This window comes from Rhipicephalus microplus, chromosome 1 (genome assembly GCF_043290135.1).
Source record: "Rhipicephalus microplus isolate Deutch F79 chromosome 1, USDA_Rmic, whole genome shotgun sequence".
Taxonomy (NCBI): Eukaryota; Metazoa; Arthropoda; class Arachnida; order Ixodida; family Ixodidae; genus Rhipicephalus; species Rhipicephalus microplus.
In genome coordinates, this window is record NC_134700.1 from 277,538,795 (window position 1) to 277,596,541 (window position 57,747).

At 44.8% G+C, this 57,747-nt stretch overlaps 1 protein-coding gene across 1 annotated transcript; it reads right to left on the bottom strand.

Moving 5' to 3' along the window:
• Positions 1-10,357: 10,357 nt before the first annotated feature.
• Positions 10,358-37,432, bottom strand: LOC119188247 (lysosomal dipeptide transporter MFSD1). Its single transcript, XM_037436192.2, has 13 exons — positions 37,163-37,432; positions 36,094-36,302; positions 34,753-34,820; positions 34,022-34,130; positions 32,247-32,343; positions 29,307-29,405; positions 26,729-26,840; positions 25,359-25,415; positions 22,453-22,609; positions 20,732-20,829; positions 18,663-18,775; positions 12,074-12,121; positions 10,358-10,520 (listed from the first exon to the last, which is right to left on the bottom strand). Exons 1-13 carry the CDS (start codon positions 37,323-37,325, stop codon positions 10,483-10,485), a joined length of 1,368 nt encoding a protein of 455 aa, XP_037292089.1. The 5' UTR covers positions 37,326-37,432; the 3' UTR covers positions 10,358-10,482.
• Between the last annotated feature and the right edge of the window lie 20,315 nt (positions 37,433-57,747).

Below are 57,747 nucleotides of genomic sequence, written 5' to 3' on the forward strand. Positions count from 1 at the left end.
CTTTATTAAGGCACTTGGTATAAGATGACAAGAAAAATTGGGGAGGACTATGAGATTGTGAGTTACAGGGCTGCCTTAGCCAACCTCAGTCTGTATCGCTTTCTCAAAAAAGTGTTTCAATATATTGCTTTGTCGCGGTAACACGATTTGTCGCCGTGACGTGATCGTGCATTCTACGCGTGCTCGGTTCAACGATATGACCCAGTGAGCGCATATTTTTTTTATGCCCCACCTCGACCGGTAAAAACTGCCGGACTTCGAATAAAATTTCTTTATTCATTCATTCTTGTTATTTCCGCTGCCTCGGTATAAATTTATCGGTTCGTGCGAAAATAAAAAAACATGAGTTGAAAGCAGCGCCAGCTGTGTCCTTGTTGCTTTTCTCCTACGTCCCCGTCTGTCGCGCTTCCACACACTTCGTCAATGCGAACCAACCAATGCGTTGCATATGCATGGGTAAACGCGACGCCCAGCCAGAATCTGCACAGAACGGTAGCGTCACCTCGGCGAAGCCTTGACGAAATTCGAAGGCTAACCGGAGATCAAGGGAGTGTGATCGTTCATGCATTAAATGAGGCTCATTGCAACATGATGTGGCGCGCGAGCACGCGGAGCTTCCGAGCATCCTCAAAAGAGGTCTCGCCAGGTCGCGGTCCTGGGCTGAACGGGCTGCTTGATCGTGTTATGTAAACTTCTTATGCTATTTATGTTTGAATTTTGTGTGTACAACTGCAGGTAGCTTGAAACCAATGTATTGAATATATATATTGTTTGTCAGTGCTGATGTCTAAGCTTTGCACTGTCACGGACTGCGGAGGGACAAAGGGCCTTTGTCAGGCTGTTCGCCTTTAGCCCTTTGCCCCTGCAGTAAGCTCTGTATCCGGCTTACTGTAAATAAAAGTACTACTACTACTGCTACTACGACCCGTTCATTGCCGATGATGCCACGGACTGCGTAGCCCCTGAAATGTAATACAGGTCGCTGCGTGGGCTCGGAGCGTTATTCCATACTGCTGTTGATCCATTTTTATAGGCTTTCGCCTTCACAATCGGAGAGTTCCAAGCATCGCGCGTAGCTGTTCTGGTTTAGGTGCCTAATTAAACGCGCGGCTCGCAACCCAAGAGGCTCAGAGAATTCATTACCAAAGCTCACCTGTAAGGCGATAGAATAATCCAGTGCATGCTGAGAAGATTAATTGTGGCGGAAATTTCAAGCGCGTGCTCGGAATACATTTGAACCATTCCCCAATTATATAGTGCAGGAACTTTTTGAAGAAAAGCGCGCTCTTTTCGGGTCGCTAATCTAGCGCAGATTCCTTACAAAAGTTCTTTGAATATCCTATTTGGCAGGTATGGCGAAACGGAAAATGGCACCGCTATCAATATAGCATATCGCGTTTCCTTTAGACATGTCATGAACGACTTCTCGAGCTCAAAGCCCTCCTGCCCCCTGCGGTGTAAACGTGAGTACTTTCAGCTATTGACGAGCTCGGGAGTGCGGCACCAAGTCTGCCCCAAACTACGGGAGGGGGCGCAGCGATGAACATTCTCCTCACCCCCTTTTTCCTCCTTGAAGGGGAATCCTGCGCACGCTTATGCTTTCGCTAATCGTTCAGCCGCTCCATGCACACCACACAGCCGGAGTTCCCACTGGCAACTTTTTCATCCATGCGTCACTTCCTGTACACGTTCCGTCACCGACCTCGCTAACCAAGAACAGTTCGTGGGCGCTGTGGCGGCAAAACCAATTACAAATAGTCAACATATTTGCATAGCGCAAGACTACGAGTAGTTACGACGTAACTACAGAAGAAGAGACAAGGACTGAAGGAGCAGTGACTTCAACTCAAATTTTATTAGCGAAGACGCTGGAAATATATACTCGTGACAGAACATCACCACGCAACCTATTGCATAAAAGCAAGATAATCTTCTCATTATAAAATTACAACGCCACAGCTCAGCACAAGTTCACAATCTATTGTGTCCAAAACAGAAACTCGATTTCTTTTTTAGTCAGAGCAAGCGAAGGCATGCTGATACATCGATCACCCAGCATTTCCATTTCGTTGGCCTCCATAATCTCTCGTGTTAGCTGGCGACGGTGTTTGGCTACAACAGTGCACTTTTCCGATTCCGGTCTGCAACCACAATCCCTACAACGAATGCCCAAATGACTTTGCACAGCTGAGAATACATTGCCCGTTTGCTCAACATATATCTTGCCTCATGACAACGGGAGCAAATAAACCACGGCTATCACACATGCTATTCGAAACATGATGACAGAAGGCAATTCGTAGCATGTGTGATAGCCGTGGTTTATTTGCTCCCGTTGTCATGTGGCAAGATATATGTTGAGCAAACGGGCAATGTATTCTCAGCTGTGCAAAGTCATTTGGGCATTCGTTGTAGGGATTGTGGTTGCAGACCGGAATCGGAAAAGTGCACTGTTGTAGCCAAACACCGTCGCCAGCTAACACGAGAGATTATGGAGGCCAACGAAATGGAAATGCTGGGTGATCGATGTATCAGCATGCCTTCGCTTGCTCTGACTAAAAAAGAAATCGAGTTTCTGTTTTGGACACAATAGATTGTGAACTTGTGCTGAGCTGTGGCGTTGTAATTTTATAATGAGAAGATTATCTTGCTTTGATGCAATAGGTTGCGTGGTGATGTTCTGTCACGAGTATATATTTCCAGCGTCTTCGCTAATAAAATTTGAGTTGAAGTCACTGCTCCTTCAGTCCTTGTCTCTTCTTCTGTAGTTACGTCGTAACTACTCGTAGTCTTACGCTGTGCAAATATGTTGATTCCCAATCACCAACTAGCCCAAGCATCTGTCTTATCAAATTACAAATAGTGACGTTCTCGAAGATTTAGTAAGTGTTTAGCGCTGGATACGTTCTGCACGTTTGTATTGTCAATCTGACATTTGATACAAAAGTGTTGCTAGCTGGTATATAAAACGAAAAGCCTGACTTTGTTTTGTCAGTCATTGTATTGCAGATAAATGCAAGCATGTGGTATTAATCCGCGTTAAGGTACATGAGTAGACTTTCGCTATCTATTGAAGTTGAAGGGCCACAATATGTACTCGACCTTGTCGGCTTGATGTGCTCTGTCGAACATGCTTAAGTGCGCCGCCACTGTCAGGATGTGTCGCCTTGTTGCTACTGTGGCCAGGCTCTCACTCGACATCAGCTCTTCAGCGGCTGAATTCGGAGTGGATACCAAGCGACAGTGAATTATTATTCGGGCAGACCACAATGTCGCCCCGGTGAAAGCACATTCGGCTCGCTGCGTGCCAAGCGTGTGGAGAGCGACGGTTCTTTTTTCTTCAGCTTATTGAACAGCGCTTTCCTAAGCCCCTTGTCGCAACGCCAGAGGCGGTGGGGCTTCTCTTTATGAACAGGATGTTCCTGCTGCGCCAGTTCGCTGCTACTTGCAACGTCTTCATTTGTCTCGCCCCACTGAGTCCCTGACGCTGCCGGACTAGATGCTACTTCAGCGAAAGAAGCGGTGGCGGGCATGCGGTTATATATGCGTGCCAAATCCATCGGGTACCAGAGTATCTGAGCTGGATTCGCGACCAGGAACACCGGCTTTATTCTCTAGGCACTCTTTACTGGCCCGATGCAGCGTTCTGGACCTCCCCACACCACAGCACAGGGCAGGACGGCTGTTCTGTGATGTCACACGCACTGGTGATGTTCTGTCGATGGGCGCACAAGGTTCATTAGAACGCCACTCTGCAGATGTGACAGTAGCTACTGTTCTCTTCAACTAGTTGAAGAGAACGATGCTTGCGGCTGGGTTTTCGACAGTTTACGGTCGGCCGATGCAGCGCGTTGTCCGGGCGGCCCTGAAAACTTCTGGGACGTTTCAGCGATCCACTGCAGGTCTTCATACGAGTTCGCAGCCGACGGCCTTTCTGGCACTGGCCTCATGAACCGCGGCGGACTGATCGACGTCGCCTTTCGCGAGGAACTACGAGCGGGACTGCTTGTCCGGCTTCTACGCGAAAGCACCGCAGGTCGTGTCTGGCGCCCTGGGCGGAGCACGTCAAGTTCGAACAGTTCGAGTTCGCCAGGTGGTGACAAGGCGTAACTGTCTTCTTGGCATGGGTCCCATGCGGCCATCTTATCTTCTAGAGGCACCTGCCGCTGCTGGTATTTGCAAAGGTGTATGAGCGTCCAGGGGCTTTCGCTGTTTCCAGCGCGTTCCAACTGCGCGGTGGTAGCCTCGATCAGGTCACTAAAGTCCAGCAGCCGTTCCGATCGTTCATCGTTGATTAGGTGTAGCTCCGAGCCTTCGCTGACGCTCGTGATCGCTGCGCGTTCGAAAGCGTCGTCGGAGAGACTGATACAAGGTGACGCGTTTCTTTCAGGATGATCGTCCTTACTGCATCGAGTGTCGCTGTTCAACGAGGCCGTCATCAGCGCCGCCGACAGGACGCTCGGCTTCCCGAATGTGACCCATTTCGAGTAGCGCTCTGCAATGGCCTCCGCTTCACTTTCGGAGGACTCCTCTGCGTCCCGTTTTTTGACGCCGTGGCTCGCTCTATCGGTAGAGCTTCGGCATACCGCGGGTCTACGCAAGCCGCTGGAACTCCGCCGCTCAAACGTGGTTGCCTGCCTCGCAGCTGCAGCTGGTGTGCGCGCCGTGGCGAAATTCCCGCTGTGAGCGTTAGATGGTGGCGGAGCGGGCTTCGTCTCTGAATGGTACGGGGGCACGGCAGAGCAGCCGCCGTCCTCGTCGCAGTCTTCCGAGCGAACGAGTGTGGTCAGTTTTGTCTTACCGGTGCTGGTGCGAGCACCTGGTGTAGTATAGCTGCGCCATCTTGACGGGATTACAGCGCTCCTCCACGAATCTTCCGTCGTCCGGCTCCTTCCGCTGCTGGAACTGGAGCTCCAGGGGGCGAGAAGCGCGATCTGCAGGCAAGTGTTCGCGTGTGGCAGAAACAGCCTGGACAAGCGCCCAGTTGCAGACAGCAGCGGAATGTCGGGTGGGCGGTTCGGGACGTCAGCGTTGGATAAGGTCTCTGCGGACCCACGACGCCAGCAATGCGACAGGCCGCCGCCGCACGGGCACCGGTAGAGTGGTTACTGGGCGGCCCTCGCTGTGAAACGGGTCCTGGCCGTCGGATTCTTGCACAAGGCGAAAACGTTCGGAGCCGCACTTGGTGACGACCTGCCCCGATATTGGCAATCTTCTTCTGCACCGCGTGACCGCGCGGCCATGGCCGCGCGGGGATTTTCAACTTCATCCACTTCACGACGAGATTAGTCCCTAAAAAAGGGGGGATAATCGCCTCGCAAATTCCGGCGGGGTGGAGCAACTTGCAAGCTCACCTTTCTAGCATGCGATATTGTACGTAAAGTACAAAGTAGCGGACACACTGCTTCTATATTCTGTGTTCCAGCTAAACGCAGTATGAGCATTCCCAAATTCGATTCTTTCAAGTTTCAAAGTTAGATGAAGATAAAGTCGAGATAAAGCATCGAGTAATGAAGTATGAGTAAAGTATGGTGTCATATCTGAATCATATACTTTAAATATTTACGCTTTTGTTTAACTTTCGTTTATTTCACTCATTTAGGACCAAATCTAGCGTGTAATTTAATAATTATAAAAATATTTGTTTCTTGGCCAATCTCACAGCGTAGGCTTGTGTCACGGATAGAAGGTTATACTCTGCGCGACACCCGTTCATAAGAGAAATAGGTCGCGCCTGAAAATGGACGGGCCCGAAACGATCCTCCTTTGTGGGTGTGCGCCAGAGTATCAAGGATCATCAGCATCATCATCATGTACCGGCGAGGCACGCCCGTGAGCTGTTGTCCACTGATGTGAGCGCTCGTGAGCTGTTGTCCCCACCGTCCACACGTGCAGAAACCTGCCCACCGGCGACCTGTGAGTGCACCGTGGTGCGTCGTCGAAGACGCGCCAAGCGTTCTGCAGCCGCAGGATTTCATGCGTTCGCTTGCCGCAATTTCCAGAATAAGAGAACAGTGGAGTAGTGTAGATCTCTGAAGTTGTGGCATATACCCACGCTGGCGAATGAGACTCCTTAAAAGTTAAATATTGTTCATTTAAGATGAAAGAAGCAAAGAGTGAAACAAGTTAAAAACAGAATAATATAACATAAAAGAAGCAATAAGGCATAGAATTCGAATTTAAAAAAAACGAAGAACAGCTGTTCACGGCGTAGGCCGTCGTCTACGTTGCCTTGCTGGCTATTGCTGCTTTGAGTGACGCAAGGGTTTTATTGGAAATCCCCTCTGCAGTTATAAGACAAGCATTCTTTTGTTGCGACAAACACCCGCCCAGTGACACAAGCTGTGTACTTGAGCGCTCGTAGTTCTATTGTGGCCGAACGTCGACTTTACAGCCTCGTCGACCGATATAACCCTACTGACGTCACTACATCGCAATTCAGCCGTGACGCTGTCCATTGGCGTGCGCAGGATTCCCCTTCAGGGGAGAGGGCAAAGGTTAATCGCAGTTCCTCCCGTCTTTGGTGACTAGAAAAAGCGACACCCCCACCCACCCCCCCTCGATCTTTCCGTGTGCACACACCTATCATGCCTTTCGGTCATGACCAGCCCTGGCTGTAGTCACAGCAGGGATGGCCGGCGTAGCGGTTACGATTAATGGCTTCAGTCATCGCTAGACGGGCTTCGCCATTTCTAGAGCTCTCTCGTGATCCCAGCGACCACGCACTTTCGAACGCGTGAACAGATAGACCGCCACAACCACCGAGGTATTGTAGCCTGCTTTGAAGCGAGTTGGATCATATATCCAGCTGCTGTCATCGCGTTTCCGAGGAAGAAACAGGCCACGCGGGTCGATGGTCGCCGTGTAACGGAGACTAGCTGTCCCGTGGGAGTGTGCATACTCTTCCGAGACATACGTCGACCCTCTGCCGCCCGGTTCAGCGGTATCGGATGTCACGTAAAACCAGCGCAAACATTGCCCCGCCCCGCCGACAGGTTGAGTTGAGCCGCGATCGATGCAGGTACAAGAGAACAGTTTCGCGGGTAAACCTTGACGGTGAATATAAGGAAACTGTTAGCATCGGCCAGGTTATGTCAAGGAGGATACATAAAACTTGCCGTGGTCGGATATAGAGCTTACACATGCGTGGAACAATACTCGCGTGCCGTGGCGTAGTGAGAAATTCTTTTCGGGTGGGGGGGGGGGGGGGGGAAGGGGGTTCAACAATTTTTTAAATGCAAGTTCACGCGTGTGTTTACATGTGCGCAATATATAGCTACGCAAAATTTTAATATCACCGGGCGGGGAGGAAGAGAGTACGCAAATGGTAGCGAATACATAAAAGCGCAGGTTGTGAACGTATCACAATCACGAGAGCCAAAGCCTCATCTCGAAAAATGAGGTTATGGCAATCAACGTGAGGTATTGGGCTATAGTTGGTTTTGCGTGATTTAAATGCTGCACTACAGCTTACTGGGACAAAATAAGTTAGTGAGACACACGTTACGAAGTGAACACGACAAGCGCCATTGCGCAGCATTTACATAATGCTTGGATAAATCTGTTGCGGAAGTATAAACTTAATCAAAAATACTGATCGATTGACATGTGGGATTTAGCGTCCTAAAACCATCATATGATTATGAGAGACGTCGTAGTGGAGGGCTCCAGACATTTCGACCACCTGGGGTTCTTTAACGTGCACCCAAATCTGAACACACGGGCTCACAGCATTTTCGCCCCCGTCGAAAATGCAACCGCCACAGCTGGTATTCGATCCCGCGACCTGCGGGTCAGCAGCCGAGTACCTTAGATGCTAGACCACCGTTGCGGGGCATCAAAAAATACTCCGACTTCTCTCGGGCGCAATCGGAAAAAAATCAGATTTCAAACACCTTGCACAAGTAGCTCAATAATCGACCTTCTTCTCTTGGGTGCGATAATCTGACAAGACCGAACACGCTTAGGGCAGTTTATTCGCTCAAAAGATAAGTTCTAGCTGATGAAATGCGCATAAACCTGTAGGTAGTCCAAAACTACTCCACATCATAATCGTGAGGTTGCGTATTCTGTGGATCGCATACACACCATAGCTTGTTTTAATGATTGGCTGTTGTGGTTGTAGTCCTCCAGATTTGGTTCAGAATTTATATGTGCAGTCATGAGATGAATTAAGTCATTGTTCTAAATCTTATCACTTAATTGCTACAGGTTTCACATTTTTTGTAATGCAGCTGTCTTTGTTTGCTGCATCTATACCAGTGTACTTGAAACAGATTTTCATTACAAGGAACATGTCAAAGCGGCAGCTTTCTGTCGCAGAGACTTAAAATACCCCTCCCTGCAAGAGAATCGTGTCACCAAGCTTGACATATGAGCCAGGCTATGAGCTACGCAATTTTTTCTTCTGCATACTTCATTTCACTGCTCAATGCATGTATATATCCCAAATTTATACAGCATAAACAAGACATTTCACATTTGATGCTATTTGAACATTTTTTTGCGAGAGAACATACTTCAAATAGTGTGCAAATATTCAATATTTCTCAAATAACAGCCATCGGAAAGCCTAATGCAAGTGCAGACCAGGGACACAGCCAAAATTTTATTTTAACGCATTAGCGGATCCAGAGGGGGAACAATCGAGGCGATCGCCCCCTTCCTCCTTCCCCAAAGCCCCAAGCTTGTCGTCCACCCGCTATTAACCGATTAGGGCAAAGGAGTAGGACCACTGCGAGATTTGCTGTGATGGGTTCTTGCGATAGTAACTACAAGGTTCTACATCAAAGCAACCAGGAGCTTGGAGAAAGGTGTGGGGTTAAAATACTCCCTCCACCCCTCTGGTTATTGCAGTGGGGAATACTATTTGCTGCGATTTTGCTGAAGTAGGACTTCTAGTCATAACCGAGTTCTTTAGTGCACACATGCCAAATATCACAGTAGGAGCTTGTTGACTCAACCATCGTCAATTCAGAAAATTGAATAATTTCGACATGGTCTGTCATCCCAGCCGGCATATGAATGGTTTAAAAACATCGGACCTGCATTCATTTGGCCACATTTGATCGCCCCAAACTGATCAACTCGGACGTTCGTTGGAGCGCAAAGCGCTGTGTGTGACGCAAAAGAGCCGAAATGGCGTTCGCAGACACCCAGCTGCGCTGTTATCATTACTACCTTTGTCATAACAGTCTTTCCACATGCGGAAGTTTGAAGATTAACATATTACAGCTGTGGTCAGCATGTTGGCATAAATTTTGTCCGAGACATTGTGATGGGCAGAGTATCAGTTGCTGCACATTTCACTTGCGAAAGAACTATCTTCACATTCGCGTGGTGGTGTTGGTAGTGACGGCACCTTATAAGGGAGGTGTTTATACAGCAGTTTCAGGCTAACTAAACACAGGAGTCTGGCGGCATGGTCGCTCTGAACGAAGTTGCAGGCTTACGATAATTGCGGCTTTGATGTTGCTCTTTATAAAATAACTATAAGAGTTATAAATAACTATAAGAAATAACTGTAAGTATATACATCAAGATGATGAAAACTTGCTGGTTTCTAGAAACTTTAGGTAACGCGGCGTTCGGCTAATTCATACAAAACTTTTTGAGTCCCATCGAATTCAAATTAATAAGCTTTTACTGCACTCTCAAAAGCCTGATAGGCATGCCTCCTTTTGAGTAACAATAATTTTTCAGGTGCAACGGCTCAAGACCACCATATCATTGTGAGAGCCTCTGTAGAGGAGGACTCCGGAAAGTTCTACACCCGGAGTTCTTTAATATGCACCTAAATCTAAGCACACGCGCTTCAAGAATTTTTGCTTCCATCAAAAATGTGGCTGCCGCAGCCGGGATTTAGTCCCACGACTTGTGTGTCAGCAGCAGAGTGCACTAGCCGTTAGACCACCGTGGCACGTCTCATTTTGAATAGCTTATCAGTTTTTCATCTTGAAATTTTGCCTACCTTTTGGCACAATTCGCCATATTTAACTTCCATTAGCACAGCATGCAGTGCTTTAGTATTGCACATATTTCTTAACAAGCGAAACATCATAGTATGTGCATGCACAGATGTGCTGTTCTTTCCAGAGTTGAAAGCTCTTCAGGTGAGCCAGCATCAAGTTAATATATGCAAATATCAGTGCATTTAAGCAAACAAATTTTTACCTCAACCAACTTTAAGCTCAACCCACATTGTTTAGAACACACACACAAAAAAACACCACTCAATACCTGAATGTGTATATTCCTAAAAATGTATAGCATTCAACAAAGGAGTTCTGGCTGAACAGAACTATTATCATAAAATGAAGCATACAGAATGTTGATAGAGCACAGAATGTACACAGAATTATACAATAAAATAGTTTAATGAGCCATGAAAATCGACAATATCATGAAGAGTAATGAATGATGCTAGTACTATGTGACATATCACTGTCACTACAAATCAAACACGCAAGAATTACATAATAATCAGTCTTTCTTCAGGCGACTCTGATTGAGAACTCCACCTATAAAAGCAGACAAACAGGATTTGTGGGTCAGTACACAGCTCTGCACAACGTGCAAGGAATAAGAGTAAAAAACACTACCAGGCTTGCACAAAACACAGAGTGCAATTGCAGCAAATTGTGGAAATGCAGCCTTAATATAGTTGGATGCAACTTAAGTCTTGAGAGGCCCTGCTTAGATTATCGAAGAGTATTAGATGATTGTCCCTGCGACCGAAAAATAGTTCCACTCAAGTATGTTGCAATTTTCTCCAAATATGAAGCCACCGGCTGTCCAACTAATGGAGTCAGTCTGGAGTGCATGCCCATAGGTACAAACTTGTGTGCCTATGTCTTTGAGGAGAGAATCCCGAAGACTTCTGAAGTTGCATCAAACCATCCGTGGCGTGATCAGGCTATAGGTTGCAGCACCGTCATAACGTTAGTGTGGATTGGCAGTGCGTATATAAATGTACGCAACGGCGCTTCGCTATGAGCGATTTGAGATTCAATTCCATTGCATATTCTTGCTAAGCTGGGCTACACGAGGTTAATGTTTCATTATTACTGCATTTACTAAGTAATACTCGCACTTGCATGATTCTCAGAATCCCCACATTGTGCAGCAAAAATATGATTTTTTTTTTTTCTTCCGTGAGTAATTATTGCACCCCCGAAAATTGCAGCAGTAATGTCGTCTGCTCTTTCCAGCCACTTATGATAGCGCATAACAGCCTGGCGCTATTTCTTAAGCATCGCGCATACTATCAAGGCACGAGCCCCATCTAATCCAAGCCAAAGTGGCAAGTGCACATTGCGGCGTGTTAGTGTGCGTTGTGTCCATTCTGTGGTTACACTATGGGGCGATACGAAAATTACATGGCTACTTTAAAGTTGGAAGTCATTGGTCTTGCATCATACAATGGCAACAGGGCCGTTGGTAGGCACTTCAGAGATGACAATCAGATGAAATCCACCAAATTGCGTTGGGCTTTGCTTGTACCAAAGACTGGAATGAATAGTTAAAGTTTCTTTAATCAGAAAGCAACTGTGGACGATTCCGTAATAGATGGCTATTAGCCTATGGTTGACGGCACACGCTCATCTTTTGTGTGCTCCCGTTGAGTGGCGAACGCTAACGCTATGCCGGCAACGCCCGCAAGCTTTGCGTATGGTATTTTTCTGCTATTTGCTTGCAGCTTTATTGTCTCAAATAAATACTGCCTTGTGTTGAACCTGTAGTTTTATTGTTAAGGTAAGTCTTTATTAGTACTTCTCAAAGCCTGTAGTTAGTTGCTGATGTGAGAATCCCCACTTGCGGCCCGTTCACTTTCTTTTTCACTCTGTGCGCTTTCGTGGAAAATTTTCCCTGCACGATTCTCGCACCTCCCAACTTTTTATCAGTCTTCCGCGAAATAAAGTGTGTGGATTATGCGAGTAAATATGGTAGTAAATATGGTACATATTCAAATCGTAAAACTGCAAACAGTATTTCGTAGCTTTTATATACTGTCTTAAGGAAGTAAGTGTGGACAAAAGATTCGTTAAGAACAGCAAATGCGTACAGGACTTACCTTGCTTAGCATTCACTAGAACAAGCAAAAGGCACGCAATAAGGGAACCTGCAGAGCAAGAGAGAGAGAGAGAGATAAAAGAAAGATCACTAAATGCTACTGCCAGAGATGAAACTCTGATGAACTTATTGTAGCACTAAGCGGGGGCCATACAGGTGTTTTTTTTACTCTTGTAAGTGCGATTTTAAATCATGCATTCTTATCTCCTGAATGGTTACAAATAAGAGATAGTCTAGTGTTATTGCGATTAGCGATATGATAGTCGGTATTTTACATCCAAACACCACAACATTATTACAAGGAAAGACGTAAGTGCTCGTGAAATTTCGGCCACTTGTGGCCTTTCAACCTGCACCTAGATCTAAGCACACAAGCCAATAGCATTTCACTTCCATCGCAATGCAAATCGTTGCCGGGATTCAATCCTGCGACCTTCAGGTCAGCATTGAAGCACCATAACCACCAGATCTCAATGGCAGGTTGCGAATGGCGAGTCTCGAGGTGCCATAACACCCTTTCATGTTTGTGATGCTGCTTTTTCCAAGCACAGCACACTGATAAGTACCAGTACACAGTGGCTTGCGAGCTAGGACGCCTCTTCAGTACTGTGGTTGTGGAGCCACTATCATGTTCCTGTGGCCTTTTTTATGTTCTTGCCTGTGCTGCCTACACAGTATGAAGTAACCAGGCCATCGCTGAATGCTCGACATTGCACAAAAACAGTATTTACAAGCACTGGCAATTAGTGGGGCCCAGTAAAATTTCAATTAAGGTTGTTACTCGTCAACTCCCTCAAACGCGGTGCTTGATAAAAATAAATTTCTCTAAAAGAAACTAGAGAAAATTTCACACAGACTACTTCTACGGGATTTCCCTATATGATTTAAGTGGCAAAAACTTTTTGGCCACATCAGCGCTATTATACTAATTGAAATATTGAAGAATCAGCTATATATATATATATATATATTCAGCAGGAAGTTCAAGGGGTCTGGTACGTATAAAGAACACAAGCGAGTACACGTACGAAAGAGCAATACTTTTATGCCAACGTTTCAGCCGTGGCACGGCCTTCGTCAGGGAAGGACGAAGGTCGTGCCACGGCTGAAACGTTGGCATAAAAGTATTGCTCTTTCGTACGTGTACTCGCTTGTGTTCTTTATATATATATATATATATGCACACACACACACACACACACACACACACACACACACACACACACACACACACACACACACACACACACACACACACACACACACACACACACACACACACACACACACACACACACACACACACACACACACACACACACACACACACATATATATATCCACCGTATCAGGCATTCTTTCAACTTTTTTGCATTTTTCGAGCATACATAGGGTGTAGAGCATAGGTAAGGTTGAGTAAATTGTAGAGCTTTTCAAAATTTTTTTACAGAATACGATAATCACTCAAACGACCAAATTATAGAACTCTTCATGAAACATACTATCTTCCCAAATTTTTCGTTGTCTCTGTGTGTGTCTAACACACCAAGGTTGTCCAGTAAGCACAAGCCAGCTGCATTGCACTATCTGCCCTGCTTGCGCAGAGACTTTGCTATATTGGTTACTTTTGCAAACCTTATCTCTCTTCCCCCTCTATCTTTCATCTCCCCCATCCCCCTCCCATGTGCAGGGTAGCAAACCGGATGCCTATAGGCTGGTTAACCTCCCTGCCTTTCTTTTCCTCCTATTTTCCTCCTTATTACGTAATGCCGAATTCTTAGCGGTAATGCTCCCGAGTTAAACTTCGTATAAAAACCTAAGAAATTACGAATGCAGCTCGAATTCAGCGAGTCGAATTCACCAATAAAGGGTTTACAATATGAGGTGTCATGCAATAGCTATCCTAGTCTTCTGGTAATGTAGCCAAAAGCTTTCTTTTGTATAATGCAAATGCCAAATTCATTTCTTGTAGCTGCAAACACTACTTTGTCTCCATGTTTTGGCAATGCTTACTCCAACTCGCTGGATGCAACTTCGACACATATAAATAATGTCGTTCAAATGAGGGGAACAATAAAGTAGCTAAAAAGTAGCTAAGATTGCTTTTCTGCCGCCACTGGCTTAGAAAGGTAGCCAAGTGGCATAACGAAGCCAAACCTAGCCACCCTGCTAACAAGCACGTCAGAGCGACACAGAGAAGATGTCAGAAAGTCAAGAAGATACATCAGCGTAAACTGCGATATAAAACCTTTTTATAAACACAATGGCACTACAGTCGAACTCCGCAACAACGGAACTGACGGGGCGCGGAAAAAATTTTGTTAAAGGAAAAATTTGGTTGTAGTGAAATAGAAAAAAATATCGCTGACCTGTACTAGCAAAACAAAGGAACGTTTATTCTCAAAATTAAAAAAATGTCCGCTGCTTCCTATTCTTTCCAAGCAGCGTCATGACGAGATTCTCGCCCATGCATAGCAAGGCCATGGTGGAAAGCACACTGAAACAACACCTAAAACCGCTTTCGTGAACGAAACAAACAGTTGCATTAACACGTTAACACCAGCAGCTGTCCCCCGTCAAAAGTATCCGCCAACGCCGATATGGAGGCAGGGTATCGTGTAGCGATGATTTTTGCATTATATGCCGTTCTTATCATCAATCACTCGCGGCTAGCTGATTTTGTTGCCGACGAACAGTTGCTCTCATTAGTTACCACACTGACCAAGCGGGATCATAATGATAAGCATCGAAATCGGAAACGGCATCGTGCCGCAGTTGCACCCAGCAGCTGCGAGAAGGAAACCATGAACTTAGCGACTGAGCTTCAGCATCGGATCGCCTGGGACTCAAAAGTAAGCTAGTGATAAAACAACAGCAGGGCAGTCTCATTGCCATCACTATCGAGCAATGGCGACACCCGCTGCTTGCTGAACAGCGGTGGCATAGCAGCGGTTTCTGGTGGTGCCAACGCGTGTTTTAGACTTCGTTGACGCATTTTCAGGCTCTGAAGATGAATCGAAATGTTAAAGATTGGGTTTACTGCATAGCAATAATTATCTGAGCCTGGAATGGCATAGTAAAATTTCGTTGAAGCGAGACGATAGAAAAAAAAATTGTTCGTTGTGGTGACAATATCTATGCATTGACTCCTATGGACTGCTGACGGGGAATCGTGAATTTTTCGTTACAGCGGAAATTTTGTTGAAGCGGCGTTTGTTGTAGCGGACTTCAACAGTGTAGAGCACAGCGCAACTATGTGGGGGTAACCCATGGTGGCCTCATTAACTATGCATCACATGACTGCTCCTATCAGCCAATGGCTGTGTCCACCTGCCTATGATGTAATGGGGCCGTCTATCATTTAATTTGCCGAGCAAAGAGTGTGACTTATCGAAGTCTTGGAAACGTAATTGCCAATTTGCAACCGCAGGTAGTACTATAGTTCTTCGCTCACAGGAGTCTCGACTGATCCGCAGAGTTTTCCGATTACGTTCAAAAAAGTGTTCATGTAACGCAACACCACAGATGCCTTTGGTATACCTTACACACAAGTTTTGCATTTTAGTGGAGCATATTTGGTATTGAAAGCGGTAGTGGGTCTAATGCTGGCCGCAGCAGCTGCGTTTGATGACATGCTTGCAGGCCTACTGATGGAATTCAAGCTAGATATAACTTGCTTCATCTGTGTCTAACACCAGCTGCTTAAGCAAGAACAATTTAGATGCCAGGCATATGACTGCCATGTAAACAGGCAAATATAGTTAATCTTGGCACAGATGGTACAAGCAGCACTTAGGAGAGTGCAGTTAGGCACTTATAAATAGAATTGAAGCAAAATGCTAGATAAGTGCTGCAGGTGAGCCTATGTTTATTAATAATCAAAATGGCTGGTCTGTCTCACAGACACGTAGTGCCATTGACTCACCTCCGAATGCAATTTCGTGTTACATGTGTAAATGTCAACATAATTGTTATATTTACTTGCATCTGTTCAAACATAAGCGTTTTTTTTTCTTGTAAACTAAACAAGCCCATTTTCTGTTTTCTGTCATATGTATTGGCCTTTGGGTAACTTACGCTTTTGGTTCTGACCAATACGCCTGAACTAGTGCAAGTCTATGTGTGGAAATTGGAACTATTCATGTTATTGTAAAGTTTCTGCAACACACGCTAGACTTCTTACAGTTGTAATGAAGATTTTCTGTTAATGCTGTGATAAATTCTACAGAATGAAACCTCAATAATACGTACTTGCTGGAAATGTGACATAACCGTACTACACGCAGCACGCATTAACCACCAAGTACAAATTTTTATCGCCTGCCATGCGCCATTGCCATTAACAAAGGAACAAATACAATGTCACAGGAAATGCTGCCCAATGTGCTCACTGCAAAGCCATTCATTTGTTTTCGCTGAAGTGTAGAAAACATTCTGGTACACTCACACAACCACCTGAGAGCATCCAGAGGCCACGCTTAAGAGCACTTAAAAACTACTGCAGGGTCTGGAAACACAGTGACTGACATGGCGACAGAACAATTTAACACTTCTTTCCTTCATAACCCTTTACCTGCAACACATGTGTACCGCGATTCGCGACTAAGTGAAAACTGACAGTCTTTTTTAAATGCTGTATGGTTGCAGGCAGCCAATCGTCAACTGGCTAGTTGCATGCAGCGCTTTTTCTGCTCTGCACATGCCACTAGTGCCAAGCAATTTGCTGTAGGATGCACCTACTCCTTTTCAGACCATGCACAGATGAGGTGAGTAGCCTGTTGTGTTAACGTGCTGATGAGCTTTCTGCAAATAATACGCACTGCGCAATGATCTAGTGGTTCTGGTAGCAAACGTAGGCGCCTTTGGGATGTCATCTAATAAACGTGTGTGGTATGGTTACAACAGCGCTACGCTTGCTGTAGCGTACACGCGTGTTTGGAGTGATAGCATTAATACAGCGCGGTTCTTTGGTGCCCTCAACATTAGCTCCACAACAGTGAGCTTCTTTCATGTATGCAAAGTGGTGCTCGCTGATCAGGGTCCCGCCCTACGAAGCGGCCCAGCACACCTCAAGGTAGTCTCCTATTAAGAGCGTTCAGTAGGCTTATGCCACACGCGTGCTCTTAGAGTTTCATACTATAAAACCTAGAGCAGAATCTGGCACTAGTATATATGCGGGCTCCTCCAGAAACCTTTGTACCATTATGGAAATACAACGGGAAGTACAGGTTTCGGACTTGGGATGGCTTTTTTTTTTTTTTTAGATTCGCGACGCTTGTTTTTAGAGTGCACAACAAAATTATATGAAGCCATTTCCAATTAAAACTTGCTTCATACTTTTGCGTGTAAAACTTGTAAAAAAATGTTCTGTGGCAGTGAGATGGAAGGGGAACCTGGACAAATTCAACCATTAGGGTATGCATTGCTCTGCCATAGTGTTACAGATCTGGCATCAGGATGTAATGAATTTTTTACAAGATTTAAAAACGAACACAGTCATTTTTCCCTCAAAAGGCACATTTTTATTTATGTAAGTAGCAGCAGAATGAAAATAAGAATCATCTGCTGCTATGCCGGATGAGTCTGTTCAAGTGGTCCACCCCCAACACATCTCATTTTTTTCATGAAAGTGAGTCACAAGCCGCGACGGTGCATCTAAGCTTTGCTGTTGTTTTGCAGTCGATTTGGAAATACACACTTATAAATAAACGACTAACCCTATGCAATATCCCGCACGCACATGAGATGCTATATCTACGCGCAGCGGTGAGTGCCCGACGTTTGGCTGAAGCTGTCAAATGCGACTTTAAAAGATACAATGAAGGAGCAAACCAAGATACTTGGTAGTCTTCAGCCTTTTTGAACAACAAAAGCACTGCTTGAGTGGTTTGCACCACAACCCGCACTACACGAAGTTCGCTAGCCAATGCTATCCAATCCGAAGCCTGTATTACCCATCATTCCCATGGTGGTACAAGGATGGCAGCACCAGTTTTCTCTCTAGGTTACTGTATGAAACTTTATGCATGTAGCCGAGCAGATAGCTCTGAGGATACTTACTGGGATAAGGCTTTTTTGTTGGCAATAAGTCATACTGGCACATTTGTCGGTGGTCGCCATTTTGCCTTTGTTCTCTTCCAATGATTACCCACTATTGCATGGCCGTGATCTCATGAAAGTCTTACTAATCGGCTGATCTCATCACTCATTGAAATGACAGTAAACCATTGGCGGCACATTTATGGCATCGATGAGTTCAGTGGTGCAGCAATTATGGCTCAAAAAGTTATTTTTGTATGCAGCTGCTGCACACTAACCGGAAGGCATAACACGAATGGCTTGAGCTGTCAGTGGATACATTAGTCTACATGAGAATAAACTGGGGATTCTTGGCAACTACTATGTTTTGACTGTTAGTATGATGTATGACTATGACTATTAGTATGACTGTTAGGTACATATTAACGAGGTTTGACTGTATACCGAGACCATAGCTGCTTTCTACAAAATGTGCATGTTCTGTCAAGTGAGTCTTCACAGCATGAACATCACAATGCATTCATAAGTCAAAAACAGGATGGCAAACTCACAGCAAAGCCACGCCATGAGAAAGACCTCGAGGATAAAATAGCCACTGCTGTCGACTATCATGCCAGACACCATCGCAATAACGGCAAGACCCAGGTTCTGAACAGACTGCATTCTGCAAAAAGAGAGCCAATAATCAGAGCCCACAAAACATAAAAGACGTGATGGTCGAGTTGACGTGGAAGAGTAGGAACAAACTGAAAAGTATGGTGGAATGTAAATAGCAAGTATGATGCCAGTGATAACACATTCGAAATTGGCAGCTCAAAAAAAGGTATAAGTGCTTTTGAACAGAGAAATGACAAGTGAGCACAAGACTCGAGCAACACATGACAGAACCTTTAATTCTGGTGTGGTAAATTTTCTCTCATGCTGAGCTACACACCATTAAATCTTTGTGCGAGCAAGTCAAATGCTACTAAATTCAAAGCTCAAAGCATGAACATGGATGAAACAGCATATATAAAATGTTTATTTCAGATATCAGCACAACATGAATATGTGTTTGTGAGTGTGACAAACATCGAATACAACAGAGATACCTTTGTGTTGAATGCGAATGTGTTACAACTGGGTTGATCTTAGGAGTTTTTTCTTATGCTTTGCATTAAGTTTCCCTACCTTAAATAAGTATTTTCGATATTAAACTCAGCTTGTTAAAAATGGTTTATTGAGTATTGTACGACTAAACATGCAACTTATGATGTTGTACAGAAATTGAACAAACACAATAAAAGCAACGAAATGTTTCATCACATGGAGCATTTCTTTAAATTTAATTTATTCTGATGAAACAGCTTTTCATAGGGATGGGCCTTGCATCTGATGCTACTTTCAAGATACGGTTAATCACATTAAAGCTCACGTGAAAAGCTTTCTATCTACAAATCTGGAGGTATCTACCAATGTGATGGTGCTAGCCTTGCGCCAAACCAAATGAGGTTATAGAGGAATTGCCAATATTTCTTCGCTATTGAGCCTAGGTATATAGGCTACATCCTGATTCCATACTGCATTGAATCTTACCGATTTTATCAGTTACCAACTATGCACACATAAGGGAAATAGTCAATTGGGCCAACTTTTTTGCAGTCTGTCATATCATAGCTTTTTTTGTTAAACTGGTGCTGCAAGGACAAAATCTATTGGGTAAGTGTGAAAATGAGGCTTGTGCGAATAGTGAATGTTAGTTCTAAGCAAATGGTGGTTTTGGTCAAATAATTTCACATCAAATTCGAATGTTATAATCATGTATCAGAGAAAAATGGGCATATCTGTCGTGACTCGGCTAACATGCAAAGTACTTATTAAAAATTGGAACAAGGCCGGTGCAAATGCCATTCTTGGTTCAAAGGAAATGAACAACTTTGAACAGTAGCAAGATTTGACTTAGCACCTTTCTACTGCAGTAAAATGAACTTTACAATCAACTTTACAAAAATTACATGCACACTGATGAACATCTATTCATTCATTTAAAATACTTCAAAATTTTCAACAATTTAAGTTCAAATTGAAATGAATTCGAATGCAGCAATATTCGTTTGATTGATTTTTGGGGTTTAACATTCCAAAACCACCATACGATTATGAGAGACTCCATAGTGGAAGGCTCCGGAAATTTTGATGACCTGGGGTTCTTTAACCTGCACCCGAATCTGAGCACACGGGCCTACAATATTTCCGCCTCCATCGGAAATGCAGCCGCCGCAGCTGGGATTCCATTCCGCGACCTGCAGGTCAGCAGCCAAGTACCTTAGCTACTAGACCACCGTGGCGGGGCTTCGTTTGAATATTTGAAGCATTCGAAAATTTGCATAAATTTAGTGAGAATGTAATAAAACTAGGTTTCCATGTGCCCGAATTCTGGGATATTTGCCCAGCTCATAAAGTCTAAATCCTATGGCCAATAAACAAACCATGAAAGCTTTGGAGAATGTGTTGATTGCAATCAGGTCAAGTTTCAATTAAAAAATTTGCCATACGTTGACTGCGTGGATGTAGTGCTGAAGTGCCCATCAATTCATTTAACTAGAAAGGCTGGAAATAATGCTAACTTGTCATCACTTACATGCCATAAGCTGTACCCAGCTGATGTTCAGGTATCACCATGGCAACCAGGGGCCAAAATGCACATGCCAGGAGAGAATACATCAGCCCCATCAGAACCTAAAAAAAAAAACGCACATGAGGTGGAAAGAATAACAGACTGCTTAGTAATGATCAGAATAACAGAGCTAAAGATACGCTGAAGAGCAGTATGTAGATACAGCGAAATTAATGTTGTTGACTTCCGAACCAAGCAAATCATGCTAATACCTGTTTATTCAGCTTCAATGCGAGATTAGTCAAAATTGTTTACTTTGCAAAGATTAACCTTAGAACAAATCTTCCTGAACGGAAGGTGGTGAATCTTTATGACTTTGCACATATTAAAGTATATTCTGTACTAAATGTGGTGGTGATTCATAAATGCTTTTAAATAGCCTGATTAGCATTTTCACCCCCTAGAATACAATACTGTCCACTGTCTTTACCACTGGAAAGCTTGCTAGGCAATAGCAAAGACTTTCAATGTGCACGATGCTATAGCAAGATTGCCATATTTAGAACAATCAAACCCGCTTATAATAACACCGATTTTAACAAAACAATATATCAGTTATAGCAATGAGAAGCTGCTGCATCTGCATCGTCAACTTTTGTACGTTTTCTATTGTGAAATAACCTGCTTATGGCAATGCTTGCATGGTGCATTATCGGTTATAACAATAAGTTCTGGCTGTTGTTTGTTTGTGCTCAAGGGTAATTAAATGCAACATCCGCAAAAGAAACCTGCCCACAACTCCAACGTTCCCCAACGCATCTTCGGAGTGTCAATATGCTTCACGGCATAGAGCAGTGGCATTGTGGCAAAGCTGAGCTTTGAAATCCGCTGCTGCACAGAACTGGCATATGCTTCTGTTAATTCACTTTAGCACATGCTATTAGAGTAAAAAATTGACATTTGGTACAGTTAGAGCATCCAGAAATGTCAAACATTGGCTATACAGATCTTGCGGTTGTCCTATGAAATGTTCGGAATTCTCAGGCATGTCCGAAAAATTAGTACTTTCGTAATCCTTTTATCACTGATGTTTATTGGCATATCCTACCTGTTAGTTCTTTCACAACAGCCTGCATCCTCTATATTGCATCTCTTTGCGCAATTCGTTTATAGCAATTCGTTATAACAATACAATTTTCGTAGTGCTAAAACTCCAATATTTGGGGCAGCCAGATGTCGCACTCCCAGAGAGCCACAACATGCTAGCGGCATCTGGTGGAAGAAAGAAGTTGCAGCTATTGTGGTTTCCAAGTCAGCCGTTCTCCAGTGTAGCTCCTCTTTGTCTGCACTAACAGAGCATGGACGCAAAACATGTTTGACCACATCTGTACTTGCACCATTGCTGCAGACTCCTTAAGTGCGTAGACACAGGCGCAACAAAAAAAATTCACGAGGCCACTGAAAGAAATACTGCTGTCGCCTTGTCAGAAACGCTGTCGAAGAGCACGCATGGGCGTGCGTGTTGCTTTCCAAGCTGGTCACATTTTGCTGCTTTATGTTTTCCTGCTCTAGGGTTGCAACTCCGCGCCACCAGTTGAAGATCCCCCTTTCGTGCATGCTATTTTTGTGACATTATCTGGTTACCCACAGGTGCCCATTTATAACGAAGTTCCACCACCGAAATGTTTATTCTTAAGTAACACACATAAAGAAGCATGATGCAGCAGTTTAAGGTAGAGAATTACCATGGCAACCCAGGGATTGAGGAAGGTGAAGGCAAGCAGCGAGTGAGCGGCAAGTGTCCCAAAGACAGCCGCTGTGACCCAGATCAAGTTTCTGCCCAGCAGATCCACCAGAATTCCAAATACAGGCGATGCAAAAGCCGAAATGAGGTACGGGACACTGGAAAAGAATAACAATTTAATGAAGGCAGACTTAGTGAAGAAACACGATGCAATATTCTTTTTCCTGTAATATTCACACCCTAAACTTGCATATCTTGTTATTGTTGGGGATGTATTAAAAAAAGCCTCGCATTCACGACGCAGCGGTCCCACGTTCGATTCTGCGCGGAGTCTCTTTTCCGAATTTTTTTTTTCTTTCTTGTATTTCCATATACAGTCAACTCCTCTTAAACGGAACTCGAAGGGGATCCATAAAACTGTTCCATTTATCAGAAGTTTCATTTAAGCAAAGTACACTTATTTAGGAAATCAAAACCTTTATTCAAATTGCACAAACCTCACCTTACTCATGAGGATGTGTAGGAGAAAAAAAGGAGTGAAGGGCGGTTTGTCTGGCAAGCTTGAGTTGTTTTTTCACAAGGTACGCACCCACGCCTGACAAACTAGCAAGAAATTCTGAACAAGCCTCATGCTCAAAATAGCACTGGAAAAGTTCAACAGCCTCTTTAGCTGATCGGTCTGGTGGCACCACTGCACTGGCAATATTGTCATCACATTCATCGCTGGAAGGTTGATCCTCATCTTGCACTTCGGCAATCATTACCTCGACAGTCTCCTTCCGACAAGTACGAACATTTACATAAATCGATTCGTAGTTCTGCAACGTGAAAGGGGCAGAGGGGACGACCTCACAGAATACTGCCTCAATGTTGGCATCAGCAGGGCTTTTTTTTTGATCAGGTACTGCTTCTTGCACTTGAAAGCCAGCATGATGAAAGCATCTGTGTATTGTTCTAGCCTTCACTTACAGGCATCAGCCAAAATGTAGATGGCTGCCAATAAATCTATGCTGTAGCATTTCCTGCTGTCTGCACAAAGCAGCAATCGATGGAGCAATTGTCTGCTGTAATGAACTTTATAATGTTCTGAGTAACTCCTTGATCTATCGGCTGGACGACTGCCGTTGCATTGGCTGGCAAGAACTCCTGAGTGATGACTTGGAGTCCTTGAACCTGACTGTGGGCTGGGCAATTATCCACGATGAAGACAACCTTCCTGCCTTGCCTCGTAAATCTTGCGTTCCGTTCGCATAGTACACAACGGGGAGGTGTCGAATGCCTTTAAAACAATGTGGGTGCCTTGATTTTCCTATTACCAACAGCTTCAATTTCTCATCTCCTGCCATGTTTGCACCCACCAGCACAGTGATGCGATCTTTACAGCGTTTTCCTCCACTAGGTGCTTTGCCTTTGAATGTGAGAGTCTTTGATGGAAGTGCATTATAAAAAAGACCTATCTCATCGACGTTAAAGACATCTCATGGCTGAAAGCTCATCGAAATTTCCTTAAGCCGCCCCCGTTGGCATTCGGTGTGAGTGTCCCTGTTGACTGCAGCACTCTCACCTGAGATTGCTTTGAAGACTAGGCCATGGCGTGTTTTGAAGCTGCTGAGCCATGCTTAGGACGAAGTTCTCAACACAAATTCGCATGGCGATCTCTCGAGCTTTCTGCTCGAGAATCGGTCCGCTTATGGGTAAATTGAAACTCCGTGCGTGCAGCCTGGACCACAGAAAAACAGCTTTTTCTAGTTGTTCATAAAGCATCATCCGCATCCGTTTAGATGTGAAGATCCCATTCTTTACAGCGCCTTCAATTTTTTCTTTGTCTTTGCAGATCCGCGACAGCGTCAATTTCGGTATGTTGTATTTTTCGCCACCTCCGTCTTGGGTAGGCCGATTTGATCGAGCTCCTGAAGAATTTGCAGGTTTTTTTCAAGCTAGAGTGCATGGTGTGGCCGCTTCCTTTCCACTGGGCTGAAATAACGCCGTGATCCCTCGAACTTAGCCGCAAAAAGAGGCCTTACACACAACTGTGTCGCCGACTGGGCTCCCACAGCCACCACAAGCGAGAATGGTTACTGGATTGGCTTGTATCGAAGTGTTGCCATAGTTGTGAGACTACCTTTGGCCTGAGCGAGTCTATGCTGTGTTTAGAGTTTGTGCCAGTTAACCGTAGGTGATCAATAAGCACTGTTTCGATTAACCGGTGAATTTTACTGCGCAGCACAGAAATCCAGACATATGAGCCCGTTTAGTTCGGTTAATGAGGCATTTTTATTTAAACGAGTTTCGTTTATGGGAAGTCCATTGTATATAGATACGTCTACATATACAGTGCATGACATCGATGCCGGCAGCGGAATCCAGCCGAGAGTGTCCATATAATTGCTATCGCAATAATTATAAAAGATCGTGTAACTTTCGAAACTTTGCACAACTCCAGACAGACGAACCTCTCGCATGTTAAAAATATCTTAGTTGAAATCGAGAAGAAATGGGCATGAACAAGGCATGTAGCATGAAAGGAAGATAGCTGTTGAGAGAGAAGACTTTTAATGATATTCCTGGAGATGTCAGAATGGTTATCATCAAGAGTTAACAGACTGCATTCCAAGAGAAGGCAAGCACAGGAGTGGGTGGCAGGAAGCTAGCTGCACAGATGAGACTAAGATTACTATAGTGGTGCAGCAAGCAGAAGACTACTTTAATGGGAGAAACATGGTAGAGGCCTTCCCACATAGCGATGCAGTCAGACTGTTATTGACGACGATTCGGCCTAGTCCAACGATGAGGTATGTACACATACTTGGTTTTTATGATAAGCACTTTCTTTGTAGCGATACGGAAAGTAAGCCTGATCTCTGTGACAAGATTAAAAAAAAGGCACAGGATTCCAAGCCCACTCACCTGTCAACAGAGTTTGCTTCAACGGCCGAGAACTGGTACTTTCTTTGAAAAAACACCCTGTAATATTGAAAAAAAAAAAAAAAAAAAAAACTTATGGTTATGCATAGGCGTTTTTTACATGAATATAAGCAACAGTTTTATCCATTAAACCTGTTTATCTCAAAATTTTTCACTTGTTTTTACTACTTTACTTTCTTGTTATTTATTAAAAAAGCCAGTTCTGCAATAGATAGGCATATACAATACTGTGAATACACTGGGAACCCTAGAGCTGGTACTGTAAGAGTGATTTCCATAAACAAAAAGTACTAAAATAAAGAAAAGCTACAAGAAGGCCGAAGGCAACTACAAAGCTGCTTAGTAAGAAGTAGAAAATGAATCTTATGTCATAAACACCACCAGATAACAAGCAATATAACCAGTATACCATCATTAGAATCATATATGTTGGCTGGCACTATGAGGAGAATAGCTGCAAAAATTGATCCTTAATATGTTTTTTAAATGCATGCTCTGTGCATGACAATCCATAATTCCACAGCTTGACAGCCTAGGACGTGATAAGGAACATTTCACATTTTATACACACTTCAGGCACAAGAACTATCAGGTTCATACTTGGTACTATTCACAGGAGCAAGGGGCGCTCTGCAGCACTTTTTCATCAGGACAGAAAACTCTGCCGATGAAAACTGAGGCCCCCGAGAACGTGCGAGCCAAACATGATAGCGCAGCATGCGGCCGGCAATTTAAAATTAATTCTCAAAGTCAGCTAGAAATCGCTTCCTTTTCTCTTGACAAATGATGCCATAAACCCAACATACTGTGCCATAAATGTCCAGAGTCATTGGCTGATTTGGGCATCGCAAACTGCATATTTACTGCGGCGGTTGCAGAATTCCACTACGTACCTCCTCATGCGCTCGCGATCACACTGAAAGTTGCCAGTTTGGAAAAAAGAAATGAAGAATGCTTGAGGTCATGTCAAATGGGTGCCTCTTCTTGCCCCTAGTCATCCGCATAGCTTTTAGTGTGCTCACCAGCATGAAATGAGAGAGAAAACAAATCCCTTCAACTCGACTTGTGTGGAATGAATTTTAAAATTTTTTCGCTCCAGTCCATTTGTATGACAGACTTTTAATGAAGCCATTCAACGATTATTTAAGAAGGTGTTGCAGGGCCGCTTTAACAACTCCACGCAAATGCATTACTCCATGCACATTTACCAGCATTTTGCAACTCCTGCTTGAACAACGCTAAAAGAAAGTCCTTCGTTACGGGTCATATGTTCAATATAAACAGAGCCAGAATATCGGCTTTCCAGAAACAAGTAATGATGGAAGACCTTTGCTACTGTGAACGATACTCACGTGCCAAGACCAATGAAGGGAAATATGGTGACGTAGTATGACACACAGATGAAGCACAGGAGCCAGAAAGTCTTGGGAAAGTAGCGTACATCGGTCAGTTTCACCACCTCACCTGCACGGACGTTGCAAATTAGGCAAGGAGGAGGTACGCAAGGCACGTTCAGACCAGCCTTGTAGGAATGTGAAGGGTGCAAACGGCAAGCCGGTTTCCAAATCTGAGCATGGTTGTTCCGACTTCCCATCTGACATGGCACCCGTGCTTCAGCACAGGCAGTGGACGGTACTCAGATTGAAAAATTAAAATTTAGTGCCAAGTAATGTGCATTTGTTCTCAGCACCTAGCGTCATATTTGTGCAATTTTGATGCGTACCCTTACATTAAAACCAACGTTATCTTTAGCAGTCACATTTGCAGTGACATGATGTAGCTATCAAGAATAAATGCTCCTACCAGTCCTTATGCTAAGATTAATGATGTTAAGTTTCATTCTACAAGTACTGTAACATTCACTTTCACAGACTTCCCGACGTCACGAGGCACTGTTCAGGATTATCAGCAGCTGGTATTATCCTGCCACCTAGCCACTCGTGAAGGATCATCAGCTCAGATGTAGAACATAGTAGGCATTTCACAGCGAAACTTTCTATCTAGAAAAACACTGCTTTGACTGTGTTGATGAAGAGTACAGCAGGAATTGCAGCCGAATGCAGAAACCCGATGGATGCCATTTAACACGGCTCACGCTCTTATTGGCAGCAAGAAATCGTGAAGCTCTAATGTGAGAAAAAAAAAAAAAGATTGGTTTGGACTTGGTTGTCTCATCACCATATTTTTCGTTTGCTATAGTTGCCACTTTATGCACAGCCACCTGCCCGCTTCGGCTGCTTGCTTCCACCTTCGGTATGAACATGCCCTCAGACATGTTATGTGCACAAAGGGACGCATCAAACTTCAGAACTAATGTGCCTGAGCTGCTGAAATTTCGGTTCATGTGGAGACCTTAACTAAGCGTTAACAGCGAGTCGAGAATAGAATGTCTGTCAGTTTCTTTCCGAAGGTCATGAGCTTGTTCCGTTTCAGAGACATCGACATAGCATAAGAGAAAGACTTGTGATGCAGACAGCTGTGCACAACTCATCCCGAACACTGTGTTACAAGGAAAATTTAATGCACTGCTTGAGGATATCAGGGGTTCTACGTCCCAAAACCACAACATGATTATGAGAGACTGGGTAGTGGAAGGCTTTGAAACTTTCGACCATCTGGTATTTAACGTGCAATGACATTTTACCTTGAATGGGCCTCTAGCATTTCTCCTCCGTCAAAATGAGACTGCCACACCCAGGATTGAACCCGCAACAACGCCAGCGGTTGGCGTTTGTTATGCGCGGCGACTAGGCTTACCTAATGAGGCAAACTGCTAAGCCTGGAGAAATAAGCCATGCCTGTTATACCAGCTTTTTTATGTTTAGTTGCGCCACATTTGGCGAAAGCTTGAACTCGCATGCTCGATTTTAATTTTATAGATGACGCTACCACCAAAAAAATGCCTGCGGAGTTTACTATTTATTGAAAATATTTTGTTTGAAGTACTAGGCAGTCGTTAGTCAGCACAAATAGATAAAAGACAATATTCATCTACTAATGTGCAACAATTGCTAATTAGCATCTAAAAAAAGAAAGCCAGTTTCTACGGAACTGCCCAGCAGAAAAATTGCCTGCCTAAATTCCCTGCTGTCTTGAACGTTCCCCAATAAAGATAAAAGAATTTTCTCTTACTAGAAACCTGGAGAGGGGCCTGCTGCTTTATTATATAGGAGTCTATAGAATCAGCTTGTATAGTTTTGTCGCTTCATTGGTAATGCATGACCAAGTAGAACCATAAGCTGCCGCATTGACACAATAAATCAATGTTTCGTTAGAGCACAAAGAAACATCGCATGGAAAGTAAGTGTATTGTCTACAAAAACCACAAAGTATTTTGGTTATGCTCTGAAAAAAAAAAAAAATTCACACACAAACTTTTATTTATTTGCCCATTTTCATTAGAGCGTAAATAAATTACTAATTTGTTTATATCCAATGTCTGTTCATAAAAACCTTGAATAGCACCTCGTCTAAAGGCACAGTAAATTTCGCACTGTTATGTTGAACAGTTTTGCCATACCTGTAGTACAAAAGAAACTTGTACAATAAAAATGCTTTTTGATGCCCACATCATTCCTGCTGCTAGTAAATAATGCTTCATACCAGGCATTAAAACCAGGTGTCATAGCAGAGTTCGTAAGCTTTCTGAATTTGCACAATTTAAATTTATTCATCAAGAGCAGCAAGGACAGTGCATCCGCAATCAATGCATAAAATGCGGAGTGGTTGTCGCCTGAGTGGGACCGTCACCTAAACGCCTCACGAAGGGTTAAGCTAGAATGAATTTTTTTCAATTGCAAGACATTTTCCAAGAAGTCTATACATATTTTCTTTTAAAAACTCATTTTATTGTAGGGTCCATTTCAACTTTCGTCTTTTCAAAAAGTACGGCAGTTTCGTCTATTTTGATTACAGTACAGGAGTACTTACCAGTCATAGCATCCTCACGTCCCATAATGCGCTGCGCTCTGCGGTCAAGAATAGCCAGCACAACAGCACACAGCATGGACATCACGCACCAGGAAGCAGCTGAAAATACGAACAAGCATTAGGAAGAAACAGACTAAAGGTTTACCACTGTCAGCTTTTGTACTTACTGGTAGATTTCAAACCTTTAAAGAATATAATAAACATAAATTATTTAGTAAACGTAACACGCATGTGTTTGAAGAGTTTTGAAACCAAAGTTAACAATATTCATGGTCGAAATGCATGCCCAGCATGCTGGGCAGCAAAACAAACAAGCAAACATTTTTTTTACAGTTGGCATCTGATTAGTCCAACCTACACAATGCATTATCTCAAACGGTTACATTGAACAGGCCCTCGAACATTTTTTGAACATACTCGGAAAACTGCCAATCGAAGGTCACAGGGTCCCATTAAAAATGCTAGGCAAATAATAGCACTACATTCAGCAGAAAGTCTGAAATTCACAAGCAGCCGCACATCACTTGCTCTCCTATGGGCAAGCTGTGTAGCTGATGGACCAGACCTGGGCAGTGACAGATTTTGTGATCACAAAAGCATCTTTGGTAAAATTTATATGAAGTTTAATATAGATGCCTCTCTTCGCAAACAATGAAGAAAAACTACTTATTACTTTTCATCTTAATCAATGGTCACCTGCTTATAGTTTAGTTTTCTTCTATGTTTATGTGAGGCATCAGCACACTACACATATTTCAAGCACTTTGTGCCTGAGTGGATCACTAGTGTTGAACTCAACTCACTACGACAGTATATGTATGGCGCGATATTGCTTCCAAACCCACCAGTAGGCTTGCCAGTGCACGCCTTCTTGCTTTTATATGCACTGCAAGCTATATGCCTTGGCAGACATCGCTTGCTGTTTAGCTAATTGGAACCACTTCCAAATGTGATAAATGCGTTTGGCTAATCTCCATTGGTTAATGTGGCAGTAGTGCCAGTAGCACTAAGTGAGCCTATGCACTCTGAAATCAAACGGCTTGCACTCAAATCTGACTTTGGCTAGCTGCCTAGTTCATGATGGCCATTGTGATTCAGCTGTGCCGCATGACTTAAATTTATTGATTGATGTTCAATTGAATTGAATTGGCAAGCAGTTTATTGGGAAATTTATGTCTGTGCCAGGACAATCAAAACAGTTAGCAGCTAAGTAGATTTATGGAAGTAGAATTTCAATGATACAATTATGATTGATGTGAATTTTGCAATGATACGAATTTTAACTTCTTTTTTGGATGGATTACACTACATAAAATATGCTGTGATTCGGTGTTATACAAATGGTTTTTCCAGCCAGCGTAGATGTGCGCGAACTGTGTAATGCGGCTTGTATGTGGGAGGAAGGCCCGTTCACACTTGGCCTAGAAGTCGCCACGCCGTGAGGCGAACGCAAAAAAATCAGTCTGAGACCAATTTCTTCACCACACGATAGCACATCGCCTTTTTGCTTCACGGCTTTGGCTACAACGGCTGCAGTAGCTCTCAAACCATGTGATGTAAAAGAAACAGCTGAAATTCAGCACGGCGGCAAAGGCGTCGGCGTTAGCTCAAGTCTGTGCAATCGGGAACTACTCATTACCCGTGCAGTCCGACAAAGCTCTTGGCCTCGACAAAGATGCGTTCATCGAAAGCCTGGTTTGGATTATGATCGCTAGAAACACTGGAAGTAGAAGAAGGTGCAGCAGCCCTAGCGTGTCTCACTTTAGCACTGCCCGCTCAATCCATCAACGCTACTGCCCATGCATCTGCTTTTGTTTCTGTTGGCGTATCTTCTGAAACAACGTTTGTAAAGGTGTAAACTGTTTCTCTTCAGTGCTTTGCCTACATAATCAGGACTCGGTACGAACTTAAATGCTCAGGAAACGGGCAAAATAGAATAAATTCTCAAGTGGCGAAGGCGGCGGCGGTACGAAGAACAAATGTGAACAATTTTCAGCAGGCGCGAACGTGCTTTCGCAGCTGCTCTGGTGTTTTCGCTTGAATTCTCCCGTCTGAATTCTCGAGGAGCGATTTCTTTCGTGCCAACTTCGCAGGGCATTTTTTCTGCCGCTGAAGTGGCGAAGCGAGTGAATTTACAATAAGTTTTGTCGCTTTTGCTCCCTTTGATGCCAAGTGCGAACATGCCTTAAGCACCAGCAGCAAGAGTGAGGAAATCGCGGCACTTCATTGAGAGGCGGTCAAAGCAAGAAAGTTGAGAACATCATGAACTTTTTCCAGCAAGAAGTAGTTAAGCCGACTAAAGTTTCTGTTCCTTGTCATGATTAGCATTAACGTCTTTTTGGTTCATACGACTTCGGGATGATACAAATATTTTGCATGCTCTCGTCGAGTTCGTATCATCGAGATTCTGCTGCAAAAAAAAAATTGTGCAAAAGATTCTAGTGCAAAAAAAAAAGGAACTTTTTTTTTTTTTCAGCAATGAAATAATTAAATCCCGATCAAGTGAGGTAGACCTGTAGCCAGACACATTTTCGAGGGGTGGGAGGGTCCAGCTATTCAAGGCCGTGATGGACAGGGTTAAACACCCCTGTCCATCAGTATATTGGAGGAGGGGAGACCTAGGGCATTCCCCTGGCTACGGCCTGTAGTGAAGCATATATCTTTTTGCTTTCTTGACCCAGTCACTATACAAATATCCTTTGCAGTCCTTTAAAATTCAGATTACCATTTTACAGATTAGATTTCATTATGTCCACTGGAACACAGCAAAGCAAATTAGGAAGAAAAGGTGAAAACTAAGAGGAAGCATTTTGGTTTAGCGGTCACCAGTGTATAGACGACAAGATTTCCAAGCATAAATAAGGAGGCAGCCACAAGAGCCAGAACAGCCACCATTCTGCCTCAACAAATGTATTCAGTTGTTCAATCTCATTCACTTACCAACGAGGAGTGATACACCCAACCCCGTGAAACCTGGATACACTTTGGCCACAGCAGCGTACAGGAATGGCATGGTCATGAAGTTGGCTGTGCTTCCCTGCAAACAAAATGCTCAAATAAGCAGGTTTTTTTGTGCACGTTTTGACCCTGAAGGGCCAGTAAACAACCCCGAGGTCAAAAAATTCTTAAAGAAAAATATGTGCACTTTTTGCTATGTGAACATGCTGCCGCAAGCCACTGTCCTTTTCTTGGAAAATTCCACATGTGAAGAGAAGCTGCCATAACTCATAATTGGCAAAGCTCTTAAGTCTAGATGCTTTATAAATGCAAGACAGCGTAATGCCGTTATCTATTGCGCGAATTGAGCAGCGTAGATGACTGCTACTTTCTTCAAAGAGCACGTTCGCGCTATAGTTAAGATGGCCAAGAAAAACAGAAAAATTCTATTCATTGTCGACAACTGCTCAGGCTTCGGCAAAATAGAGAACTTGAAGGCAGCGAGAGCAGAGTTTCTGCCTGCAAATGTGATGTCTGTGCTGCAGCAGGTGGACCAAGGTGTCATCAAAGTGGCCCAAAAAATCTCCCAAAAGAGCCTTCTCCGCAGCATTTTGTTGTCTTGTCAAAACGGCAAAGGCTACGGAATTGACCTGCTGGGAGCAGAGTCCACCTTCTCAGCAGTGCTTGGCAGCAAGTTTACCCAGCAGCTATCGCGAACTGCTTAGCGCATGCCGAGTTCTCACATGCCACCAGTTTGCCAGAAGCAGAAACAGCAGAGAAATATTGATTGATTGACATGTGGAGTTTAATGTCCCAAAACTACCGTATGATTATGAGAGATGCCGTAGCTCTATAGAGGGCTCCGGAAATTTCGACCCCCTGAGGTTCCTTAACGTGCACCCACATCTGAGCACACAGGCCCACGGAATTTTCGCCTCCATCAAAAATTCAGCCGCCGTATCCGAGATTCGAATCCGCGACCTGCAGGTCAGCAGCCGAGTACCTTAGCCATTACACCACCGCGGCGGCGTAGACGGCAGAGACAGACGACTTCACAGCCTGTAAGAAACTTTGTCAAGAGGTCATCAACCTTACAGGTAACGGTGCCACCGAAAATGACGTGACTTTTATGGAGTATGTACTGTGTGAGCAGGATGTGGCGGTGACTGTAGAAATGATGGATGCCGAAATTATTCAGACTGCCAGTAACGTAGGGGACAACAGAGATGGCGGTGATGACGAACCATCTCTAGAGGTGCTGAGATCTTCTTGAGATGAGAAATTTGCTGCGCTTGATTAGCAATAGGGTCGGGTGACCGGCGGCGAAGATCGACTGATGCGATGCATCAAGCAGGTAGAGGACGCCTTCCTAGTCCCAAGTACGACCGCGATGCAGACAAGCATTAGGCAGTTTTTTTCTGCTAAATGAAATGGCAGTGCGGCAGAACCCAGTCGGTTAATGCCTTTTGTATGTTATTTTTTTCTGCCTTTTAAACCTGCACGAGAAGAAATACGAGAAACTGACGCTGAAGAGCTGTTAAGTGATCGTGATTTTTCTGAAAAGGGCTCATTTTTCCCAACGATTAGCGCAACTTTGCTTACCTCGAAGCTCTGTTCATCTAAAAATTTTCTCTAATTTTTACGACGAGTTAACGAGGTAATACTGTATATGTTCCCTCTGCACATTACTGACAAAAGGTAAGAGTAGTGTTGCATCAAGCAGACCCATGACCCTGCTGATAATGAAATGCCAAATGCATTTAAACTGGGTAACTAACCAGCCTAGAGATGCTCAGCTGTAGGCCAAACACTGTGTTCAGCTCCTTGTCTTTAAACCAAGCCACAGAGTACGTGTTCTGGGCCACGGCCAGAGATTCACCTCCAACCCTGCAAAGATAAAAACACTTCATAAATTTTGTTCTCTCTAAATTTAAGTGCGCCCTCTGGCCTTGCGTCACTGCAAGAGCTGTAACACGATAGCATAACTTGAGAAAGACACTGAAGCAAAAAATTGTTCAGGCCGTTTTAGTAAATTGCAATTGTATATTATAAAGGTCACCCGTGAAGGGAGAAGACACTTTGTTCTTTAGAAAGGGTACAGAAATGAAAGACTAGTGCTGATGCTTCTTTAAAGCTCCAGAGTGGCTCATGATATAAATTCTAGTGCTATTTACTTATTCCTGGTTAAAATAAGTCTGTGTAAATCAGCTACACATTGTATAACAAAGAAAGCCAAAGAGAGAACTGAGGAAGGTTGCAAAACCTTTACAGAGCAGCTGAAATGCCACCAAACACTTCACACTGATCTACTGGCCCCACTCCTTCAGACCTTTCAACATTATCTATTCACTTGATCTACTCAGTAACACAAAATGATTAACTGCATAGATGAGGTTCGAATGTGACTTTAGGGTCCGTTATCGATTGAGAAAAGTGCTTTGTGCAAAGTAGAATGTGTTTTTAAATATCACAAAATGTACTTATTAATCAGCTGTGTAAGTGTACTCACCCAAAAATGAATCGTCCAAATTGCATAAGCCAGAAACGGTTTAGAAAGGCTCCCATCGCAAAAACAACCTGAAATGTATGGCAGTGCACACAGACATTACAACTAGGCCGAACTTTGCAAGCAAGAAGGTACAATAAAATCTGCCTCATTCCATTTTTCTGTACTTTCAAAGTATCACAAGAATGCACACTAAGATGCTTGAATCAAGTAAGCAACTACTGCTTTTAACGAATAACCAAAGCTTTATATGGGATAAGTAGGCACCATCCAAAAATGCTTCACTAGTTTTTGAGGAGTCAGACTTAAAGTTTTGGGGATTTCAGTGAGATTTTTGGAGAATGCAAGATGTTCAACCATCCTGGAGTTACAACTACATACAATACATGGTTATAGCTAGTTAGGTGGAGCTACAAATACATACAATACGTGGTTATAGCTAGTTAGGGGCCATCGGGTCAATGACTATTGGTGAAAACTTAAGTATACGATTGCAATTTAGAACTATTTAGTGCAAGTTCTACAAGCTCACCAGGACATTTTCCCATGGACTGAAGAATACCATCTAACCTAATATAATATCTCCTTTTCTCTTTCCTCCCACTCTGGCCATCAGTTTTACTCCGTAAAATTCACGGCCCTCATGGCATGACCAAAATAAAGCTTCAATCTAATCACCGTTGCTTCAAGAGGGATACTAAGGATTAATATTTTTTGGAGACATATTCCTCTATCTCACAAAAGAGGGGATTCTCAAAACTTTACACCAGTGCCGTCGCACAGAAGAGCATGGCTGTTTTCCTTCTCATTTTCATAAGGCCCACTGTTCACCCACACGCATCATTGGAGTAAAAACTCAAGCATTAACCAATTATTTTGGTTTTGAGAACTAACACATCAGTCTCTCTTGTTCTCCAAGAGCTTGCTCAGTGCTCTCTTTCGTAGAGTCTTTCGTAAAGCTCCGATCATCGTTTGTACTGGATGCTAGAAAGGAGAAATAACTTGCACCTGTCAAATCACGAGCCCCTAAAACTAAGAAACAATTATTTCTTGATTTTGTCGTATCATTGCGACTTCAAGCTATGTTTCTCATCTACTGGCACCCGCACTATTACCCGATGAACTTGGGAGTGCCATGATCAGGTTCAGAGTTTCGTAGGGCAATGAAATGGACCTCACAACAGGCCAAGGGGAACTTGCAGTAGGCATTATATGCAATTGCTTTCTAATCTGTGCTGATGTTTTTTGTCTGTGCTATGCTAACAGTTTCCAATCGCATACAGTCCAATCCTTAACTTTCAACATTGAAATTTGACCGAACAAGTAAGTATTGAAGAAAGTTACCTGGCCCAAAATGATTATGAACGAAAAGAGGAAGGCACCGAGGCGGATGCCAAAGACTCGGTCGATGAGGAAGCCACCAGCAAAGCAGAGGACTGTGTTTGGCCACGAGTACCATGAGTACAGACTGCTGAATTCCGCTGCTTTGACTTGCATAACATTTTCTATTTGGCTCTGCAATGCACCGGGGTTGTCGAAGCAGTAGTAGCTACCTACACAGAAAAAGAAACAGCTGTAAGCCACTTGGGATAATATAAAGTGCCAGTGCATGAAATGAATAAATGAATAAAACAGCCAGCTATGTTCGGGCTACAGACGTTACAAGCACGCATAACTATTACACCTTGAAAAGACACAGACGAAACAGCATATCTAGTTATATATGAAAAGGCCAGTAAAGATGTTTTATATACCTCTACACAAGTCAAATAATGTGGGAGCTGACAGGTCAGCAGCCAACGATTATCTACAACCCTGCTTAGGCGATAAAGAAACAAAGGAGCGCTCTTGCGAAGATAAGATTTTGGTCCAGAAATCTCTGCATTCTATGGCATAACGCTGCCCCACTTTCAATTTTCCTTCCGAACTCTATGAAGGCGTTGGTGGGTGTTAAACACGTGACGAACGGCACTCACACCGTTCATTCATTGGTAATACCATGATGAAAGTAACCTTCATTTGGTGCTTTAATAGCCGCTGGATTACCTGATGGCGTGAATGTCTCAGAGCAGCTGAACGCATCGGCGCATTATCACACACGGGCGATAATAAAGCGAGCCCACAAATCTGAACAACAGCTGGACCGAGGGGATTGGCAATATAATGCTGCGATAAGCATAGCGAAAGTGGTTAGCCGGGGCAAGCTGGTGATTTTTTCCGTCCAATGTGTTGACCCGTTTGAAGCACGATGAAGGTTTCGCATTGAATGACTTTTGCGTACGGCTTTCGATACATCCGTATGAGAGCAACTTCAGTTTCTAAACGATGCGCACTGGATGGCAGAGGGGCTAGGATGCGAAACAGCTGTTCCAGTGAGCCCTAAATCAACGAAAACAAAGTATCAGGCGCTTACCGAATGCTAGGAAACACAGGAAGACGAGTACAATGAGGCGATGTGCCCTCGTCGTGGGGTCGCAAAATACGCTGGCGCAGTTTCCGAACCTGCGCACGACCACTTCATCTTGTTCTCCTTCAGGTTCTGAAGGCACGAGGCCCGCAGTGTCCGACTCCGTCATGCTCGCGCAGAAACAACTGAATCACCTCGCGCACTCACGTGCATGCAAGCGCTTCGCTCAGCTGTCACCAACACCCCTCAAACCCTTGGCGAGTGTCCTCCCCCTCCACACTTCTTGTTGCCTCACGGAGGAGAAAACGTGAGCTCACTTCCACTTGCCCCCGATGACGAACTTCCGGCGCGCATCTTTTAGGTTTGACCACAAATTCACAAAGTTCAACAAATTGTACCTATTATGAGCTTAGGATAGTATGATTTTTTTTTGTCTCCTCTCTTTATCTCTCGGAAAACATGCTGAGTAAGTGCTTGTGGCGGAAATTTTGAATTTAGTTTTTCGTCGAGGAATTCAAAAGTACGCGAAAAATCCCCCTGAGGTGATTTTACGCTTCAAGGACGTGCTTAACTTTTACAGAAGCAAGGGTCGAAGAGGTGTTGGTTGCGACGTGGTTTTAGGATTAAGGGAAGAGGGTGTAAATTGAAGATAATTTTATTTATATATTCCAATGTTCACGCTTGCGCAATCATTGTTTTGGTATATTATGCTGATTTGGATTGTAATGAGCTTTATTTGTCCCATGGTCATTGCTACTTGTGCATGTAGTTGATGTTACAGTAAGTTGCATAGTAATGCGTAAAATGTAGGCCTTTTTTTGTGATCCCCATTCCTTATTTTCCCCTGTCCGATAACCAAATTACCATTATGAGCCACTAATGGACCATATGCTTCCCGAACAATTATAAAATGCCAGAAGTTAACTAAAATAAGCTGAAGTTAACTGTGCACAGAAAATTTGTTAGGCGCGAAAATTAGAACCAGGGAAGTATTAAAATGTTCAGACGCCAGTAATCAGGTAAATAAACTTTATAACTGTATACGTGATGTATCAAAGTTTAATGAAAGCAACGGTAATCTTCGTGCGTTAAGGAAAATTCGGAGAACATTTACTTGAGACGTGTGCATAAAAAAAAAAAAAAGATGGGTACCTTATTAGGAAGGTGCAACAAATTGCTAGCTTGCCGTGTAATGTGGGAATAATACATTTGATCTTATTTTTTTTTCCCTTCAGAGGGTTCCTAGAATGAAGGACCCTCCCACCTTCACTCGCAAGCTTTATACAAATGTTTTCTCCCCTGCTCTCTCCCTTTATAAGAACCTGGGAATATTGGTTATGTTTAAATGTGTCTTTGCTCAACTCCTTGTCCGAAGCTCAATCTACGTTATGTTGTGTTAGACCGGGAACTCAAGGCTGTGTGAAGTTTTTCAGTTTTTAACAGCCACCGTGTGCTCCTTAAACGTCATTTAAACCCATTTTCGGTTCACATGCTACCTTAACATTTAGTTTTAACGTAATAAAACTCAACAAAACCAGCAAAGCAGGAAATGCAATTTTCAAGAAAAAAAAAACTGTGTTTTTCGAGTATTAGAAGTGTCTGGGTTGTTTGAGCGTTGCTCTGTTGAAAACACGACTGCAGAAGAGGTTGTTGTCGGGTGGATAGGTGTTTACTTAAAAGCAAGAACATAGCGCCGAAAAACGAATCACCGCCCCTAGCCGAGAAGGCAAGCGCATATGGCGTGCTCCGTACTTCTATATAAACACAGGCTGGAATAGAAACACCCCGCCAACTGGCCTGTAGACTCCGATTACGAAGGCTGGTTATCTGTTTTCAGAGAGAGAGAGAAAAAAAAAAGCCGATAAGAAAGTGTGTACTAAAACAGCAAAGGCGAAATGAAACATGTGGTGGCTTTGTTTGTGGGGCTTCAGTCAGCAGCTGGGCCAGTTTTCACGGCAGGTTCATTCGTGAAGACGCATGGGAAAGCCAGCATAGCCGCGGCTTCGTATCGGGAGCTGCGTCACGCGAAAGTTTCTTTGGAACTGACAACGTCGCGCTTGCTCTCAAGTAACACGTAATCTTACGTGGGCCTGCACAGGGTGTGTGTGAGAAATAGGAAAACAGTGTTTTGGTTCTGGCAAGGCTGCCTCAACAAATACAAGACGCGCTCGACAAGACACAAACTAAACCGGAGAAGTTGTTGTAGCGCTTTGTGCAAACGAAGCAGTGGGATCTACCGATTTCCCGGGCAATCGATGCCAGGGCATGAATGGTGTGTGCGAGTCGGGGCCAGGCGCTGAACAACTTCATTGCAGGCCCAAGAGCGATGTTATGTACTGCTACCACCGCAGTGACGCACGCGCAGTAGTGACAAACAATGATGTGACGTTTATTAAAGGGACACTAAAGACAAATAACAATTTACGTGAGAGTGAAAGCTCAAAGTATGAGAACATCGAAAACGACAATATCATCAACAACGGTGCCCTACATACCGAGAAATTAAAGTAAATGCACAAGAACACATGCGCCGCAGCAGGACATTTTCAAAACGATTCCGATGACATCAGACAGACCGCCTACAATTAATCACTAGAAATCGATTTAGCTGCACTAAAGAAAAAATCTTCCGTGCATCAAGAGGCGCAATAAAATGCTGTTTGTTCGTTTCTGTTTGTTTCACGGAAAAAGAACCGCCGGATGTTACTATGGGGAATGGCGAGAGTGGTTAAAAAATTCAATTTTCACGTGGTTACATGCGACATGTGGTGCCATCTAGCGGGGCGCAGTTGAACAAAAAAATTGTTTGTGATCTTGAAGTCAATGGCGGGAAATTGATCAATGGTCGTTGTTGCTGCTGTGGCTCCGCTGCTTTTGTTCTGCTGCTACTAGTGTCGGTGGCCGCGCACTAAAGCCGGGCAAGGTTGTGCACGGCAACAGTAACGTTAGACGCTCCGCTTTTTGGGGCAGGTAACTTGAAGTGCGCTTACCCGATTTGGACCACTAAAACGTGATTTTATTTCAGAATAAGTCCTTCCTTGATACAAAAGTAACAATATTTATAGCGCGAGGACAGAACGATGACAAAGAGACACGAAGGACACAATATACGCCAATCACATAGTGTAAATTTTCATGAAAGGGAACACGGGAACGCGTGGCCTGCACGCGTTCTTGTCGCTTTGTCGTCGTTCTGTTCTCGCGCTATAACTATCGTAATGTCATACCAACTAGCCCAAGATGCCACACTTCTAAGTTACAGAAGTAACACAACGAGGTTTCTGGACCGCTATTTCAACAATTAACGTCGACTTAATATGTCCCATACATTGATTTAGTATGTAGGGAGGTGCTGCGCTGAACTTTCGCCTCGCCCCCTGATCGGGAACCCTGCGTACGCTTATGTTCCCGGCCGTCTTAAGTTTTGACGACCCCCGAGCGGGGTGGGGTCCCTTTCTAGTTCTTCATAAAACAGAGTGCACATAAAAACACGGGACAGAAAGAGATCAGGACAAGTGCTCTTCCTGTCTCGTGTTCTTATATGCGCTTTGTTCATGAGAATAACGATGAATAACCAACACGCCCAAACATTCTCGGCCTGATTAAGTTTCTTTATCGGTCTTATCAAGACTGCAAGAGCCCAAGTCCACTGGGGCGACCTGCTGGCCTAGTCTCACATGCGGTGGGTTCCTGTTACCGCGATCGTATTATAGGTTCAGTGTCAATTTTTATGAAATGGAACACGGGAACGCGTGGCATGCGCTCTCCGGCGGCTGCTGGCAGCGCGTTCAAGCGGGAGGGAGAGCAACCACAGCCTCTTTTCGCGTCATCTCGTGGCGAGCAAAACAACCATTCGTTGCTGATATAGAATGGCAAGCTTGCAACCCCTCTCTCTTCAAGTCGATCGCCAGCTTTCGCGTAATCGAAGACGGAGGGGGTCGCAATGTTGCCGCTGGTTCCATATCAGTAACGAATCGTTTCGCTCGCCGCGAGATGACGCAAAAAGAGACTGTGGTTGCTCTCGCTTCCGCTTGAACGCACTGCCAGCAGCCGGCGGAGAGTGCAGGCCACGCGTTCCCGTGTTCTCTTTCATAAAAATTGGCACTGTACCCTATAATACGATCGTGGTAGCAGGAACCCACCGCATGTGAGACTAGGCCAGCAGGTCACCCCAGTGGACTTGGGCTCTTGCCGTCTTAATAAGACCGATAAGGAAACTTAATGATGCCGAGAATGTTTGGGCGTGTTGGTTATTCATCGTTATTCTCATGAACAAAGCGCATATAAGAACACGAGACAGAAGGAGCACTTGTCCTGATCTCTTTCTATATCCAGAAGGCGGCGTATATCCTGAAGGCGGCCTTAGACTACGTCTGGTAGGATGGTCCTTGGCTCTAAATGGCTCGTAGGTACTGATAGCACAGTTCTTGTCTAGCGTCCCATCAGCCTCTGCAAAGGGAACTGAAGTACGGCTGCACCCCTTCCCTCTTTAAAAAAAAAAAACCTGAACGCGAGAGCATCGACAAGTGCCTGTTGCGGACGTCCTGGTGTCCCGTTGCCGGAACAGCCTTGCAGAAGACTAGCTGGACAGGACTGATCGTCGCGCGCATGCACGTAAACAAAAGGAAGAAAAACTGGGCGTCTTTACATCACGTGGGGTATTGCGCCATTCAAGCAAAGCCATCTGAAACATTGGCATTTTAGCCGAGTGCTTTTTCAAAGTATTTTTCGCCTCCTGGACTGCTTTCTGTCATACCGTTTGGCCGCAAGTGATAGGGGATTGAAGTTACATCAGCAATGCTCAAGGTGTACAGAAATTTCTTGGACTCGTGACTGCTAAAAGGCGGGCCGTCATCGCTGACTAACTTACTGGGCAAGCAGTGGATGGGAAAGAAATCTAAACACCGTGTTTTAAGTGAACTGATGAATGAAGGCCACTTTGGGATGGGATCTGCTACGTGTACGTACGGACAGAAACTACGGCTTAAACTGTTGCACCAGATATATTACTCTAACACAGGAATCAATCACCATAGCTACCTTGTTCAACCACCCTACACATCCACTCGCTGTGACAATAGCAAAAAGATATCTACCTTCAAATGCAGATCCAATACTTTTTTCCACTCATTCATTCCAAAAGCAATAAGAGAGTGGAACAGCTTAAGTGACGACTTGGTTAATATAACAAATAATGATTTATTTTTTCTATGCTGTGAAATTCTTCTTGCATTATGTATGTTCTGTGTGTATGAAAATGTATTTTGTGATGCATTATTATGTTCTGATAAATGTGGCGGTGGTTCTTTTTTATTTTTATGTATTTTGCTACGAATTCCTTTGTACTGACTGTTTTTTGTCCCCCCCCCCCCCCACGTAATGCCTATATGTCGATGTAGGTACTCTGTAAACAAATAAATAAATGCTGTCATTCGAAATTCGCGTATATATCATAAGAGTAGAAGTCGGCAATATGACTGCGACGGCTTTCAAAAGAGAAATCCGCGCAGACAACGTGCCATGGTAGTGAGGCTACCTCAAGTCTAAGAAGTGGCATCTCAGGGTTCCGAGGCTTATGCGTTTGGCACACTTTGCAAGCTTTACAGCACTGTTCGATGTTGCTCGAAAAGTTCGGCCGAAACATCACGTGTTATCTTACACGGCCGTGTAAGATAACACGTGATGTTGTAATTTTTCTGCGTACTGTACTTGCGGTATGTTTCTGCTTTGCTGCCAGGGTGGCACGACCAAGTCAGGCATTTACTTAGCCTTTAGTCGTGTCCCCCAAGGCAATCTTGTTCAATTTTGCTTTGAATAAAGCAAACCAAACCAAACCTTTGCCCCTGTAGCTTTTCGACTCCCGCTTGTGCGCGGGAAGAATGCGCATCATTTCTGATATCTTCAGTGGCGGAACAATTACCTTGTTATACTCCGGAATACGAGGCCGTCCTGTCTCGCCCAGATACTCCCAGCAAGTGGCTCGGGGACGTCTTGCTCGTGAAGTGGCACTCGCGTATTCTCTGAGCTTGCCCAGCGTTGCGTCCTCGTTGGCTGCTTGAAGCAAATGTTGCAGTGAGTGTTCAGAGGCTGAAATATACATCCAAGAACATTGACGTGAAACCGCTCGTCTCATTTCACGTGTATTTTGCTCGAAAACCCTGTCAGACGTCAGCGAGGAGTAGTTCTCCGCCAGGTTTGTACAATGCATCAACTCCTGTCTAGAACAACGGAGCGTCGTGCACGAAACTGCACGAGCATGCCGCAGTCATGCCGCAGCATGCTCGTAGTCATGCCGCAGCATGCTGTAGTCACGAGCAGACTCCAGTCGAGCATGTGCGTCGCGATTACGCGCCTTCCTTGCATTTTTTTTATCCTTGTTTATCACCTTGTTTATTCGGTACCAAGAAACTTAGAACAAGTTCACTGTATAATAGTATTAGATCCGTAATCTTCAGCGTTTTTTTTTCTGATTGGATGGATAGATAGATGAATTGAAATGGCTGTTCTCTTTACATCGGGCGGTGGCTAACGCCACCTAGCCGTAATACTTAGCGAACAACTAGATTTATATATTTTTTTCTTTAAATGGTAAAGTTAAGCACTGGGGCTTTGCAGTGAAGGATTTAATTTTCACTCGTGCCTTGATTGTAGCCGTCAATTAGATAACCTCCTATAGTTATTTATACCCGCGTCTATTTTGCCCTCTCAGTCCATAAACCCTAGTGCTTTGCTATGCCGTCGACAGCGCTTCTGACGGCCAAAAGCAGTTATCGCGGCCGCAGCGATAAACGAGGACGAAAACTGCAAATCAGGCACATCATTGGCGCCGCGCATGCTCAGATGTGCTTAGAAAAAAAAACGATGATTTATGGTACGCTGTACCCATAATATGGGAGAGTATTAGACTGTCCCGGTACGGCATAGAGAAAATGACTGAGTCGCATTGAATAGAAGCCATCAGATGTGGCCCGTTTCGAACTGCAAATGTCTCTCGTGCTGTTCCGAAAACGACGCTCCGTCGCTATGTGTGTCGACCACCGTATATGTCACATGGATAGGGTAACGTTGTAGTGTTAGGCACACGCATTGTAAACGCTGGGGACACTGATGCAATGACTTACTGAATATAGTTATCAAGGGCCTATCGTCAGCTTCAACAGTCACAAAATAGTTCTATATCTAGTTTTAGTCGGCAACAGTCACTAAATATAGTTGTAGTTGCCAGCGCTGTTACAGTTCTACACACATTCGCGTGACGTTCCTCCCGGGACTATTGTGCCGCCTTTCTCAAGCGCTCATCTTGCAGTTGCATTGATGCGCTGTGTTCTATCTGGTTCTACAAACCTTATAAATGTAGAATCCTGGGGGGCCTCATTACTCAGCCACGACATCAAATAACAGCGTAAAATAATCGGTCTCGCCCAGACCGCTGGCTAGTACTCCCAAGGGATCCCGGCGGACGGCTATGTGGATGAGTGCGGCGGAGGCCAGGACCCCCCTCATTCTTGAGGGGTGCAAAAGTAAGTATTTCTTTCAGTGGAGAAGCTCCTTATGGTCTAGGACAGTTCATCCCTTCCATCCCTCCGTCATAGCCGGCACAGTATATCCACAGACAGGCAGACAGACAGACAGATGGATGGATGGACAAACGGACAGACAGACAGAGGGACGGACGCTTTGTCCCACTCATCATTCACTCCGTGGATATGCCGTGATTTTTTCTGTCTGATTCTGCTTTTTCCAGGTATTTTTTTTAAGTAGGAGATTCAAGCAGGAATCCCCTACTTGAATCCGAAAAAAAAAAAGCAAGTTCACGCCCAGACGGACCTAAATAATGTTTCCTCATACCATTTTCCAATTAAAACTTGCATTTAGTTAGGCTGCAGGTAACCGTGCGATGGCCACAGATGAATTCCCGAAAGACAGTGCTTTGCGTACACAGAGGCGTTACTAGGAAGTTTTAGAATACCGTTTGCAAGCGCTGCGGGCACTGCGGACACTGCGGGTGCCACATGAGCTTTAGAATAGCGTTTGCCCTGCTGCAAACCGCAACGCACGGGCGCAGCGACACCGTAGCTTCGAAACCAGCGTTTGCGGGCCGCGAACGCCGACTCGCGTTACGACGAATGCGCAGTGGCAGCGACCGCACCGCAAGGGCTCGCGGAACGCTATTCTAAAACTCCCTGCTGACTTACCAGAAGCGATGGGGGTACGCGGGTGGTCATGGTTCCTGCCGCTATCCAAAACGCAGAAATGTGCGAAAAAAAGAAGAAAGAAAAGCTTGCACACATGGCGACGAAGACGCGAGTGGTCACCCCTGGGAACAAAGGACGCGATTGAATGAACGAGGGGGGCGGGATTTCACGTAACCCGCCAGGTGGCGCTTGTAACGCCCATCTTTTTCGACTCCCTTCGTGATCTAAACGGAGTGAAACAAATGAGAACATGTCCCACGTACATAACGAACGCGACCTATCGTATTTTAATAAACATAAAAAATCGCATAAAATACGCTCTGCAATCACGTGATTACGGTATAAATGCCTCGCTCCTAAGATGAACTGGATGAACGACAAATCTTGCGTGCGAGCGGAACTATACTTGATTACTGCAGTGCATATTGTTTATCAGTACATGTGCGATTATTTATAAATCCTAGCAAAGCAGTCACCTATCGTGAAGTGCACAGATTTTTCGCCGAGGCAAGTCTTGATTTGATTGATGTGATATGTGAGGTTTAACGTTCCAAAACCACCATATCATTACGAGAGATGCCGTAGTGGAGGGCTCCGGAAATTTTGACCACAAGTGCACCCCAATATGAGCATACGGGCCTACAGCATTTTCGCCTTCATCGAAAATGCAGCCGAGATTTGACCCGGTGACCTGCCGGTCAGCAGCCGAGTACCTTAGCCACTATACCACCGCGGCGGGGTGTCGATGCAAGCCTGGCGACCGTTTTATGTAAGAGCCATTGGCGCCAAGATTCATCTTAATTTCACCTTTAATTTACCGATAAATTACGGGTATGTGCCACACGTGACTGAATGAAAGAGTTTCATAACGTACGCAAAAAAAGTATCTCGCGTCATTCATATAATGACTTGTTCATCGTGTTTGTCATTCACGTGTACCCGTCTATGCAAATTTTGGTTTGTGCGAAGTTAAGCAAACAATTACGCAAGCGCCCAGACTTACAGACGGTTAAAGTAAGTGCCTTCAGTTTGCTAAAATTATTCGCATTTATAACACTCGAAGTGAGGTGCACCACCTTACTTACATGCACTCGGCGAATCGAGTTGAATGCTTCGTTTCCTTGTACATACGTTCCTTGGCTTGCGGCTCTTCCAGCGATAACTCCGAGGACATTTTGATTTCAGAGCATGTCTGGCTTAGTGACGGAGTGCAAAGAAAACAAAAATTACGGGACCCAGAGCTATCGTCTTTAGGTGTTGAACGCGATAGCGACATTCTGTTCTATAGCGCGTACTGGAAACGCTTAGTGCGTGAAAACTTTTCGAATTTGCTATTCACCCACTACGTGGCTTAAGGTAATAGGCGCAGGTGTGTCTTTTGTAGTGGGTGACCGGCTTTAAACCACGAAGCCATTATGATAATCACATGTTCTCACTCCCGCTGGCTATGAGCGCTTGTACCACGCATTATTACTGCAATATTTGTTGTTGCATTGTGACGCATGTGTAAAGAACACGTTTGTTTGTAAAGCATGAAAACTACTTTCATTGCCTTTCAGAGCAGAGGAAGTTTTTTTTCGCTGCATTCACGAGCAAATGCGTGGCCGTATGCTTAAAAAAAAAAAATACTACCTTGCTGGTCTCCTGTCAGGGTCACAGTCAAATACAGCCATTCCAGAGCGCTTACACTGCGCAAGACAGTCATCAAGATTACATTAAAAAAATCTGTCATCATTTCTGAGGTAGTAAGAACAAATTAACGTGTTCCTTTATGGTTAAAAAGGGTGGAAGCCCTACTGACCACGAAGGAACTTTAAGGCGTGATGTGCTTGAACAGGGCTTGACGGCCGTAGTAATTGTTCTGTAATGTTTGTTCTGTATTGTTATATATTTATCGTGTCCCCACTAGTCTTAAGTTCAACAGGAAATAACGAAAGAAAAAAGACGCGTGGCTGTGTGGTAGAACATCCGCTTGCCATGCAAATGACCCGGGTTCTGTACTCACTCCGACCCAGGATTTTTCAATGCGAAGCATTTCTTAGCGAACTTCGGTGACTTTGAGCGTATCTATCTATCTATCTACCTATCCACTTACGTTTGGGTGCTCTCGTGGTCACCCGCTTAATTTGGCGTGAACCAATGTTAGCATGGGAGGGTAAGACGGTTTGGCGAATATGGCGCGCTGGTCAAGACATGAATAATGTCACAATCGCGTCGCGTACGTCGTCAAACACTTCCCCCCCAGACCGTGGCACATACCCACTGGCGGGTATGTGCCGCTGGTATGCCGGTATGTGCCACAGGTGATTGACACTTCGTAACTATACCCAGGAACGACGAGAACACACATAGACAATTTCAACGCGCGAGCATTAAGAAATACTTGACATCGGTTGCGTCGACCCGACAATGTCCCAGCTGGAATCGAACCCAAGCATTCTGCGTGGCAATGAAGCATTTTACCACAGAGCTACGCCAGGGCTCGGAACTACTTTTCAAATAGACGCTAATCTTCGTGAAACGTCAACAGTAGCTGCAGTGCCGACTACCTATAGTTTCATAAACATTGCATATGTACTCCTTTAATGTAGCCGTCACGTCGGGTTAACGTGAACTGTGGTTAGTTGCCATGCGCTGAAGTTGATTTATGTAGCAGTGTCCAGGGCCAGCATCCTCGCGAACATCAGTGCTTCATAGCAGCTTCTGGTGTTGCTGATACGCATGTTCCAGTTGGCATCATTGCGCAAGTGCAAACTACTGGTTATATAAACATCTGTAACTCTTCTACATATGTTTGTGCGGGCAACTTTTGTACATATATCTTGCGTCATTTCATGACGTGTCGCTCAATAAAAAAATTGCAACACGGTCACCTTCCCTCCGCATACTTCGCATAACGTCGATTCCCAGGTACGTGGGACCTGTCGAATTTTTTTTATCATTTGTTCTATTCGCATCGTTCTAGAATTTTCGGTCACGCATAAGATCATGATTTTTGTCCACAAGCAACGACACCGATACCGGAATTTCTGCGAAACGAGCTCTTTAACGCGTTAATATTCACGCCAGATGTTCATACAAATTGCGGAGCAGAGCCGAGGACTCGCCTGCCTCTGTTGACTCTTGGCTCGCGTTTGTTTGAGTCGAAGTTGCGAGTTCTTCTGTCTTTGTTGACGCTCGGCTTGCGTCCGAGTCCTCTGAGGACGAGCGTTACCTCGTATTTGCTGGCGTTTTGCCTTCGTTTTTCTCTCTTCCGTAGATCTGCGTCTGACTGATCCAGCGCTGTCGTTTTGCTATCGCTTCGCCGGTTCGAACAATCGAATTAACCCTTCGGCGAAGCTGGCCTTCCAAACGTGTACAGCCTGCTCGGCATCCCTGGCGAGAAAGGAATTCCTCCACTGGAGACCCAATGGTGCCCTCTCTCTGCTTACTTTGGTATTAATCCGTAGCGCCCTCTTTTGACATATTTTCGTACTTTAAGTGTGACGCTAAGCGACAACATAAGACGACAGCATGAGACCCTGAAGTGCTTCGCTCTTAGAAAAAAAGAAAGGCAGATCTCACGTACAGTGGGAATCGATCCTATGCGAAGCATGAATGAGAAATGTTGATATGCCACTTTAAAATCAGCACACCATTACGAGGTGGAGGTAAATATCATGTTTGAATGTGTCGTTCACTTTCGTGATCTATTCACGTCACGTGATACCAAATTTAGTATATGTAGAGCTAGCGAAATGGCCGCAAGCGCGCTATTAGCGTGGTATGTTGTCATGTTCTGACATGACACGCATGTCAGGATTATCATATTTGCACCAGGCATTTATTCCATCATCGATTGACGTCACGTAACACCAAATTTGGTATATGTGGAGATAGCAAGTTGCCGCAAGCGCGTCATGAAGGGCCCAATGCGCTCCAATGTAGCGTTGACGCGCGCGCACGCTGGGCACAGCGACGCTACGTTAGCAAAACGCGAGCACTCTAGAGCCTGACGCCAGGCACGAACAGCGTCCGTCGGTGTGGTCCGACGACAACCGACGCGAAATGCGACATGCTGCATTTCACGTCGATGATATAGAGTAACATTACTCAATGCCGATGCGTTACCCAGGCAACACCGCGTCTCCCTCTTTTCTTGATGGAGGGATGCCACACGCGCTGAAATGCGCATGCGTCAAAGCAGCGCAGCGCGGCGCGTGTCTGCGAGTATATGGCAGGATCGGCGCCTGGTGTGGCAACGCTGGCGTGACGTGACGAAACGAACGCTGGCAAGGACGCGCAAAACGTCACGTCTTAATGTATTGGCGCCTTGACTGTGTCATGTAGTCATGTTCTCACATGACACGCATCTCATGATAATTATGTTGGCACCAGTCACACACATTCGTCATTTATTGGCGTCAGGCAATAATACCAAATTTGGCATATGTGAATCTTGTGAAACGGCCGCCAGCGCACCATCAGTGTGGCATGTAGTCATGTTGTTAAATGACACGGATGTCGTGATTATCATGTTTGGATGTGTCATTTACCTATGTCGTCCGTTCGCGTCGCGTAATACCGAGTTTGGTACATGTGAAGCTAGCGAAACGGCAGCGGGCGCATCATGAGCGTAGCATGTAGTCATGTTACATGACACGCATCTCATGTTTATCATGTTTGCACAAGTATGATACCTTCGTCATTCATTCAAGTCCCGTAATACCGAATTTGGTATAAGTGAAGCTAGCGAAACGGCCGCGAGCGCATGATGAGCGTGGCATGTAGTCATGTTGTTACATGACACGCATGTCATGATTTTTATGTTAGGGTCTTCCGCTTGTGCTCGCCATGCAATCATGTCATACCATACCAGTTTTGCAACATGTCATGTGAACGAAACCACCGCTAGAGCAGCAAGACCATGAAATGTAGATAATGACATTCATGACATACATGTCATGGTTTTCATGTTATGACTAGTCACATATGCTCGTCATATAGTCATGTTATCTCATACCAAGTTTGGTATTGATACCATTATCTAAACAGCCAGGAGAGTTAAAAGTCGTAGGCGGATAGATAGATAGATAGATAGATAGATAGATAGATAGATAGATAGATAGATAGATAGATAGATAGATAGATACGCTCAAAGTCGCCGAAGTTCGCTGAGAAATGCTTCGCATTTAAACACATTTGTGTTTAGACTGATGCGCATGTCGAAGAACACCGGGTGGCGTAACTCAATACGGAGTCGGCCACTGCTAATAATCATATCGCCGTTTTAAGACCTCACAAGATTTAGTCATTCTTCGTGGCTCGTGCTGCCACCTATACATCGAACAGCTTCTGAAAAAATCGCATGACACAGCTGGCATTGTAAGCAGCGATTATTTCTTTCTCTTGTGAGGTGGTAGAACGCCAACGCATGACAATAATTGCGTGAGCCTGATTTCCTTTTTTTTATTTGCTTTTTGCAGTGAGCCTTCACAAGAGCTCGAAACCAACAGCGACTGGCACCCATCCTCGCAGGTATGGATAGTTACTGTTCTGCTTTTTCAAGAGTAGCTCTTAGGTCCTAGATTACGAACTAATAGAACTGACTTGTAAGTTCGATCTCTGCAAGGCTTTTTATTAAGCAAAGAAAAACTCCGTCTAGCTATGTTGAAACCAAGATCACTTTTATCAAGCAGTGATCTCGCTTTCTTCATAAAGCTCGCTTGATGTCGAGGCCGTCATGTTACTTACGGTCTTCAGCTAAGCGCGTTAGTTCAGCGTTCTTCGCTGATAAAATAATAAAGGAAGTTAGCAGCGTCAGCCTTTTGCACGTCGCAACTGGTTTCGAGGTTCTTCGTAGGCTGTCTTGTATTTCGCTAGGATAAAATGCCTCACCCTTTGGTTAGATCATGTTTAGATTAAGTTAGATCATGCTGTTCCTATTGAATAATTGCGCAATAACTTATGTGACTCATTCGATCATGTCACACTCAATTTAGTATGCATGCCAGCTACAGATAGTAGCGCAATTCAATTTAGCCGCAAAGAAGGTTGGGTTAACAGTGCGCTATGAAGGGCCAGTTGGAGCATCGTTACACGAAAGACGCCAGCTTAAATACGAGAAGAATGAAGGTGAGAAGGACAAAAAAATTGACTGTCTCATCTTCGTTCTCCTCGCTTTTAAGTTAGCGATACGCCTTTTTTAAGTAAGGTTGGGTTAAGACACACAGACAAACCAAATGGACACAAAGGCAAACACATCCTCGCACAGAGTTCGTTCACTGTTCGGCAACATTGTTCAATTGATTACTAGTGCTATGGTTTTTTGGGATGTACATCGTGCCTCACAAAAGGACCGCAGCGCACAGACGTCTTCGCTTTGTCGTCTTTCATGCATTGAGCCTAATGTTACAGTGTTTCGTTATGGTCAACGATAGCATATTATTATTGCGATAGCAGGTATATGGACAGTCTCGGCTGGTTCTTGCCGTCGCCGCCGCCGTCATTCACGTATATGTATATGTATGCATATACATGCAGGGAAGGATGCGTTATAGCCTCCTCTTTCTGGGGAGCGAACATCGCCTTTCCGGCCGGGCTAGTCTGTGTGCGTACTTATCTCGCCAGCGAACAAGGGGGGGGGGTGTTGCTTATGTGCCCCCCCCCCCCGATCGTTGGTGCTGATCGTTGTGCTATCGCGGCAACGATCAGTACGCGCCTTGTGCCCCCACAGCAGGCGGGAGCTTCTATGGGCTGCTATCTCAACACGGGAAAAAAAAAAAAAAAACGGTGCCAGAAGTCTACCTTGAGCGGCTGTGTTCTCTTACACCAGCGTTTTGTAGAGTTACGTGAGATCGGATCTAATTGAGCCGACTGCCAGCCTCACTTCGTATATCAACCCCGTCACTACACACGAGACTTGTTGTGGTCATCTACTGTGGCCGGGCCGCAGAAAACTTGGTTACTTAGCAAGTGCATGTTTAGTGTACAATAATATTGCTCCTAAAAAATACTAGCCTTGCTTCGTAATACATTTGAACATCTTGCTATCGCATTCATCGCGTATCACTTTTGGAAAAAACTGTGACTTTTTTATTCATCTACTCTTTCGTGGACCAGACAAAAGATTGACGTAATCTGGTAGATGCGGTGGATGCGTAGATCAGCGAAGCAGCGTTTCAGTGGTGGTGACGGGGAAAAAGAGGAACTGTGTTAGAAAAATATATGCGCAATTTGATTGATAACTTGCCGATAAAGAAAGCTTCTTTGGCATTTTTTTTTTTGGTTCTCACATATGGTATGACTTACTCATGTAACGATACTAACGTCATCGTTCGCCCTCACCGGATGTCGAGTAATGCTAGCGTTCGCGTGAAGCAAATGCTCAAGATTTCTTGCACCTCTGCCTGGGTGGTAATCGGGCCCGCAACTTGGTACTCTCTAAAAAAGGAATTGGCCATGTACCTGCGTGCTCCGCTGCAAATGTTGTTCAGTGACGATAGTGTTCTGCCGGCCATTTGTCTATCTATATTTTGCCCTGCATCGGGCATCGCATCCTCTATGTTGAATCGGTCGCATCTGGCTGACTTTGATGAAATAGAGGAGGCGCTATGTGATAATTGATTGATATGTGGGGTTTAACGTCCCAAAACCACTATATGATTATGAGAGACGCCGTAGTGGAGGGCTCCGGAAATTTAGACCACCTGGGGTTCTTTAACGTGCACCCAAATCTGAGCACACGGGCCTACAACATTTCCGCCTCCATCGGAAATGCAGCCGCCGCAGCCGGGATTCGAACCCGCGCCCTGCGGGTCAGCAGCCGAGTACCTTAGCCACTAGACCACCGCGGCGGGGCACGCTATGTGATATGTGGATGTCGTTTTGCGGCGCCGTCGGGAAATATGAGCTTGTGCAGTACCTAGGGCCACTGCCAGGTGGTAACACCATATCGTCGGCAGAGTGCCTTTTCGTGTATAGCGTCGCATTTTCGATAGGCAGGCAGGCAGGCAGGCAAGCCCCCCAGCCTACCTATATTTCTACGTTGAAGTATCTGGAGAAATGGTATCGTCTTTTAAAAAAAATCAGATCCCGATCTTAATCAACGTGATGATGCACGCACCTTACGCCGCAATGGTCGCGTTAGCAGCAAGTTCAATTTTTCTAAACGATTCAGCAGTATTATGGTATATCCCGACGCTAAGAAGAAAAAAAGCCGGTCAGTAAATAGTTTTATTCACTCACAAGCACTCACTTCTAATTGACTGCTTTCATGGTGATGGTTACAGCTTTATTGGAGGACATTCGTTTTCTCATTTCAGATACTGAGGACAAAAAAAAAGTATTTTTTTTTTCGATCTATTCGGCAGTCGCCACTCAAAAAGTCGCTTAAGCGAGTTCAGTGCGTCGACGTTACGATATAGGCCAGGGAGATATTTTGATGATTTTTAGAGCGTTGTGCCCGTTGAGGAGAAAATAAAAAGAAGTAAAGAAGAGATATAAAGGAAGTATTACCTGTAACAACTCATAAATTCATTTCAAAACCTTTCCTTGAAGAAGTGAATTAGTTTATTAAGCAAGGCACCGTTCGATTCATGGCCTATCCCCCAAAATGGGTTGCGCCAAGATGTTGAGGGGCCAACCAACGAACCAACCAACCTACATTGATTAGGTTATGATGTAAAGAGAACACAAATGTCTTATTCTCTGAGTGCCTTGGTGTAGTGTGTAACTTATTGCTATAGATTTCAAGTAGACGACGGGCTTTGGTTAACTCGGACGTTTTTTTTTTTTTACTGGCGAGGGATATGCAGATGAGAGTCGTCAACCTTAAGCTATTTTTACGAGGAAACCCTCGCGGAAAGCTTGCGTAACCTAAGAATGTGAATTTCATGCATGTGCTTCCGCAAGAGCAGAGAAGTTAGCAGCTCTAGGTTACTATTTTTTTTGGCAGAGTCAAACGGGATGCGGAAGCCAACCGTACTCTTGGCTCGCGATATTCAAACAATATCTCTCCCTTGCAACCCCCCTCCTCCCCACCTCCATCCGATATGTTACGTTCAGTTGTATTACAATATGGTGTGTTCAAACCCATAGCCTTAGTCCTAATACAAATACCACATGAATAAAGCACAAGGAGTACGTTTATAGCTTATGACGTTTAGTTGACTGAATGAAATGTCGCACTTATATCCAGCTTTTTTTATTTTCTTGTTTTGACCTGAGAATTAGGTTCTAGTGATTGTCTCCACGTGGGCGCGTGACTATAATCTGTTTAAAAACTTCAGCCATGGCGTAGACATGATGTCAACAGAACACAAGAAAAAGTTAACGATCAATTGACTCACCGTGCTTCGCAGCGAATCTCTTTCTGTGATTATTCTCGCTGGTCTTGACTAGGAGTTCCCACCACAGTGTTATAGTGGTGCTCAACTGCAGACCAGCCGTATGTCGTGGTAGCCACATTTTGATGGCGGCGAAATGCTAAAGGCCCACTACAGCGTATCACATAGTAATGAGTGAGTGAATGAGTGAGTGGAAAAAAACCTTATTTGGTCCACAATAGGCGCGAGTAAACTCAACGACACCTGGTTATACCCACTTGGGAACGTCTTGGTTTTGAGGCGTAAAACTCCGACAGTTGTTTTTACTGCTAAGAAGTGGCCACACGACTGCTGACGTCATTTTTCGAGTGTTTACACATTTGTAGGCTATAGCTGATGCCACAGTCATAGCGCAGGAAACTCGATTGGCGCAAACTCCAGCAGGAAGATCTCTTCTTCATAGAGTCTGCTTTGAAGAGTGTATACGCACACACCAAAAGACTGAGGAACTGCAGTGCCAAATCAGAGATTTGTATGGGGTGTCACCAATACCACAAAACACGGATCCCATATTACATGCAGGGCGGAGAAAAGCTCGAGTGGCATACATCGACAAAGCAACAAATTTCGTGAGTACTGCGAGATTCACGAATGATTCGCGATACTGGGCCAACGCAAAAAAAAAAAAAAAATGTGGTAGTGGTTGTCGCCAACAAAAGAGGTAAGATCATGGCCTGTGCTTCCGTTTCTCAAGTGGTTATCATAGAAGCAGAAGAGATGGTCATTGTCTTAGCTATAAAAGAACGTACGGAGCGCAACGCTCGGCTGACTGTTATCACAGATTCTTAGGCCACATCTAGAAACTATCAGAAGCAAAAATCAGCGCCATGGTACGCCGGATACTTATCCAAAGCAGCAGGGAGCTTGGGCCCCGGGACACGAGGGTGTTACTGGGAACCTCTATGCAGATTAGACTGCTCGAGGTTTCACTCATTTCCAAGCTGCCGATGACAACACCGTGGAGGACCCGACACCTATCGATCCCAGTTACAAAGGGATTCTGCAATATTACGGAGATTTGCAGATACTTCATCCAGCACCACACAAGAACTTTTCGGCCACGGATTTTGCGAGGTTACGCCGACTTTGAACTAACACATACATAAAAATCCACAGATTGCATACGTACTACCCCACAGCATACCGAGACATATGCCCCTGGCGTGGAAGCACACCAACGCTCTACCATATCGCGTGGAAATGCAAGGAACACTACGAAGACCAGACAGGGGACAACGGCAGAGAGATGTGGGAGACAATTAATTCTGTCCAGCCAGGCCCTTGGGGACCAGCGGAGGCTGGTCAGGAGGGCTGAAAGGTTGGCGAGAGCCAGCGGTGCCTTGGAATAAGGGCCCGTCTCCGCGGCATCACCCTGTTTTAGCGGCAACGCCGTCTTTTCGGCAAATAGAGTTTTGTTCTTCTTCTACGACGAAAACGAGAAATGCAGATGGTTCTGGATTGGACGCCGCGGTGTTTATTTTGCATGCGCGAGCTTATCCTAGCTTAATCTTTAGCTTATCTTAGCTGTTTAATATGGGGACAAGAGAACTCGTCACTTAGGTATCTGTAACTCTAGCTGCCAGCCTTTCTAGTTACTACATCACTTAGCACAATGCCTAGTCACCATTGTGTATGTATGTTAACTGCAGTGTCAAAGTAAAAAGTTCTTATTCACCTCGCTGTAGAACAAAGCCCGAAGAATATCGCTACTGATTATGCAGCAAGAAAGCTGATTTCTTTTTTTAAAGCAGGAAATATTTTTTTTGTCACGGCTAGTAACATTCGCACGCTTTTTCATACTCTTACAGCCTCCCATCTAAATAAGCTGAAAACATACTTCAGCAGGCACGAAACAACTGCTAACACCCCGCCGCTGTAGTCTAGTGGCTAAGGTATACTCGGCTGCTGACCCGCAGGTCGCGGGATCAAATCCCGGCTGCGGCGGCTGCATTTCCGATGGAGGCGGAAATGTTGTAGGCCCGTGTGCTCAGATTTGGGTAGAACCCCAGGTGGTCCAAATTTCCGGAGCCCTCCACTACGGCGTCTCTCATAACCATATGGTGGTTTTGGTACGTTAAACCCCACATATCGATCGAAAGAAATACTAACAACAAAAGGCTGCTAACAACTGACATTTTTATTCAGAAAAGACTTATGAACCGATTATCGCTCATAACTATCGCCATGATGATCAAAAACTGTATCACCTAAAAGAGCATGTAGTGCCATCATCACCATCAGCATTTTTTCCATCTTCTCCTCTTCTCTCGCCGCTACATTGGTGACCCGGTGAACACGCCCTTCGCCGAGTGGCCCGCTGCCATGTTCCCGCAACTCTGCCCGCCAGTGCCGCCGTTCCAAGCGACCTACCCCAAGGTATGGTTTATGCAGCTCGACGCCGTTCTTGCGGTGAATGGCATCACGGACCAGCTGCTGATGCACGCCATTCTTCTCGACGCCCTACCGGTAGAGTTGCGCCATCTCGCTGCCACTTCAAGCACCAGCCGGCAGCCTTACGATGCCCTCTGCACTGCGGTGCTCGCCCGCAGCGGCAACACATACCGTCCGCTTCCGTTTACCCGCACCAAGCAGGTTTCCCCGGCGTCGCAGAGCAAGGTACGAACCGGTCCGCAGCCCTCCATTGACCGCTACCTCGGTACCCCGGCTTTGACTACTTCTACACCTGATCCGGTCGCAGAAACATCCACTCCTGCACCTGATCACGACCGCGAGGTAGAAGACTCCCCCACTGCGACTGACCTTCCCTCCGAGAGGTACATTCCCTCAGAGCCCCCGTGCAGAGCTTCATCACACGTACCTGCTACCTGCACGTTTTCCAAGAAAGCGACGGCACGCGACACCGTGGCCCTCGCCGTTTCCGCGACCATTAGCTCAGAGGTCTCGGCCTCCTCCTCGCCGCAGCTGCTGGTCAGCTCCTCGACGGTGCCCTCTACCGCTCCGCCACCTGCCACTGGTGCCAGCAATGGCCTGCCGGGTGCCTCGCCACATTCCACTCGCACCTACCCGGCCA

Bases quoted from the DNA above. Each gene is read 5' to 3' on its own strand.
- LOC119188247 (XM_037436192.2), bottom strand. From the start codon at position 37,325: ATGACGGAGTCGGACACTGCGGGCCTCGTGCCTTCAGAACCTGAAGGA. The intron at 29,406-32,246 runs GTAAGTGAATGA...TCGTATTTTCAG, and splicing joins GGGTGTATCACTCCTCGTTG to CTGCTTCCTGGTGCGTGATG. The intron at 10,521-12,073 runs GTAAGTCCTGTA...CTGCTTTTATAG, and splicing joins TCTAGTGAATGCTAAGCAAG to GTGGAGTTCTCAATCAGAGT.